The 50,472-nt window shown below is 36.5% G+C and overlaps 4 protein-coding genes across 5 annotated transcripts; 3 read left to right on the top strand and 1 right to left on the bottom strand.

The window, feature by feature from the left end:
• Positions 1–4,642: 4,642 nt before the first annotated feature.
• RDM4 (RNA-directed DNA methylation 4) lies at positions 4,643–21,488 on the top strand. Of its 2 annotated transcripts, XM_082905851.1 has the most exons (12): positions 4,643–4,843; positions 5,643–5,708; positions 17,524–17,640; positions 17,762–17,842; positions 18,152–18,249; positions 18,403–18,474; positions 18,795–18,836; positions 19,917–20,074; positions 20,161–20,279; positions 20,632–20,719; positions 20,819–20,892; positions 20,988–21,488. In XM_082905851.1, the coding sequence occupies exons 3-12, from the start codon at positions 17,538–17,540 to the stop codon at positions 21,263–21,265; spliced, it is 1,113 nt and encodes a 370-aa protein (XP_082761977.1). In that variant the 5' UTR covers positions 4,643–4,843; positions 5,643–5,708; positions 17,524–17,537; the 3' UTR covers positions 21,266–21,488. The 2 variants fall into 2 exon arrangements, with proteins under 2 accessions (XP_082761977.1, XP_028099880.2); XM_028244079.2 differs by lacking the exon at positions 5,643–5,708 and having other exon boundaries at positions 4,646–4,843.
• Positions 5,964–7,152, bottom strand: LOC145807507 (RNA-directed DNA methylation 4-like). The gene is made up of 4 exons (XM_082905852.1): positions 7,025–7,152; positions 6,823–6,903; positions 6,409–6,506; positions 5,964–6,255 (listed from the first exon to the last, which is right to left on the bottom strand). Exons 1-4 carry the CDS (start codon positions 7,125–7,127, stop codon positions 6,154–6,156), a joined length of 384 nt encoding a protein of 127 aa, XP_082761978.1. The 5' UTR covers positions 7,128–7,152; the 3' UTR covers positions 5,964–6,153.
• LOC145807506 (uncharacterized) lies at positions 9,847–17,421 on the top strand. The gene is made up of 2 exons (XM_082905850.1): positions 9,847–10,599; positions 10,710–17,421. Exons 1-2 carry the CDS (start codon positions 9,873–9,875, stop codon positions 11,447–11,449), a joined length of 1,467 nt encoding a protein of 488 aa, XP_082761976.1. The 5' UTR covers positions 9,847–9,872; the 3' UTR covers positions 11,450–17,421.
• A 3,035-nt stretch (positions 21,489–24,523) lies between the features above and the next one.
• On the top strand, positions 24,524–29,213 carry LOC114299363 (alanine--glyoxylate aminotransferase 2 homolog 2, mitochondrial). The gene is made up of 9 exons (XM_028244083.2): positions 24,524–25,073; positions 25,306–25,536; positions 25,618–25,788; positions 26,596–26,739; positions 26,885–27,064; positions 27,748–27,973; positions 28,496–28,609; positions 28,706–28,792; positions 28,881–29,213. The coding sequence occupies exons 1-9, from the start codon at positions 24,789–24,791 to the stop codon at positions 28,922–28,924; spliced, it is 1,482 nt and encodes a 493-aa protein (XP_028099884.2). The 5' UTR covers positions 24,524–24,788; the 3' UTR covers positions 28,925–29,213.
• The last annotated feature ends 21,259 nt before the right edge of the window (positions 29,214–50,472 follow it).

The following is a 50,472-nucleotide window of genomic DNA, read 5'->3' on the forward strand; positions in this document are numbered from 1 at the left end:
AAAAATATAATTTAAAATAAATTAAAAATTAAAAAAAAAACTTTTAACTCACTCCCCAAATAAACTTTAATGGCCGCCACCACTACCGCCTTTAATTTAACCATTAAGGTTTTCATGTGTACGAGTTATCGTGAAGGATAAACTATCCATAGGTCCTAATAGTTAAACTTAATTCCCGTCAACTCTTATTGAAAATAAGTTTTGACAAAATTATCGTTAAAAATATTTTTTTTGTGACCATTTTTTACATATATCGTTAAAAATTGACAATTAGTGACTTTTTTGTCATGATTTTATAAATTATCGTTAAAACTTACAATTAGTAACTTTTTTTTATAATAATTTTTTCATAATATCTATTAAATAATAAGTTCATTTACTAAGATCTACACCTAAGTACTCCTTATGTGAACATGTGTATTACGATTGTGAGCGGCCAGGGATCTCTGTACACAATTTATTTATTTATTTAATTTTTCTGTTTTAAAGGCATAATAATTTGGAATCACATTATATCGGGTCAAGGATTTTAATTCCCTTTCTTCTTTTTCTTTTTTGTCTTTTAATATAGGAAAACAATTTTGAAAATTTGGTCAAAATTTTCTTATAATAAAAATTTAATACATTAAAGATAAGTACAAAAAAATATTCTTAAAAAATCTAACACAGATCGCTATTACGAAAATATACTTAGCAAATAAATTAAAATTTTAAACTTTAAAATAATATAACTTTTAATCTAAATGTCGATTTTTTAATAAAAATAATATTTTTAAAATTCTCTCATTAAAATCTATCAAATAAGATTCATGTTGATTATGAAATTCTTAAAAAATAAAAAATATCATTAAAATTAACGTACAGTAACATATTACTCTGATTCACAATAGTATTTTACTGTTACAAAAAACAAAATACATACTAAATGAACCAATCAAAAATACATATACACAACATTTTAAAATTTATATAAAATAAAATAAAAGTATTCTTCGTCAAAAGAGTTTTGTGATATATATATATATATATATGCATGGGCAATATTATCCAAGAATAAATAAATAAATAAATTTTACCGTCCTTACTCAATTATACGCCTCCTCCTTAGAAAGTTTATGAAGCAAAATAAATTGGGTTGTTCTTCTTACCAAACAATGGTCCAATAGGGATGTTTTGGCTAGGATTGGTTTGGAAAGAACTTTTTTAGCCTAATTTTTTAGCTTTTTGATTAATTTACTAAATCAAATCCGTTTGGAAAAAAACTTTTGTGATTTTTTTGTGAAAGAAAAAATGAAATGATTATGATTTGGATATGATATTTTGTTTATTTTAATAATTTTTTGACTTTTTACGAAAAGATGTGAAAAAAAAAAATAGTGACGTGACAACTTATAATGACTTTTTAACTAAAATAGTTACTCCCCAAATGAGACCTTAGTCTATTGTTTTGTACTTTTTCAGTTCCAACTAAAAGCCAATCTACTTGCCAAACGACAATTTATTGACCCTAAAGTAAATATATATGCAGTGTTTTAATTTCATTTTACATTTAAGAGATAACACAATAAATATCATAAGGTGAATGGTTTGAAATATTATTTCAAGACCGCCAAACAATCTCTTGTCGCAAAGGTACAATAATGTGGGCATATAATTCAATAATTACGAATGTTTTAGATGAAAAAAATAACAATTTGGGGATAAAGAATCCCAAACCATTGTGAAATTTATGTAAATAATTAGTTGTGTTTGAATTTTGAAAAATGTTGTATTAAAAAATAAGATTATATATAATATTTGTTTTGAATTATAAATATTAATCGTGATCAAAGAAAATGAGGAGTCGCTTGAGCCGAGATGAGTAAGCTGGGAAGTGTTGAGTTTGTGCTGTTTATGGATTAAAGCCAAATAGCACCTCCAAGCTCAGCCATTGAAGAGCCATTCGATGTGTGAGTAGTAATATTCAATATTTTTTAAATATAGACACGTATACATAAAATTTTGTGAGTCCACGATTTATATTAGGGATGGAGAATAATATGGGGTTAAATAATTAGTGATTGATTTAAAATATGATCATATGATATTCTATAATTATTGAATAATTTTTCCAAAAAATGGGGTGTTTTAATGGCCACCACCACCTCCTTTACCTTTAATGGTCTTCATGTATGAGTTTACTAGTGGTAACCCGTTCGATGCACAAGATTTTATAAATTAAAAAATATTATTATAATTATTTTGAAATAATTAAATATTTTGTTATGTGGTATACATAAAATTTATAGGTTAACTTTTATGTCTATAACTTTTAAAATTATTAGTTTAACAAAATTAAAGTATATATATAAGTCTAATTAGTGCAATTTTGATAATTTATATTAAAAAAAAGTTAAATTTGATTAAATGAGATTAAATGAGTTATGACATGCATCTTCTTCATCTTCTTATTATGAAAATATACAACTTTAAAAGTTATAATTAAGACAAATATATAATTTTATTATTAAATGTGAAGTGAAGTGATATTTAACAATAATTAATATGATGTTTCTATTATTAATCCAATAATTTAAGTTACATTTCTTTTCATTTCAATTTCATAATTAAAAATACAATATGAATATAGTACACACACAAATTTCTAGCTTTTAAGAATAAGAAGCTTTCAAAATATTTTCAAACTTTCATCATTTTCCTTTTTTTTCATTTATCTAATTTGATTTTAAATTTGAATAAATTTTTTGTTTTTATATTAATTACTTTAACTTTTTCATTAATTTTTAAATGAATTTCATTCTTATCCCAATTTTTTTTTTCTTTTCACCAGTTTTGATGGTAAAAACAATAATTTTCAACATTTCATCTTTTTTAATTTTTATCAAATTATAATTTGACCAAAAAAAATATTCAGTGTTGAAGAATCTCTTAATTATAATTATAATGAAATAACATCTTGAAATAGTAAAAAATTGAGCATGTGATTGGTTGAAATGTATAATTTAATTAATTCTCTTCTCATGTTTATATAAAAATTGACACGTATGACTATATCATTATAAGTCAAATTATGGGAAAAATAAATTTGAGGTGTCAAAACATTTTCCAATTGTAAATATCTTACATTTTTAAAAAAATTATAAAAAAAGTGTAACTTTTGGATATGTGTTTATCAATTTTTTTTATGAACATAAACAATTGATGTTTCAATTTAAAAATTAAAAGTAAAAAAAAAATATTGGATTTTTTAGAGATAAAAGAAGCCAGACACTCTTCTATATACTATTTAATAGACTATTTAATCACACAACAAAATAGAAATTTTATTTAAAGATTATCCCTATATATTATGCTATTATATATAACTATAGCTGTAATATCCTCAATATATATATATATATATATAGTTGTAGCAAATTAACTATAATATATATGAAAAGTTATATTAAGTTTTCATTTTCAATTAATTAACAAACTAATAAATAGTTGTAATTGTATAATGGGATAGAAAGAGGATAAAAATAAATAATACAATGATTTATCTAATGTTATAGTAAAATCTTGAATTCTTAATAAATTTTCACAATTTTTATAAAATAAAATGACAATAAAAAAAAAAAATTGATACCCATTTTTTTTTCACTTCAACTTTATGGTCTTCACTGAAGAAAATAAAATCCAATTAAAATTCTTAGCACAAAACGGACATAGATATTTCGATTACAACCATAATCACCAATAATTCTTCTCCACCATACAAACCTATAAACAAACACATAAACCTCACTAAAACCGAAACCAAAACCAAACTAAAACCAAAACCAAAACCAAAACCAAAACCAAACAAACAACTAGGGATGGCAATCTGAAACCGGCCTGACGATGACCCAACCCCCCGACCCCGAATTCAGCGATTATTCATCGAAAATATCCCCTACGGGCCGGGAACGGTATTAAAAAATTCATTCCCGATGATATCCGAGCCGGGGACGGGGATATGTGTTTCAGAACCGGACCCCGCCCGGCCCCGGCCCCGGCCCCGCTCCGCATGGTCCCTGAAGTAAAATGACCCTTTTGTCCCCGGATATATATATATATATATATATATATATATATATATATATATATATATATATATGCATATGCTTGTCTTTATTAGAGTTTCACAGACACACACACTCAGGCCCCATTTGTTTTGAGTTATAGGGAGGGGATTGGGATTACCAATCCCTTGGTATTATTAAGGAGGGTGTTTATTTTGAGAGATGGGGAGGGGACTATTAGTTCTTTGGTATTAGTAATCCCCTTGGAAGGGGAATTGATAAGAAGAAGGTAGAGATGGTATTAAAAAAATAGTGAGGGATTAGAAATTTTTTTATTTTTTATATATTAAGAATTTTTTTTAACAACAGTGATTTAGATCCCCTCAAACTTCAACCTCCACCACCCCACACACACGTGCCGGGTGGTGATTGAAGGAGAAAAAAAAAAAAAAAAAATGACTAACCAAAAAAACAAGGGGTTACAAGGGGATAGAAATAGGAATCCCAATCTTTATTTTTTTTTAAATATAATATTTAATTTTTTATATTTTTTAATTTATTTTATTATTTTATATAAAAATAATTTACCAATTCGTCTGCATCAATTCCGTCACTGACAATCCTCCATTCTACTCTCAAAGCAAACAAACGGAGAAAGCCTCTCACACTCACGCCGCTCCTCTCTCTCTCTCTCTCTCGCCACTGGTCTGTCCCCCTCTCTTCCCTCCGTCACCGCCGCGCCTCCCTCCGTCACCGGCGATCCTCCCTCCGTCACCACCGCGCCTCCCATCTCTGTTTAGGTATCTCTCTCTCTCTCTCAGCTGGATTGGTGTTTTTTTTTAATCTATTTTGTAGATCTGTTTTTTTTTGAATCTATTTTATATTGAACCTTCTTCAGCTGGATTAGGAGTCTTTGAATCTGTTTTTTTTGTCTTTAAATCTATTTTATATTTTTTACAATATAGATCTGGTTTCCCAGATTTCGATCTATTTTATATTGACAATCAGTTGGATTAGGAGTCTCTCTAATCTTCTGGATGCTTTGAATTTTGATCTTGATCATGATATGGAACAAAGATTGGTTAGCTAATCTGTAGATTTACATTTATGGTTCTTTTTCTTCCTTGGTCCAACAAAGGCACCGTGTCATGGAGATCTACGTGAGGTCTGCTTCTATACAATATGACTAGGGGGTTTCATCATGATTTGTTTCTCCAGTGGGTTCATCATGATTTGTTTCTCCAGTGGGTTCAGTGGGTTCTGTTAGGTGTGTGAAATTTCAACAGACAGAATAGAGAGAGAGAGAGAGAGAGAGAGAGAGAGAGAGAGAGAGAGAGACTAGTGTGAGCTTGTTTGTGATTATTCCTTCTTCCTCCTTTGTTTCTGGTAATTCTTCTATTTGTAATTCTAGTATATACACAAGTCTGATGCTCTGTTTGATTTTTTGATTTTTTTTTTTATTTTAAGGAGTATTTTGGGTTTGTCTCCCTCTCTCTCATAGAATTCATTTTGGTTTTTGTTGCAATTCTCTTCTCCTTCTCCTTTTTCTTTTTCATTTTGGTCTACTTTTTCATCATTCCTTGTTTGCTTTATCTGTAGCCCAACATTCTCCTAAATTTGGGCAATAGTAACCATTGTCTCTCAAGCAGCATCAGAGAGAACTCTGTATGTCTTCTCTCTCTCTCTCTATATATATATATATACACACACACACATAGAAACAAATTCAATTATTGATGGGCAGAAATGACCTGCTATATATATATATGAATCATTGGTTTCTTATTGTTTTTGAGGATTGTCAATAGGTATTAGTTTTAACCCTAATTACATTGTAGTTTCTATGATGTTACACAGCATGGCAATGTGTGTTTGTTTATACTCAGTAGGAGTGAGTATAAGCAGCTAACTATGCGTGAGTGTGTCACCAAAAAGGTAAAATTATAAACATAGCAACTATCCAACTATCACATTTCTATTAACTTTCTTTTCAAAACTAGATGCAGTTCTATCAAACAATTTTAATGCAATACATTAATATTTATAATAATAATAATAAGGATCACTTAAAAATTATACTAGATAAAGTCTTACCATAGCAAATAATGTGTTAAGGCAGACAGAGAGAAAGAGATCTTACATTCTGTGTCTTAAAAGTACGTCTTAGTTCCTTGTTTTTCGCCTTACTTTCATTTCCATCCACAGATTTAGGCTGCTTAAGAAACACCAAATCATCATTACCTTAAAATCAGCTTCTTTGAAGGATTACCCAAGAGAATGACTACCCACTCACAGAAAGCAAATCAATTCCAGAAGCATGCCTAAAACATCAAAACAAGCAACACATATGGACCAGCAATCTTACCTCAAATAACTTCAAAAAATTAAAATTGATGGTATCCTCAGAGCTGCTTAATGTCTCTACATGTTGCACAAAAACCTTTTTGGGTTTCAATGCCTTTACTGCAAAATGTGGGCATTGTTTAGATAGAGCTATTTTTTTTTTATGTTTTTTTTATAAATGAACAAGGCAATGACCATAAGTGGAAAGGTAAATAACTTCATAATCTATATTTTGCAATAGATAATGGGCAGGTTCAATCTTTTCATTTATTGGTCTGGCTACTAGATTGACAATGAAGCTAACTACACATATACTACCTAAACACAAATTCCCGGTAAACACACACACTCAAACACACAGAGCAGAACCCAATACACCTTTTGGTCTAAAACTAAAATACAAGGCCAAAAGTGCATATATAGAATGAGATGGTACCTTTTCCAGAAGAATCAGAGATTGAAAGCTTCTCAAAGTCAAGCAATGGCCGCTTCAATGGTCTCTCGTTGATTTCAAGCCCTAAGAAGCACGAGGTCCGCCAGAATCAAAACCAAATTTCGAATTCATAATGAAACAATGAGTAAAAAAATTAGGAAAATAGAAATAAAAACCAGTAGAAACCCCCATTAAAATAATTCACATAAAGCTTCGAGGGGCGAATGGGAAGCTTTGCGTTTAACCCTAGCAATCACTGGCTTGTCGTCCTTGGGCGGAACAGAAGAGCTTAAGGCAATATCAGCCATTGATGCTACGAACCCTAAAATAATAGATTAGGGTTAGAATTAGGTTTCTATTTCACTCGAAATGCACTCTATCCAATATCAGCCATCCTTCAACAAAAGGATGATAGGATCTATCCAAGAGGGACCAAGCTCGGTGCAGAATACTTTCGTCTGCTCCGAGTCCTCAATGCTAGGTCTTGGGAGAAACTCAATCAAGAGAGGGCTGGGAGTTGATCTGTCGAACATGGAAGCTAGGCCGGCCAACTCATCTGCTCGGCTGTTTTCTTTACGGCCAATCTATTAGACCCTTATTACTTGGAATTTCTTGATGTGTTCTCTCAGTAGAGTTTGGTATTTGGCCATTCTATCATATTTGGCTTCGTATTCTCCAGATACTTGGTTTACAACAAGTTGGGAGTCGTTGTAGACTATCAACTTGGATGCGTGCAATTGGAGCGCGCTTTTAAGTCCAGCCAGCAGTGCTTTGTACTCGGCCTCATTTATTTGATGCTAGAAATCCAAGCGTGATAGAGTGTTCGATGGTTAGACCGTCCAGCGAGATCAAAACTATGCCTAGCCCGGTGCCGTGCCGATTTGAGGCACCATCTACAAAAAGTTTTCACATTTCACCAATGAAAAGTTTCCAACATTCTGAGGGATCCTCGAAGGTCTGAAGGTTGAGGTGATCACGGTTGCTTGACTACTCGGCCAGTGTTGTCAAAGTCGCGCCTAGGCGCAAGGCGAGTCGATGCGCACCATATGCGCCTGTACAGGTATCAGGCGAGGCGGCTTGAGCCAGGCGAGCGCCTTAGCCGCGCCTTTAGCAAGGCGAGAGAGGCGCAAGGCCCTCGCCTAGGCGCGACTGATTGTTTAATCTGTAGATCAGATTGAACGACTCAGATTCGACTCAGATGAAGCTTTCGAATGGCATAAAATCACAGAGGATCAGAACTCGTGTACCATATCAGCCGAATAGGACTCAGATTAACCCTAATCGAAGTCGTCTCGCAATCGACTTCGAGCTGCTGGAGCGACGACTGCGACACGAGCTGCGACACGAGCTGGACTTCGACTGCGACAGTGGATCGACTTCGGCTGAGCAGGTTCGACTCCTTCTTCTTCGTCTTCGACACTGATCCCCTTCTCCTTCTTCTTCGTCTTCGACAGGTCGTCGTTCGACTTCCAGATTCTCTTTTTTTTTTTTTTTTTTTTTTTTTTCCTTTTCTTTTTTCTCCTTCGTCTTCGCAGGTTCAGTTCAGTCCTCTCTTCTTTTTTTCTTTTTTTTCCTTTTCTTTTTTGTTTTTCAATTATTTGAGTTTATGTTTTTTCAACACTGGTTCAACCCATTATGATTATTACATAAATAAATAAATTAATTCATACATACATAAATAAAAAAATAGATACATTACATTACATCCATTATGATTATATTAAAATTGATTCATCATTATACTGAAATTAATTAATTGATCATGAATTAAAAAAATAAAAAATTGATTCATGAGTTAATTAATTCATACATTCATTATTACAGTACATACATTGAATTGAATCATAACATTAATTAATTCATAAGTTAATTAAAAAAATAGAAAATGGATTAATTAATTAGAAAAGATTAATGTGTTGTATGTGTTGTGATTAATGTGATTAATAAGAATTTCATAAGAATTTAATTGATTAATAAAGATTAATCAATTTATCAATTAATCAATTTATTGTGTTGTGATTAATGTGTTGTGATTAAAAAAATAGAAAATTGATTGATTAATTAATTGATAAATTGATTCATAAGTTAATCAATTTATTAATGTGAAGAATTAATAAATTGGTCAAAGTTTTTCTTGAAAAAATAATGTAACATAGGAATGAATGTAATGGAATGTAATGTATATTAATTAATTAATTGATCATTAATTAAAAAAATAGAAAATTGATTCATGAGTTAATTAATTCATACATTCATTACAGTACATACATTGAATCATAACATTAATTAATTCATAAATTGATTCATAAGTTAATTAAAAAAATAAAAAATTGATTAATTAATTAGAAAAGATTAATGTGTTGTGATTAATAAGAATTTAATGTGTTGTATGTGTTGTGATTAATGTGATTAATAAGAATTTAATAAGAATTTAATTGATTAATAAAGATTAATCAATTAATCAATTTATTGTGTTGTGATTAATGTGTTATGATTAAAAAAATAGAAAATTGGTTGATTAATTAATTGATAAATTGATTCATAAGTTAATCAATTTATTAATGTGATGAATTAATAAATTGGTCAAAGTTTTTCTTGAAAAAATAATGTAACATAGGAATGAATGTAATGGAATGTAATGTACATTAATTAATAAATTCATCATTAATTAAAAAAATAGAAAATTGATTCATACATTACATACATTAATTAATTCATCACATAACATACGTTGGTTACATTCATTATACTGAAATTGTTTTTCTGTTATTTATTTTTTGTGTTGTGTAGTAAGTACTATTACTAAGTAGAAAATGACATCGGAAAGTAATAGAAAAGATCCGGCGTGGCAATATGCCCATTTGGTGGAGGAGAATAATTTAAACAAGTTTGAGTGTAATTTTTGTGGTAAAGTATCAAATGGAGGTGTTTATCGGGTGAAACAACACCTTGCGGGAGGTTATAAGAATGTTACTGCTTGCCCGAAGTGTCCTTCTCATGTAAGAGAAGAGATTAGAGAGTTCATGTCCAAAAAAAAGACACAAAAAGAAGAAATGAACATGTTGCCTGATTTTGATAACATGGACATGGAAGATGAAGATGAAGATGATGATGTTGTTGAGATCAATGTCAATCAACACCGCAAGTTGACAAGTAGTAGCCAAGGTTCATCCAAATCCAAATCCAAATCAAAAATGCCAAAGAGAAAAGGGCCTATGGATGTTTACTTCACACCCAATCCTGAATCAGTGGTGAAAAATCGAAGAGACCAAGCAAAAGGGAAACAAACAAAAATTGATGCAAATGACCCTTACAAAAAAGAAATGAGAGCTCGGGCACTGCAAAGATTTGCAAGGTGGATGTATGATGCTGGTATCCCTTTCAATGCAGTAAATTATGAGAGTTTTGGACCAATGATTGAAGCCATTGGCCAATATGGTCCTGGTATGAAGCCACCGACTTACCATGAAGTACGGGTTACTCAACTCAAAAAAGAAGTGAAACATACTGAAGATTTGATGAAGTATCATAAAGAGGATTGTGCAAAATACGGGTGTTCTATAATGGCTGATGGTTGGACTGATAAGAGAGGAAGGACATTGATTAATTTTTTAGTTAATTGTCCAAGAGGAACCATGTTTGTTGAGTCGGTTGATGCTTCTAGCTATTCCAAGGATGGGCAAAAGCTATTTGAATTACTAGACAAGTTTGTGGAGAAAGTTGGAAAAGAGAATGTCGTGCAAGTTATCACTGATAGCGCTGCAGCTAATGTGTTGGCGGGTAAGAATATTTCCTCATTCCTTACATCAAAATTGTTTACTCATAATTTGTTTTGTATTTAAAATTTAAAAACTTGAAAATAATAATTCTTCATTATTGTTACATTATAGGGAGGTTTTTGGAAGCTAAGTATAAACAGTTGTATTGGACACCATGTGCTGCTCATTGTTTGGACTTGATGTTAGAAGACATTTTCAAGATACCTAGACTGAAAAAGACATTTGAAAGGGGTATTGCAGTACATGGCTACATTTGCAATCGGCCTACGTTGCTAAACATGATGAGGCGCTATACAAATTTGAAGAATTTGATCAAGCCTGCAAAAACTAGATTTGCAACCGCTTTTTTGACTTTGTCTAGGATGCATCAACAAAAAAACAATTTGAGAAAGATGGTCACCTCCGAAGACTGGACCTCAAGCAAATGGGCAAAGGAGCCACAAGGTAAAAGAATGGCACAAACTTTGTTGATGCCTTCATTTTGGAATACTGTTGTGTTTGCCCTTAAGGTCTCGGGTCCTCTTGTCAAAGTGCTTAGATTGGTTGATACTGAGAAGAAACCTCCCATGGGATACATTTATGAGGCAATGGATATGGCAAAAGAATGCATTGCAAGTTCATTTGATCATAAAGAAGAGAAGTATAATGAAATCTTCGAAATCATTGACAAAAGATGGGATGTCCAATTGCATCGACCTTTACATGCAGCTGCGCATTTTCTTAACCCAGAATTCTTTTACCCAAAAGCGTTAGAGGTGCAAAGAGATCATGAAGTGATGAATGGGTTTTATGAATGCATGCAAAGGTTGGTCCCGGTCTATTTCTGTTACAACTTACAAGCTTGCTGCTAATGATTTCAACAGACGTGTCATCATCCCCTCTCGGCGATGCGGCACTGGATCCAACAAGTTGACCTATTATTCCCAAATCCAACGTCGTATTGTCGGGCTGAAGTGCACCTCCAACTAAAGGATTTGTGGACAGGCGCGCAAGTTCCGCGTCGCCAACACCACTCTGTTGTGCAATTTTCATTGCGCTTACTTCATTTACCCCGGCTGCCGCGGTAAGATCCATCGGGCATACCAGGTGAATTCCAAGCAAGAATTCAGCAACAAAGTCAGCCAATGCTTGGGCTTTAATGGCGGTTTGGGGTTGAAACTTGATGTCAAATTTCCCTAATTCGACTGCCCACTTCAGAATTCGGTCGGAGAAATCCGCCGGCTCAAATAAGGTTTTCAGAGGGAATTCGGTCAACACCACGATTGTGTGAGCATGAAAATAGTGCGCCAATTTCCTGGAGGCTATCATTAACGCCAAAGCAAGTTTTTCCAGCGGCAAGAACCTCGACTCTGCCGGTAGCAAGGTTTTGCTCACGTAAAAGATCGGGAGATATTGGATGCCTTCTGCCCAGACAAGCACCGTACTAACTGCATGTTGAGAAACAGCCAGATAAAGGTAGAGTTCTTCGCCGAGCTTGGATGCCACCAAGAGTGGGGCGGGAGACAAATACGTCTTGAGCTCGGCCAAGGCCCTATCACATTCTTCGTCCCATGAAAACTTGGACTTCAAGGCTCGAAAGAAAGGGCGGCAATGATCTGATGACTGACTTATGAATTGGTTATGCGCGGCTGCCATACCGGCAAGATGTTGCATGTCCTTTGCCGAGTTGGGCTGCTTTAATTCTTGTATGGCTTTGATTTGTGAGGGGTCCGCTTCGATGCCTCAGTTGGTGACTAGGAAGACTAGGAATTTCCCTGATCCCACGCCGAAGGCACACTTTGACGTATTTAGACGAAGCTTGTGTTGTTTAAGAATGACGAACATCTCGACTAGGTTAGACAAGTGGTCGGCCTGCTGCTTGCTTTTGACTACCATGTCGCCGATGTAAGCCTCCATCATGAGGCCTAGCAGAGGGGCGAACATCTTGGTTACCATCCTCTGGAAAGTTCCCCTGGCGTTTTTCAAACCAAAAGGCATGACTCTATAGCAGAACAATCCCCTCGGGGTCGTGAAAGGGGTTATCTCGCGGTCGGGTGCATGCATGGCGATCTGGTGATAATTGCGATAGGCATCTAAGAAACTGAACCGGTTGTGTCCGGCTGTTAGATCCACTAGCTGGTCTATTCTGGGCAGTGGAAAGCTGTCTTTAGGGCAAGCTCGGTTGACCGTCTTGTAATCAACGCAAACTCGCAACTTTTCATTTTTCTTAGGTACTACGACCGTGTTCGAAACCCACCGAGGGGTAGTGCACTTCCTGGATTGCACTAGCTTCAAGCAGGTTCTTGACTTCCTCCGCGATTACCTCGACGTGATGAAGGGCTGATCTCCTCGTTCTTTGAATGACTGGATGAGCGTCCGGGAAGACATTGAGTTGGTGGCAAATAAAGCTTGAATCAATGTCTGGCATGTCGTATGGCGTCCATGCAAGTACTTCGATGTTCGCTACCAAGAACTCCATCATCTCGGTCCTTTCTTGGGCGGTCAGGCTAGATCCCAGCAAAAAGAACTTGTTAGGATTCTCTGTGTTGATCCGCACCTCCACCAACTCTTCAACAGCCTTTTTCTCGGCTTTAGTGCCCACATCATCTAGGACATTTTGGTCTTCCGGACCTTCTATCATTTGCACAAAGCCTTTGGCTGCTCGGCTCCCATTCATTGCCACAAAACACTGCTTTGCCATGACTTGATCGCCTCAAATCTCCTCAACTTTCCCCGTAGTTAAGGGGAACCTCATAACCTGGTGATAGGTCGACGCCATCGCCTGCATGGCGTGAAGCCATCCTCTACCAAGGATCAAATTGTATGTGGACGACACCTTCAACACCTAGAATTCCACCTGCTTGACTACGGATCCGGTTTTGACTGGCAGGATTATCTTTCCCATTGGCCACTGCGGTTGTGAGTTAAAACCAACCAGTGGCGAAGTTGTCGGAGCCAAGTCTGCATCTCGGAGTTTGAGCTGCTTGAAAGCGTCGTAGTACATGATCTCGACCGAGCTGTCTTGGTCGATCAAGATGCGCTTAACATCGAAGTCCCTAACGCGAAGGGTGACCACCAGGGCGTCATTGTGCGGCGTTTGAATGCGCTCAAGATCCCTGCTTGAGAAGCTAAGCACATTTTTCTCTTCGGTCTTGCCTCCTTTGATCGCGGGTTGGACTGACAAAATTTCCCTCATATGTTTTGCTTTTTTGATCATCTCTCGGAGCTCGCATACCCGTGCCGGCTCTACTATACTGTGGATCACGTTGACCACTCCTTGGGGGGGTGTCTCTAGGTCATCCAAACCACTTGGCTCAGCCAGTGCGTTGCGCGACCTTGACGCCTCCATCGATGTAACGGTCCAAGTGACCGGCGACGACTAACTCTTCCAAGTGTTGCTTCAAGGGCAAGCAGTCCTCCGTCCAGTGCCCTCGCTTCCTATGAAATGTGCAGTGGTATCGCGGATTGAAGCCCTTTTGCGCGTCGCCTAACTTAGTAGGAAATCGGACGTAAACCTCGTCACGGATTTCATTAAGTATGCGGTAGATTGGAATCTTAAAAACTGTGGTGATACCCGTCCGAGCGTTCAACTTTCTGTTTGCATCTGCGGCCTCACCGTGGGAAAAATCTGCTCGGTCGTTGCGGTGACCTTTACCCTGGTTCCTACGATCCGGACCGCGGTCTGATTCCCTTGCGCGATCATGTGGATGGTTTGTCTCCTGTCTGACTGCGTGGACTTTTCCAGCCACCCTTTCGTCCGTTGCCACCTGATTTGTCTTCACGGTGGACGCCGTTGCATCGTCCTCTACATGGATGTGCTCATTGATGCGCTGCATCAACAGCTCCATGGAAGTCGGTTGGTTCATCTTGAGCGAGTACCTCAGTCTATGTCCGACTGGGAGACCGTGATTATACTGGGTGATTGCCAGGTTGGTCAGGAATCTAGGATCTCGTTGAATGTTTCCCAATACCTAGCGTTGTATGCTTTGAGGGAGTCGCCTAACTTCATCTTGACGCTCAGGAGGTGGTCAACTTCCTTTGGCGTTTTAGTGTTGGTTTTGAATCAAGTCACGAATGCTTTCGCCAACTATTGCCACCTTTCGATGCTGTCCTCCGAAAGCCTCTCAAACCATTTTAAGCCCAACTCGCCCAAATTCGATGGGAAAATAAGGCACATGAGAGCGTCATTACGCTTGTATCCAGCCATAACTTGTCGGAAGTGACTTACGTCATAAAGCATAAATTTGGGCTGGTGAAAGCTCGCTGGGAGCAGTGTGGTCTCTATTTCAAGGGAGAAGGGGGTGGCGCTCAGCCTTGCTAAATCTTTGTCCAAAGGGACAGGCACGACTGAGCGGGGCGGCGGCATTATGACCTCTTCACTGGCGCGACCTCCGTAGGATAACCGCTGGAGCGCCGTCACCCTTTGAACCTCCCGTCGGCGCGCTCGTTCTTTCAAGACGTCCCTCCAGTCCTCCGAACTTGCGGAATAGGAATATCTTGATGACGTCGGCGGACGTGAGGGATAGTAACTACTATCTTGCACACAAGACTTCTCTACAGGCGGGTCTGAGTCTCCAACCCCATAGCTTCTGGTGATGGAAAGGGAGGGCGTGTGCCGCCGGTTCTGGCTGCCTGAGAGGCGGGGTTGGGTGCGCTCACTGTGGTCACCCACTCTAGCAACACCATTCCCTTTGACTTGCTGTGTGAGAGCTTTCATCTCTACCGCCATTCTCTGGATGACGGCGCCTTTGTCCCTCAACTTGTGCTCCAGGTGTTGAGCGTACAACTTTCTTTGCTGCCGGTGTCTGTTTTAACTTTGTGAGTGACCGATGCTCCTGGCGCGCTTATCTCGCGCATCTCTGGGAAGTCCTTCTGGTGAGGTCTCCAGGCCTATCATGTTTGGAACGGTGGGAAGTCTGTCTCTTCGTCGGACTAACTCTGGGGTAATATCGTCGATGACAAACAATGGTACTTCGTTGTTGTTTGCCATGGAAGGTGATCCGATGAGTTTGGAGGGCAAGGTTGTGTTTGTTCAAGTTTTCCACAGACGGTGCCAATTGTACGAGAGCCAAATATCCGGTACCACCCGTACTCCTCGCGTCCAATCTGTGCCTTCCTCCGATCGACCTGCGAACACAACGAAGGTGAGCTACCTGGCGGTGCGTTGTCGGAAAACCCCTCCACCGGTCAAATCAGCACACACTCAGAGAGAGAGAAGAGAACACAATGTGTTAGTGTTTCTCTCACCAGAAGACGTTCCATCCCAGCATGGGGGGCGCAGTCACGCTTATATACCTTCTGCGCGTGCCTTTGTGCCCATTCGCCTTTTGACGCGTGGATCTGCTCTCATATCCCACTTTCCCACGTGTCAGTGCAAATACAGCTAAACACCACCTAACCAAACTGCCAAACGGCTTTGGTGCGAACGGACAGCCCGGCGGCGTTACCCCATCTTCCTACGACTGTATTTCTTCCGAGACATGCAATGTTCTTAGCCGAGCGTCGTTATGACCGAGCTTAGCAGCCCTCCGTTATGACCGAGCTCTTGCTCGGTTGGGCCGGTCTGCGGGGGATCTTGCACATAGATCTCAACAAGCAAACAACGTGAACCGGGCTGCCAGAGAAGTTATCCTGGCCAAATCGGACTTGGGGTTTAACCGAGCGAACTGCCCCTGGATTGGCCCGGCCCAGCCCAGCTCGGCCCAAACATGCTCGGACCAATTTTAGCCTGGTCATTATCGTGGCCCAAAGCCAGATTATGAAATCTCCCTCTCAATATCATTATTGTATTATATTGTATGTAGTCCTCTCAATTAATGACTCAGGCCTCGTTTGGGAACCCTCCTTTTTAGCCAAAAAGTCAAAAAGTTACTTAATTAAGTATAAAAAGAGAGAGGTAGAATTAGGAAAATATTATGAATCTTAAATAATTTACTAAATTTTTTATAAAACCTTTCATATATGTGTGGATCTCATACAAATTTACATATGTGCGAGTCTCACATCTATGTGAGAGATTTGATAAAAAATTCAATAAATTATTTTAAATCCTTAATATAACTCATGGAATTAATCTTATCCCTCACCCAGTTTAATCATTTCACTTATCTATTACTAGTGTTCATATTGATTCAAAAGAACCATAATAGCACGCTGAGTTTGATATATTTCAATAATGTTGAATATATGTAACAATGTTTTTTATTTTTTAATTTTTCTAACATTATTTAACTCTTAACAAATACCTAATGAATCATAAACAGTAAGACTGTAAATGAATTGGATTCAGGTTGAATTTGTCAAAATTCAAAGCCAAACAGATTAAGACAAACCCAAATTCATGTGGAATCAGTTTATCCCATATCCGATTATAGATCATGTGAACTTGAATCCAATTATTTCAGATATCAGATCCGATAATCCAATTCGATCAATTTATTTTTTATTTTTTGAGCTACAATTAATATAATTTGATTTTTTTTTTCTAATTTTGGTTTTCTTCATTAAAATGAGAATAATCAGACTAGATCGGATCTGATTTTTGCATATCCAATCTATTTAATAAACGAAATAAATGGATTCGAATTTTTCTATAACGCTATATTTGGTTGAGAGATTTAGGGAGGGATTTAGAAAGCAAAAATGATATGTGAACCTAGGTGAAATATAATTATGTTTCATTCACATTTATCTACCTTTTTCATTAATCTTTCCAAATCCCTCAATAGCACAGTATAAATGGATTTGGATTTTCAGGTTGGATTCGAATTAAATTCAACCCATTATAGTATAGTATCATTTTGCAATCATATCATGCTATACTGGGCCAGATTTGGCCAACACAGTCCGACCCAAAAACCAGGTGATGTAGTCTTCGTCCACGAGACGAGAGAGTGCATTTCGAGTGAAATAGAAACCTAATTCTAACCCTAATCTATTATTTTAGGGTTCGTAGCATCAATGGCTGATATTGCCTCAGGCTCTTCTGTTCCGCCCAAGGACGACAAGCCAGTGATTGTTAGGGTTAAACGCAAAGCTTCCCATTCGCCCCTCGAAGCTTTATGTGAGTTATTTTAATGGGGGTTTCTACTGGTTTTTATTTCTATTTTCCTAATTTTTTTACTCATTGTTTCATTATGAATTCGAAATTTGGTTTTGATTCTGGCGGACCTCGTGCTTCTTAGGGCTTGAAATCAACGAGAGACCATTGAAGCGGCCATTGCTTGACTTTGAGAAGCTTTCAATCTCTGATTCTTCTGGAAAAGGTACCATCTCATTCTATATATGCACTTTTGGCCTTGTATTTTAGTTTTAGACCAAAAGGTGTATTGGGTTCTGCTTGTTTGAGCGTGTGTGTTTACTGGGAATTTGTGTTTAGGTAGTATATGTGTAGTTAGCTTCATTGTCAATCTAGTAGCCAGACCAATAAATGAAAAGATTGACCCTGCCCATTATCTATTGCAAAATATAGATTATGAAGTTATTTAACTTTCCACTTATGGTCAATTGCCCTGTTCATTTATAAAAAAAACATAAAAAAATAGCTCTATCTAAACAATGCCCACATTTTGCAGTAGAGGCATTGAAACCCAAAAAGGTTTTTGTGCAACATGTAGAGACATTAAGCAGCTCTGAGGATACCATCAATTTTAATTTTTTGAAGTTATTTGAGGTAAGATTGCTGGTCCATATGTGTTGCTTGTTTTGATGTTTTAGGCATGCTTCTGGAATTGATTTGCTTTCTGTGAGTGGGTAGTCATTCTCTTGTGTAATCCTTCAAAGAACCTGATTTTAAGGTAATGATGATTTGGTGTTTCTTAAGCAGCCTAAATCTGTGGATGGAAATGAAAGTAAGGCGAAAAACAAGAAACTAAGACGTACTTTTAAGACACAGAATGTAAGATCTCTTTCTCTCTGTCTGCCTTAACACATTATTTGCTATGGTAAGACTTTATCTAGTATAATTTTTAAGTGATCCTTATTATTATTATTATAAATATTAATGTATTGCATTAAAATTGTTTGATAGAACTGCATCTAGTTTTGAAAAGAAAGTTAATAGAAATGTGATAGTTAGATAGTTGCTATGTTTGTAATTTTACCTTTTCGGTGACACACTCACGCATAGTTAGCTGCTTTAAATATGATTGAAATTTCCACATACTTCTTGCAACTGACATTTCAGCATTTTTAATGCAATTTTTTTTCTGGTTGCAGAAACAAGATCAGTTGCTGGTTAAAGCCAAACAAAAGCACGAGGTATATAGATGATAGCTTTTACCACTACTGATTTACTTTGGCCGAATTTGGTATTAACTGCCATGTTTACATCAATGTTCTTTTTGTCTTATTTTTACATGTTACTTTTTTTTGGTTATTCTGAGTAATGCCTGGGATTTTTTTTTCTATTTGGTTATTCTTAGTTTACATCAATGTTTTTTGGCCCTCTTCCCCATTTATCTCCCTCTTCTAATTTTACTCATTGTTTCACAAAGAAGTTGATGCCTTCTTTGCTTCTGATGATTATATTGATTTTTAGTTTGATTTGCATGTGGTTCAATTACCTTGTTTGTCAAGACTAAAAAAGAAAAAAGTTTGACAATGGTTACATTTCTAACTTTTCCGTTGTTATTTGAAGTTGTATTTTCTTTCTACATTAAGATTATGCATTATTTATTTGTCAGATATGTTGTGTTTTGTTTCGTCCTCCAATGATGTGAATTTCCTTCCCGTTCAAGTTCTATTAAACTACAGTATTGCTTGCTTTTCAGAAAAAATGAAAGAGGAAAGTATCCATAAAATGTGAAAAAACATAAATCCTTTTTAAAAAAGTGGAGGAAGAATGTATCCGTGGAATGTGAAGATGAACAAACCAGATACGATCTTGTGTTTGACTCCCATATGGTGTTGTGATTTTTGTAATTACATATAAGAAAAAAATTTGCCAAGCTTTTATTTAGTTTATTTATGGAAATTGTGGTTTCTCAGTTTGTGTTATTTTATATGCATCCAGACACTAGAGTGGGGTCACTCTTTGAAGTCATCATGAAGTGCAACATTGTTTTGTTGGTTCCTCCTCGTTATGCTGTTGCTCGAACACAATCATTTATGAATTTACTACTGTATGGACCTTAATATCATATTCTTCTATGCAATTGATTAAATCTTCCCAAGAGCAATGTGCATGAAGTAACCTTGGTTGATTAATAGTTAAAAATGCAAATGCTTTGTTGGTCATGCTTTGCAGTTGTATGTTTAATTGTCATGTTCTTTTTGGTTGTAGATGACTACACCATATATGCTGCATAAAAATTATTCTGTATTCTTTGTTCTGATCAGGTTTTGTCAAACAATGCACGTTTTGAACAAATATGGAGGACGAGAAAGGGGGGAAAAGATGCAATGCGTGATGATGGTGCACTGCATGAAACGTGTCTTGTTTACGATGTTGTTCGTGTTGATGTTGTGGACACAACCATTGAAGCGAATGAGCAGGAGTAAGTTTCATTATAATGTAGTTTGGAACATTATCTTTTAATGCAGAACTCTGAATCTGATTCAGTTCCTTTAAATTCTGATACAGAGATACGGATTTTGAGGATCATAGGATTATGTCTAGTTATCTGCCTCTGTTACGAGAGTTCATCCCAAGTGCTGCTGCGGAAATTGAGTCTGATATTCATGATTATGTGTCCAAACAAGGTCTTACTCCATATTATGCATTTTTTGTTTTTGTTGTTTGTTTTTGTTTAGATTTTAGTTTTTTGGTTGATGCATTTAGCTCCACCTGCCTCTAATATTTGTGATTACATGTCCCAATGAGGTCTTGCTCCATATTATGCTGTTTTTGTTTTATATTTTTTTGGTTGAAGGCATGATATTTTTTCCCCGTCTTCCTGTCTTCAGGGCTGTTGTTATAAAACTGCTCTAAATTTTCATGAATAAATAATAGAGGGATTGTGATTACCATTCTTGACGATGAAATTCTGCTTTCACCATTTATTGTCATTTCATGGTGTTCCACAATGTTTTGATGGGTTCTATTGTCATGTAGCATCCAAGGATGACTATGTGTATGATTTGTATACTGTAACGGATGACGTCAACTCAAGTGAGGAAGATGCTTCAAACCCATTTCCTTTGTAAGGATTTCTGTTGTATGTTGATGACTTTATTGCACTCCTATGTTTTTCTTTTTTTGGTGGGGGTAAATATACAACTTGTAATTGTCTTTGGTGTAGGGTACAGGTTGATGACGACGATGAATTCTATGATGGCCCAATTACATCTGATAATGAAAGTGATGATTCTAATGGTATCATCCATTTTAATTGTGTTTCATTATTTTACTGCAATTCTGGATGCTCTTGTTAGACCTTTGTTTATTTATTTATGGATTTGGGTTCTCAGCTGAAGATAATCCTCTGAATGATTATCCGGACAAGGAGACATCTGAAGATGGTGATGAGCATGGTGGGAGCAGAACCTCCAAATCCAATGATGAATCAGAAGAACTTGATAGTGCAAGTGCCAGTTCTAAATCTGAAGATTTAGAACACCAAAACTGGTCAGAAGATGCAGATCCCTTCTACGAAGGTTACATTTGCGGGCATGATGGTGGTGATGGTGATTATTATGATGATGATGGTGGCGGTGACAATGATGAGTGGAAATGGTCCTATCGTTAGCTCTTGCTTTACTGGATTGTGATTGTCATCTCCTAGAGACTTTGTTGTCACCTTCACCTATGTAAAAATTGTTCTGGAACTTGTTTGTTGCTAGGTTTTCAAATTGTTTTTTTTTTTTTGAACTGTTGCTAGGTTTTCATTGAACAGCTTCTTGTGAATATGAATACTTCTTGTACATGTTACAAGGCAATATGTGAAGATGAATTTCCTACTGTTTCTGCTACTTTGATGGTTTGGTATTGCTTCTTGTGAATTGAAGTTGAGAATTGGAGCAGACACCGATCACTGTGTAAGCTTCCTATAGTTGTGTCCATGAATTGCTTTATTCCTCAATTTGGTCGTCTTGCTGTGCGTTGTGTGCTTGAAAATAACTGCATCGTCTACATTGTTTCAAGTTATGTTATCTCTTATTAGGACATGTTTTGGTTGACTGGTATTATGAATATGGTGAGATTGATTGATGGTATTGCTAGTGTCATGATATTAGGTTGGAAATATAAAGTTAATTGTGTTTGTTTGTGTTTTGATGCGATATTATTAGTTGATTAAGATTAGAAATATGAGATTTGTAAAAGTTCTCGTCACTCATTTTATAAAGAGTCATTAATGTGTAGTTTTAGAGTACTTGTTAAGAGAGTTTAAAATAATTGTACATTTTTTACTACATTAATTTTTAATATATTTTTTGTTTTCTTGTTTTTATAGAAGTTAGTGATTAGTTATTGGATTAAAATCTAAATTGGTTATTTAACATATATCTTAAGAATATATTTTAATAAAATAAGAATAATATAATATATTCACCTTTAATAAAACATATACCATTATCTTTTATAATTAAACATAATTTAGGGAGGCCTAGATATTATTATTCAATTTCCCTCTCCCGGGCTCTGTAACTCATGCTTTTATTTGCAAATTTTGTTGATTTGGCTTCTTGTGCTTGTTTGGTGCAGCTTAAAAGTTGTTTAATTTAGCTTTCAGTTTAATTTAAGCTATTTTGATGTGTTTGGTTTAGCTTATAGCTTATAGCTTATAGCTTTTTAGAAGTCAGAAATCAGCTTATTTTTTGAGTGGGGCAGGAGATACTTAATTTATAAGTCAGAAATCAACTATGTTCATAGTTATAAACTATAAACTGTTTAGGCATAAGCTATAAGCACTTTCCCACAGCTCTACCAAATAGGGCCCTTGTTTGGTATCGTGAGCTGTCTGTTCTTGATTGATGTTGGGTACCGGGATATTTTGGAATTAGTTATAAATTAATTTTTTTGACTTTTTTTTTTTTAATTATTTTGTGTTTTTTTAGATAAAAATGTAAGAAGTAATATAACCTGTGGGAGCCGGATAATAATGGGTCAATAGGGACGAATGGACAAGAGTTCAGTCCAGGACATAACTTTTATTCGGCATTGATCCTAGTCAATTGAAAAGCCGAATAAAATAATCGGCATTCCAACCAGTAGAATAAAGGTCGAGTAGAAGTACATGTAATGGATCGAGGGTAGGCCTGGCCCTAAGGCCCAAAGAGAATAATATAAATAGAGGATCATCAGTCAGAGAAAGGTATGTGAGAATTAGTATTCTTAACTTAAGATACAAGCAATCAAGAGAGTATATACTGACTTATCCGTCGAAGTGCTAATTCCGACACCCCGACCGTAGTGTTCATCCTTTTTCAGGTTATCAGCTAAGGATCTCTAGTGCCCCAGTGAATCAAAAGAGTATTTTCAAACCACATCTCCACATAATCCAAAATAGATTAAAAACTAAAAATTGACTTTTAATTGGGTTGCCAAAACAACCCACCGTTAGGCTTTATTTGAGATATACTTAAAGTAAAAAAAATATATATTTATTTAAATCATTTTAAATAATCCTCGGCCATTACGGGTGTATTTGGTAACATTTATGTTTTTAGTTTATATTTACAAAAATTTTATAAATTGATTTTTGTTTATTTAAAAAAAAAAACATAAACTACAAACACGTTTGGTAATTAACAAAATGTTTTAAAAAATTTAAAAATATAAAAAATAGTGAGAAATGGCAAGTGGTGGCAAGTGGCGGCGAAAGACGATGGTGAAAAGTAGTGACGGTGGGTGGTGGGTAGCTGATGGTAGTGGGTGGTGGCGGGTAAGTGGTGGTGGTGGTGGTGGTGGGTGGCTGGGTGGGTGACGGTGGCAGGTGGTAACGAGTGGGTGGTGGATGGTGGCAGGTGGGTGGCGGATGGCGAGTGGTGGCGGGTGGGTGGTGGTGGTGGGTGACGGTGGCGGGTGGTGGGTGGTAGCGAGTGGGTGGTGGTAGGTGGTGGTGGCAAGTGGGTGGCGAGTGGCGGATGGCGGGTGGTGGCGGGTGGGTGGTGATGGTGGGTGGGTGGGTGACGGTGGCGGGTGGTGGGTGGTAGCGAGTGGATGGTGGCGGGTGGTGGTGGTGGTGGCGAGTGGTGGCAAGTAGGTGGCGGATGGCGGGTGATTGTGGATGGTGGCGAGTATGTGGCGGGTGGTGGTGGTGGTGGGTGGGTGGGTGACGGTGGCGGGTGGTAGGTGGTAGCGAGTGGGTGGTGGTGGTGGTGGTGGTGGCTGGTGGGCGGCGGGTGTATGGTGGGTGATGATGGTGGTGGTGGTGGTGGTAGTGGTGGCGGGTAGGTGGCAGGTGGTGGATGGTGGTGGCAGGTGGATGGCTAGTAGGTGGCGGGTGGTGGTGGTGGCGGGCGGTGGATGGTAGTGGCGGGTGGTGGTGGTGGTGGCGGGAGATGGATGGTAGTGGCGGGTGGTGGGTGGTGGGCGGTGGTAGTGGTGGTGGTGGTGACGGCGATGGGTGGGTGGTGGTGGCGAGTGGGTGGCAAGTGGGTGGTGGTGGCGGGTGGTGGCAGGTGGGTGGTGAGTGGTGGTAGCAGGTAGTGGTGGGGGGTGAGTGGTGGTGGCAGAAGACGGTGATGGAAAATGGTGGCGGGTGGTGGCTACTGTTGGGTGGTAAAAAAAAATAAATTAAAAACTCAAAACGAAAACACATTTTTTGTGTTTTTATTTTTTGGCTAAATTTATAAACTGAGATCACTGATTTATAAATCAAAAGTTTTACCAAACAAGTTTTTATTTGAATTTTTAAAATTTTTATAAATATAAAAAAAAATTAAAAATATAAGTGTTACCAAACAGTACCTACGTATCTTTTATAGAAAGGATAGAATCTATAATTTTATTTTAAATTATTAAAGAATATAAAAGGTCATAAGAATTTGTGATTGGTACAACCAAGTGGTGCCGTAACTACCTAATTTTTTTTTGTAAATTAAATGCTCCCAAGAAAATAATTTCTGTCGTAGAAAGGAACAAAACGTAGCCAACTCAGAGAAATAAAACACGTGAGCAATGAACAGATGTCGTCTTCATCTTCTCTATTTGAATATTCATCATAAACTCATCTCTCTCTCTCTCTCTCTCTCTCTCCTCGTCACCGTGATACAGTTTTAGTTTCTCTTCTTCTCTGCGGCTGGGCAAACCCAAGGAAAACCGTGAAGATGCAGAAGATTTTGGGAACAGCGAGTGCGAGGGCAGTATCGGGAAGAGAAGCAATGTTGAAGAGGCATGATCGTCTTCTTCAAAGCCTCTCACATTCCAATCCAAGGCTAGCGCATTCATCAAGCACGGCTCTTCCACTTGAGGAAAACAACGACGCCCTAATTCCCAAAATGCCCCAATTCGACTACACTCCCCCTCCTTACACCGGACCCCCTGCCTCCGAGATCCTGAAGAAACGCCTCCGCTACCTCAGCCCCTCCTTCTTCCACTTATACACTCATCCCGTAAGTCGCCTCCCTGACCTTGCCACGTCATCACCATCTCTCCTGAATCTGGTGACGTGTCAAAGATCAGATCGCACCTTTTGCACTACGTTCAAAACCTGTATTTGCTATCATTGTGTTTTTGTTTTGTTTTGTTGATTAATGAGTGGATTGGATTGGATTGGATTGGAAAATGCTGCTGAAGTTGTTGAATTATATAATAATAATTGTGTATGTATGTTGGATTGGACAGTTGAATTTGGTTGATGGAAAGATGCAGTACTTGTTTGACGAGAACGGGCGGCGATACCTGGACGCCTTCGGAGGAATTGCTACTGTATGTTGCGGCCACTGTCACCCTGATGTGGTGGAAGCCATTGTTAACCAAACAAACCGATTGCAGCACTCCACCATCCTCTATTTAAATGCTGCCGTTGCCGAATTTGCCGAGGCATTAGCATCCAAGATGCCTGGTGATCTCAAGGTTTACTCTTGTTTGTTTGTTTCTTTGTCTTTTCATGTTGGTATTAATTTGAATTCTGAATTATTTTCCATTTTGTTTTAGGTTGTTTTCTTTACGAATTCTGGGACTGAAGCCAATGAGCTGGCTTTGATGATGGCTCGGTTGTATTCGGGCAGCCATGATATTGTTTCGATTAGGAATGGTTATCATGGGAATGCAGCCGCCACAATGGGTGCTACTGCTCAATGTAACTATAAATTTAATGTTGTACAGGTATTCTCAAAAATCGGACAAAGATCTGTATACTTTCTTTGATTTGAAATTTTTTTGTTGCTTAATTGGAATTGTCAGCCATATAATTCATGGACTACTTCTGTATATCATAATTTCATAAACATGAATGAAGTAGTGGTGAAGTGGGCAAATGGTTATCTGTGTGTTTAGTTTTATTATTATGCCTTGTATGGTATTATTTTCAAAATTTTCATTTGAAACGTTTAAAAGCACCCGTAGTTTTCATATCATTTTCATTTTTACACGAAAATAGTTTTTGAAAATTTAGAAAACAATTATAAGTGTACTCTCTCCAGCTTTTTACCAATTACTCAGCCTCATGATTTTGATTCATGTATACCCAACAACTTGATTTTTGTGTAGAAAAGGTTGGCAGTAGGATGAATGCCCTTTTTTCTGTTACTTTATTTGTTTGTTTGTTGTTTTGTTTTTTATTTCCACCCAACTTGTAGTATTCTTAAGAATATCATTGTTGCATAATGGTTCTGAGACTATCTTGGTGTGGCTTGAATCCCCACTTCCAGCTTAAAGATTAGCTCGACACTGGTTTGGTTAAGTGAATGGACAATTACTAGGCCCTGATGTTTTACAATTGCAATGATGTATCCCTTATATGCAAATTAGTTTTCTATCACTGTACCAAATTGCTCCATAATATTTCACAAACCAAGTGCCATAGCCCTTAAACTTATAGAAAACAAGAATTTCTATTAACAGACCCATTGAGCAAAAATGCTATTTTTCTTTTGTCTTCTCATTCTTTTATGTTATGTCAATGCTCCACAGACTGGAATTCACCATGCCCTGAACCCAGATCAATACAGAGGTGTCTTTGGGTCGGATGGATCAAAATATGCGAAAGATGTTGAAGATCTCATTGCTTATGGAACTTGTGGTCGTGTTGGAGGCTTTATTGCAGAAGCTATACAGGTGCCTTGTCAATTACATACAAACAATACATAACACAAATGGACATGTGTTTATGTATGGATTTGTTATATTGCTTGTAGTTTGGATTCTAATGAAGTGAACCATTCTTTTGTTCATGTCTAAGTGGAAGTTAAATGGTTGACAGGGAGTGGGTGGAATTTTAGAGTTGGCCGCTGGTTACTTGCCATCTGTGTATAGCAGCATTAGAAAGGCTGGAGGACTTTGTATTGCTGATGAGGTCCAGTCAGGTTTTGGTCGCACAGGTAGCCACTTTTGGGGATTTGAGGCCCACGGTGTTGTGCCTGATATTGTGACTATGGCTAAGGTAGATTCTCTTATGCTCTGCTTGGTTCGTTGGAATGAGGTGGAATGGAATGATCATGATGTTCATTCTCACATTTGATTCACTAAAAAGATGACGAAAAATGTATTACAAATGGATATAGTCATATCCATAGGGAGGCTAAGGAATGGCCATTCCATTCCAGTGAATCAAAACTACATTAGTCTCTTATCTTTCTAGCCCAATTATTATCTTGAACTTTTGGAAAAGCTTTCTTGCGTGGTTGTTTGGTTTGCATATCATTTATGAATATTTGTGAATTCTTTATGAAGCACATCTTGTGATTGACAAATAATTTGAAAGAAGAAAAAGAATAGCCTATCTTTGGTGAAGCTTGCTGGGATTTGGCTTTAGAATATCATTTAAATTTGGCATTCAATGGACATTTAAAAAAAAATATATCCTCATTGTTCTACTTCCAGGCTGGCTACATTCAAAATGGGCTCAAACATTCAATGAAGGAAATATAGACTGAATCCACTCTTAGGCAAGAGTAAAATAAACTTGCATTTTACTTTTTAAATTTTCAAATTATTATATCTAATATTATGAGAAGACATCTGAAGGGCACCATGTGACTGCCACAAACAATTCTATTTTTTCGTATGCTTGGCCTGCCTTTTTAGCTTTTCAAGTTTTGAGTTCCCCCCCCCATGGTTTCTCAGGGCATTGGAAATGGCCTTCCCCTTGGTGCGGTGGTAACTACTCCTGAGATTGCAAAGGTGTTGACTTATCGTTGCTATTTTAATACCTTCGGAGGGAATCCTGTGAGTACTGCTGGTGGGCTAGCTGTTCTGAGAGTACTTGAGAAAGAAAAGCTTCAAGAGAATGCATTCGCTGTGGGATCATATCTGAAAGAGCGTCTGACATCCCTTAAAGAAAAGCATGAAAGTATGTTCCCTCGCATTCTGATGTTACGGAATCTGAACTATTCATCTCAAATCTATATATGGTGATACTGATCATGAAGTTCATGGTCGATATGGGTTTGAACCTTTTTTATGCCATATACAAATATAGACACTATGGCCCTGTTTGGTTTGTTTTTCAGAAAAATTTTTGAGAAAAATTCTCTACAAGCAAATTTTCAAGAGTAATCAAGCCAAACAAATTTTTTCAAAAAAAATTTCAAAATTTTGTTTGGTTACCTACTTTCTAAAATTACTCTCTCTCTCATACATATCAAATCAATCACTTTTTTTTAAAACTCTCTCCCCAAAACAATTTTCCAAAACTATTTCTGAAAAAAGACAAACCAAACAAGTTTTCGTACTTTTTATCTCAAAAACTACTCTACAAACACAAACCAAACACTGTCTCAAAAAAAGAATAAATAAAAAATCAAACAAATACTATCAAAATATCTAAAGGTAGCTTTTGACTGGTATGACTCATCTTTACATGTTTCTGCAGTTATTGGGGATGTCAGGGGACGAGGTTTGATGCTAGGGATTGAACTTGTAACTGATCGTGAGTTGAAAACTCCAGCCAAGGCTGAAACTGTGCATATAATGGAACAGATGAAAGGTCGGTGTGTGTGTGTGTGAAAATTCTAATTTCTAATTAATAGACAGTCTTTTTGTCTCTGTATATTGTGACTGACATTTTTAATTGTTGTTTAAGAAATGGGAGTGCTGATTGGGAAAGGCGGGTTTCATGGGAATGTGTTTAGGATTACTCCCCCCCTCTGCTTCACCAAAGAAGATGCTGGTATGTCTCCTCCTCCTCCTCCTCCTCCTCTTCCCGCTCTTCCTGATTTAATGATCCTTCTGATTTGCCCATTTTGTACTACTTGTAGATTTTCTTGTGGGTGTGATGGACTATGCAATGCTGAAGCTGTGAGGTGTATGTGGTAAATTGAATGACGATGTCTGTTTGATCATCAGCAACTTGATACAATAAATATGTGCTGGAGACTGGAAGGGGGTAATTCATAATATATATATGCAGTTTAGTTATATCAGAAATAAAATGCTGTTGTCTAGCAAGGAGAAGATGAGACACCACCTCGTTGTCTCTGTCTCTCTTCGTTGTCTTGGATTAAGACCTTCCTTATATAAAAAAAATGATATTTTCAGATCAGCAATCTGCTCAACTATTTGGCAATATATAAATTTTGCTTGTGATCAAATTCATAACGCAGCAGAGCTGTTAATTTGTTGGGTTTTGGTGTGTACACTGAATATGTTAGTTGCTTTGCCATACTTTGTAAGCATAAAATACACTAGGTGTGCTATGAAAATCAATCAATTGGTTGATCAAAAATTATTTAGATGAGGAGAAAAGGAAAGCTGAATGAGTTATTAAAGATTGAAATATAAAATTTAAAAAAAGTGTGGAAGTTGCAGGGCAATTTAGGAATAAAACAGTTGTGAAAGAAAAGTTTATAGATGGAAAAGGTTTATGGCACTATGTTCGGCACAACTCGGTTCTTACGAGCCTTTGCCGAGCTAGCCAGTGGACTGACTCTGCTGGTGGTGAAACCCGTGTGGGAGAGGGAAAGACTTGTAGGGACTCCCAGCCTGAACCCCACCCAACCTCTTCTTTAGCAACTTCACCATCTTTGCTGACCACCGACCTTTTGCAAAGTAGTTTGACATCAAAGTGAGTGGATAAGAAAAAATGGATTCAGGGCATCAAAGCATCCAAGAAATGCAACCTTCATTGTAATGAATATTGAAATTAATTGTGAGCCAAAAATGCAAGCCATGAAATTTTTTTTTTGAAAATACCTCACTTAACGCTGTGTTTGGTTGGGGGATTTAGGAAGGGAAATGGAAAGGGAAATGGAAATGAAAGGAAAAGGAGAAAGAATTAATAGAATTTCAAATCCCAACTATGTTTGGTTGTGTTGGTTATAAAATAGAATTGATGTCCTAAAAGGTATCCTATTTCTTTATTTATTTCTCACCCCCTTTCTTTTCCCATATATTTTTTATTATAACCAAACATAAATAGGATTACATTTCTCATTCCTTTTCCAAATCCCACCTCAAAAACTCCAACCAAACACAGCATTAGTAAATTATTTTTATAATTGCTATCTTTTTCAATATGGGTAAAATTAAAATGTTTATTTGTATATGTTTAAAACTTCTTTTTGCTTTTTATATGTCAGTGTAAAATTGATATTACAATTTATACTTTTTATTTAAAAATTTTATTAGTATATATATTTTCGCCCCTTCTATGTGAGACTGACCCTGACAGCAAAGTAACTTGAGCAGTAGAAAACGACTAAAAATGCATTTTTTTTTTTCTACACATTATATATCAAAGGTTGAGCTTCTCTCATGTTAGCCATCTCAACTTAAGAGAGCGATTGAGCTTGGTAAGTCCATTTTGGTGATCCAAACCGTTCACTTTTTAACATTTGTTAAGTAGAATATTCATATGAGAAATCAAAATGATCAGATATCAGTAACTATATATTTGAATTAAATTTGTATTACAAAAAATGGATGGTTATTTTTAAAATTATATTTGTCGTCTATTTTTTAAAAACAAATATGATTCAAGTATACAACCACAGATATTCAATCATCTTATTTTTCATATAAATATTTCACTCAATAAGTCCTAAAAAGTAAATGGTTCAGCACCGAAATCGGTCAAACAATGAACCTACCAAGCCTAAACACTTTTTAAAATTGAAATGACAGCTTAATAAAAGCCAAACCCATATCATAAGGAGCTAGTTCTTAAATATTAGTAGGGGAATGAGGCAACACAATGAGTATCAAATTCTTGTTCATAAGATTTGAATCAGCAAATTTACACTATAAAGTGGTCTTACACAACTATTAAGTCAAAAGACCTCACTTCCAATGCAAGTGTCATTGAAACTACTAAAATTAGACATTGTTATATCTGGTTAGGCATTCTGCCATATATATATATATTGTTTAGTAAGCCATTTAAAATTGAAATGAGAGCTTAATAAAAGCCAAACCCATATCATAAGGAGCTAGTTCTTAAATATTAGTAGGGGAATGAGGCAACACAATGAGTATCAAATTCTTGTTCATAAGATTTGAATCAGCAAATTTACACTATAAAGTGGTCTTACACAACTATTAAGTCAAAAGACCTCACTTCCAATGCAAGTGTCATTGAAACTACTAAAATTAGACATTGTTATATCTGGTTAGGCATTCTGCCATATATATATATATTGTTTAGTAAGCCATTTGAGGATAGAGTTGTAACTTTGGTGGGTTTAAAGATTGTCATCTCTAAGCTGTTAGTACATTCTACGACATTTTTTGTTACACAGAAAAGCAACTCAAGAGGGGAGTGAATTGGGTTATTAAAATTTTGATCAGAAAATAGATTCAAATGACTAAGGATTAAATGCAGATGACAGTCAATGAATACACAAAAAATAAAAGAGAAAGAAGGAAGATCACAACACAATGATTTATAGTGGTTCGGCTTACCAGCCTACGTTCACTCCTCGAGAAACTTTCTTGAGAATTTCTTTACTATGAATTTGATAAGTGCACCATCAAGCTTCACCTAGCTAGCTTGTGGATTTTTACAAGGACTGACTTCAATCTATTGAGGACCTCCTAACTAAATGCCTCCCTTTACAAGTGTTTCACTCAGAAAATAAGGAACAGTAATAAGAGGCATAACTATTCTCTTTTACAAATATTCTCTCTCAAAAGATGGATATGAAAGTGTAAGCTCACAAGTAATTTAAGACTCATTCAAATGTGAAAATGGAAGTACAATGGAGTATATCAAAAGCTCTTGATTGCTCTTGAATGCTCTAGGTTTGTTGTATTGAAGAAGTGTGTAATACGAACAAGGAGAGCTTCTTCTTTATAGCAATAATGCCTTCTAGCTGTTGGAGAGAGGTAGAGACACATATTCTAGCCGTTGGAGCAAATCATGAAAAATATCTTCTAGCCGTGTTTGGTCAGAGTATGGAGAAGACAGATTATAGACAGGTCTTGAGAAGAGAAAGATCATTAAATGCATAAGCTTTTCATTTAATGCTCTCCTTCATAGGACAACTTCTTGGAGAGGATATGGTGCCAGATCTACTCAAGGATTAAAAAAGATGACATATTCTGCACATGGATCAGAAAAAGTGGTTGAGAAATGATCTGTGTTAGTTTAGATCTGATTTGGCAGGTGGGACTTTTTAAACCCGGATTTACAGGTGTCGACCCCTGTAGATTGGGTGTCGACCCTTTGCTTTCTTCTTTTCTCTGAGTTGAGTTTCAGGTGTTCCTGGTGTCTACCCTTATCATTCTTGGTGTCGACCCTTGTTGCTGGATTGCATTTTGAAATTTAGTGTCGACCCTTGTTATTCTTAGTGTTGACCCTTGTTATTAGATTGCACACTGAAATTTAATGTCAACCTTTTTTGTCTTGGCGTCGACCCTTATTGTTGGATTGCATACTAAAATTTAGTGTCGACCTTTGCTGTCTTGGTGTCGACCCTTGCTTCTGAAACACTTAAACATTTTGAGCTTCACTTTGGTGTTGACCCTTGTTGTTTTAGTGTCGACCCTTAGACATGTTTCCAGGATAAATAGAATTTTGCAAACAAGAGCTAATATCATGTTTTGAGGGGTTAAAAACCATTGAAAAACAACACTCTAGAATCATAAATCTTCTAGAAACACTAAAGCACAATTTGTATACTACTATTTTGAAAACATGAATAATAAAATGAATTCTAACTATTTGTCAATAATCAAAATCAATAAGAATTTTAAAGTTGAATAACCTTGGGGCTAACAATCTCCCCTTTTTTTATGATGACAAATATTTAAAGTTTTCAAAGTATAAGTTTCAAAAGGAATGCATTAAAAAGTGTTTTTCAAGGAGTTTTGTAAATAAAGGATTTGAAAAATGAGATGGAAAACTCCCCCTATAAAAAGGGCTTCAAGGCCAAAACAAAAATAATGAGAAATATATATATCAAGACAATAAAACGACTTGATATAGAACAAGCTCCCCCTATCAATATCCACTGAAGCAATCATTAGTAAAATCAATTTCTTCAATTTATTTTCATTGAATGAAATCAGAAGTACTTTAAAGCAAAAAAATAATTTCCATAACTGTGAGTGTTGTTGATAGATATTCATAACCAATCACAACCAACACTAAAGAACCAATATCAACATGTTTCATATCATGCAAGAAGAATTTATCAAGATTCTTATATATAAAGAAGTTTTCATAATGTATATCAACATATTTCATATCATTCAAGGAGAATTCATCAAGATTCATATATATAAAGAAGTTTTCATAATGTATCTAAATTGCCAAGACATATACTTCATTTACTTCCCAATTTGTGTTTCCCAAAAGTTTGTACCCAAAAAGTATTTTTACCAAGACATCGACATCCATATACATTTATCATCCAACTAACCAACTACAATTAGAGCCAACTACAACAATTTCTCCCTATTTATCATCAACAAAAATAGGGGGTCAGAGCATCAACGAAATGGAGGAGGAGTTCGAGGCCAATGTGCTGCAGCTTCGCGCCAACCTTGGGCAAACCATAGCATGAACTTTCGAATTTGTTCACCCAGATCATCATCGCAGTGCTGTTGGAAGATTTGACGGAATTCTTTGTTGGAGTCCTTGATCCCATAGACTGCAATCACTATACTTTCTATACTCTCTTTAGTAGCTTCAATGACTCAAGCTTGCTGTAGCTTCATGCGATCAATGTCATTTTGCATTTCAGTCTGTTGAGAGATAAGTTGTAAAACCAAGGAGGCCAACTCATCCACTTTTTGTTCCAAAGCAGAGGATGATGAGGCAGGGACAGAGTAAGAGGATGATGGAATGTCTTAGGTAGGGATGGATTAGGAATCTAGGTTTAAATTGTTAAGCCTTGAATTGATTGAAGCAATCTCATCCAACAAGGGACCTTGAACCATGAAATCAAGATGGTCGATTTTTTATTTTTTAGAGAGATGAGAGGTCAGAATGAGGTGGTGGAGTAAAAGGACCAAGGGTGGAGAAAGGAAGGGTAGGATTGGGAAAGAAAGAGCCAAGGGTAAAGAGACCAGGACTAGAGAGACCAGGGGAAGAACTAGTTTTCTTGGTCTTGGTCCAGATGTTGTTGATCAGAGAATATCCCATATTTCTCAGAGTTTCGGCCCTATAACAAGAGGGTTCTCGAGGGACTTCTTCTTCTCCCTTAAGATCAATTTTGAAGTGTTTGAAAATCATTCCATAGGGAAGGGTTTGATTATTTTGTTTATGAGCATTTTTGATATAGTGAACAACCAAAAAATCGAAATCAGTAAGAAAATCAATGGATAGGGCCCAAATGAGGTAAGTGTGGCCATAGGTGACGGCACCAAAGTGGCCGGAGTGTGGAATAATGTTGTGAGTAATGATGTGATGTAACAACCTCATTTCAAGGGAAAGGTCTTTCCTAGAGATAGTGATATGATCAGTCAAATCAGGGTTATTGGTGAGAAATCGAAGATTAATAAGATGAGAGTATTAGGGTGGTTTGAGAGTGATTGATGGATTGACCCTGTGTCCATCATTGGATTTTCATAATAAAGTTAATGGCAGAGGGTGTTAAGGTGAAAGAAACACCCTTAACAAAGTAGTCGAGGGTATGACGAGAAGTTTCCTCATCATATGAGAGATTTGCAAAAAACTCTCATCAAAGAGTTTTAAAAGTGAAGGTCATTTTTTATTTTCAAACCATCCTTTGACAGGAATGGAATGTTTTTCGAAGAATGCGATGTCTATTGTGCGACCAGAGATTACCTTTCGTAGATTGAAGTCCTTGTTGAAAGCAGATCTGCACTCAGGGTTCTTGAAATGAAGCACAGAAGGTGAAGTAGCGATGGCGGTGGAAAAGGAAGAGGAGTGTGGTCGCTTCCATGTGGGTACAGGAGGAGGGGCTTGAGAATCTATTGAGAGGAAGAATAGAGATCAAGAGAGAGAGAGGAAAGAGGACCGGAATGTGAATCGACAGGGAGAGTCGTCGGAATAGGAAAAGAGGCTAGGGCTAGATTTTGGGAGGTTGCGGGGTGTTTAAATACCCTTGAGAAGGTGTTGACCCTTGTGAAGAAAGGGGTCGACCCTTAGAATTTGAAAAGACTGCGCGGCAAAAACCTTACCTGATAAGCAAGTGTCAACCCTTAAAGAAAGGGAGGTCGACACTAAAAAGTAGTGTCCTCAAACACAACAAGTGTTGACACCTTCGAAGAGAGGTGTCGATCCTAAGAACCAGTGAACCAAAAACCAACTGGTGTCGACACTTGCGAAGAAGGGTGTCGACCCTTAACAATAAAAAGCACAAGGCTGGTTTACAAGGTGTCGACCCTATAGAGCAGGGGATCGACCCTTAAGGGACCTAGAAGGCAAGAACTAATGTTTTACTCAGCAAATTTAGCAATGAAGCATAATAACACATAGTTTAACATCACATAGGAATATTTAACATGCCAAGCTCAATTCTAATAAAGTAGAATTGTTCATCATTGAGAGGCTTGGTAAAGATATTAGCCAATTGTTGGCTTGTAGACACAAATTCGAGTTTGATGTCACCTTTAAGTACATGATCTCGTAGAAAGTGATGCCTTATTACAATGTGTTTAGTGTGTGAGTGTTGTATTGGAGTTTTTGAAAGATTGATGACACTAGTATTATTGCATTTAATAGGAATATGATAAAAGTGAAGTCCAGAATCAAGAAGTTGTTGTTTCATCCAAAGCATTTGAGCACAACAACTGGCTGCAACAATATATTCTGCTTTAGCGGTTGATAAAGCAACAAAATTTTGTTTTTTTGCAAAACCATGAAGTAAATGAATTTCCGAGAAAATGACAAGTACCACTAGTGCTCTTACAGTCAAGTCTACATCCCGCAAAGTCGACATCCGAGTAACCATAAAGGTCAAAAACATTTGTTTTAGGGTACCAAAAACCCAAAAGTGGAGTACCAACAAGATATCTAAAAATGTGTTTTACTACGGTGACATGTGATTCTTTTGAAGCCGATTGAAAACGTGCATACAAACACACACTAAACATGATATCAAGCCTACTAGCAGTTAGATAGAGTAAGGAACCAATCATACGTTGATATTTCTTTTCGTCTACCGGTTTACCTTGCTTATCTTTGTCAATTTTAATTGATGTGCTCATGGGAGTTGCTGTAGGTTTGGATAAGTCTATTTCAATTCTTTTGAGGAGATCCTTGATATATTTGGTTTGAGATAAATGGATTCCATCTTAGGTTTATTTTATTTGTAATCCAAGAAAGTATGTCAACTCTCCCATCATACTCATTTCAAATTCTTCCTGCATATCTTTAACAAATTCCTCGCACAATGATTCATTAGTAGCTCCGAATATGATATCATCAACATAAATTTGAACAATAAGCGTATCATCATTTGGCTTTTATAAAAAGAGTGGTATCAATTTTCCCACGAGAAAAACCTTTTTTAATAAGAAAATTGCTTAAGCGTTCATACCAAGCTCTAGGGGCTTGTTTCAAACCATACAAACCTTTTGAAAGTTTATAAACGTGGTCCGGGTGTTTGTGATTTTCAAAACTGGGAGGTTGTTCAACATACACTTCCTCCAAAATATACCCATTTAAAAAGGCATTTTTCACATCCATTTGGTAAAGTTTAAAATTTCTAAAACAAGCAAATGCAAACAACATGTTAATGGCTTTAAGACGTGCAACAGGTGCAAAAGTTTCATCAAAATCAATGCCTTCTTCTTGGTTATAACCTTGGCTACAAGTCTAGCTTTGTTTCTAATAACAACACTGGATTCATCCATTTTGTTTCGAAACACCCATTTTGTTCTAATAATGAAATGATCCTTAGGACGAGGAGTCAAAAACCAAACTTCATTTCTTTCAAAATGATTTAACTCTTCTTGCATAGTGTAGACACCCCATTTTTGACCGCCCTTAAGACTTGGGCGCTACTGGTGGTTTACTTGGTGGTGAAAGTTGTGTTGTGCAAAGGTTCGATTTCTTCGGCAAGGAGAGAGAGTCAAATCCCAACTTCATACCCTTTTTGGACTAAAATGATCTTGATCAAAAGATTTGACCTTGAATCCCTCTCTTTCAAAATATTTTTGAAACAAAGTTCTTACGTTGTTCCGACGCTCGCATTTTGTTAAATGTTACACTTTTCGGTAAACCGAGCAAGGAAAAAGTGGAAATGAATGAAAGAGAGGTGAACTCTTTGAAAAATATTTCAAAACGCCTTGTTTAGGGGTTTGGATTTGAAGAAAAGAGGAGAGGAGAGAAGAAAACAAGTTGGAGGAGAAGTTTGGCATGAATCCTAGCAGGATCGAAACTGAGCAGTCTTCACTCAAACAGGCATAACTTTTTGCACACTTGGAATTTTGAAGTGAGAATGCTACCGTTGAAAATCTTACTTCCGGGGCTTCAATTTGGACACAAGAATGACTTGAAAAGGAGTCTAGATGAAGGAGTTATGTCCATTTGAAGTTGGACTTGGAGAGTAGATTTTCTCTGCCGGCCACTGGTGAAGGGTGTCGGCCATGGATAATGCAGTGCCGGCCATTAATGGTCCTTGCCGGCCAGAAATGGTGTAGTGCCGGCCATCTATGATCCTCTGTCGGCCAACAGTGGAAAAACTCATATTTTTTTGCAGATATTTACCTCCAACTGTCTCCATATTGCTCCAGCTGTCTTTGGCTTAATATTTTCGACCTGAAGCCATGTTTGGCTATAAATGGAGGCCATCTCTATGGTTTGAGGGGTTAGAACAAGTTAACAAGTTTGGGAGCTTCTCACACTAAAATCCCTATCTCTCTACAAAATTTTCAGAGCTAAATCTCTGCCTCTCTCTCAAGGAGCCTTTCTCTTCTCTTGTTTTGAGCCTTAAGCTTAGAATCCTTTACACTTTTGCAAAGAGACCCTCAACCAAATTGAACCACCTTGGAGCTGAGGCCTCATGGGACTTATTTTGGGCTGTTGAAGGGTCATTTGAGCCAAGAAAGTGGCTGTTTTGCTGCTGAGCATCAAGAGGTATAACTCTCCCCTTTTGTACTTGTTTTGCACACTTGTTTCACCATCCTTTTTCCATTGTTTTGGACTATTTTTGAGGCTGGTTTTCAACTATAAAAACCTCTGTGTTTAAGGTTTAAAAATGTTGGTTTAAGCCTTGTTTGTGTTAGGGGGTTGTCTCTCCCTTTGCTTTTTGGCTTGCAAAGCCTTTTGAGCCACCTTTCAAAGCTTTTGAAATGATCTTTGTTTAACCTTTTAACCACTGAAATTCAGAGGAATTTTAGTGATAGAAAGGTTGTTTTGAGGCCCAAAATAGGAGGGGGCGATCCCCTCTCCTTGTGTTTTGTTTGTATGTGTTGTTGGCCTACCAAATGAGCATGCTTTTCTATCCTTTTGAAGCTTGGTTTAAGCATGTTTTTGCCACTGATTTGCCATGTTATAACTCTGTTTTTGGCTGGTTTGGCCACACATTGCTTGCATCTTACACTTGTAGTATAATCTTGCTTACTAGCTTAACATGCCTAATGAGTTAGCCCATCTTTCTACTCTTTTGTAGCTTAGTTCAAGCATGTTTTTGGTGTTATTTTGACATGCTTTAGCTCTGATTTTGGTTGGTGGGGTCACCTCTTGCTTGGTTTTTGTACTTGTAGTGCAATCTTACTCACTAGCCTAGCATGCTTGGTGTTTTGGCCTATTGTTCTAGCTTGTTTTGGCTACACACCAGCATGTTTTTGCTAATGTTTTGGCATGTTTAAGCTCTGTTTTGAGCTAGTTTGATCACTCGACCTTTGCTTTGTATGCTTGTAGTGCAAGTGTAGTAAATTGCCTAACATGTGCTATTGTTTTAGCCTCTCATTCTAGCTCTTTTTAGCCCACTTCAAGCATGTTTCCAAACTTCATTTAAGCTGTTTTAGGACTGTTCTGGACTATTTGTCCCTTTTGAGCTTTGTATTGCATAGCTATAGTACAAATGCCTTCACTAGCATTGAGTCTTGAGGCCTCTAACATGCTTTACTTGAGATGTATGCATGATATAGCATCATTTTGTATGTGATTTTAGAGCATGTACCTCTGTCATACTCTCACATTTATCACTTTTTCATTGTGTTTGAGAGTTGTGCCTTTATGCCTTGTTTATGAGCGAATGCATGAGCATGCATTTCTTGCCTTTCATGCTATCATTTCAGCTCATTTTGGCCATTGTTTTGGCATGCTTGAGGTCTGTCTAGGGCTGGTTTGTTCCTTTGTGATTGATTTTACATAGTCCTAGTGTAAAGCTCTTCACTAGTTTTAATGCTTAAGCCTTCTAGCATGTTGTATATGAAGTGTTTGCATGTTAGAGTCTTGCATTTCATGCCACTTTAGCACTGAAAAATTTGCCATCTCCCCCATTTCTTCACTTTTGATTTGTTTTGAGGATTGGTTAGTTTTGAGTTTGAGTTAAATGCATGGGATTGAGGCTTGTGCTTAAATGGATTTAACCCTCTTTTGAGGGTTCCTCCTAGTCAAAGGCATGGTTTCTCCTATGCCTTAAACCATTCTCTTGGTTGGCCTCCTCTCCTTAGAGGACTTTCACCTTTGGACAAATTGGTTAATGAATGACTTGGTGCCTTAAAATGTGTAAACAAGAATTGAGCTAAGTAAAACATGCTAAGATAATCATGTTTTGTGTGCATTGCATTGTGTTCGATCGGACGTTATATTGAACACAAGGTGGATTGGTCCATTTCGTACTCAAAGTAATGAAAATGAGCCAATCCCCTTTGTCTCTATTGCCTTTGATCACCCTTGATAAGGTAATGGTCCTAGTGTCTTGTTTGCTGTTGCATTCATTGAATTTGTACAAGTTGGATCCTTGGCTATCATGCATTGAGATGCTTGATTGATGGTTTTGGATCCAATGGTACCCCTCCCTTGATGTTTTGAGATGATAAGGAGTGGTATAATACATACATATCCTAGGGAGACCCTCAATTTCCTCTATCTTGTGCTCTGTTGCAGTTTGGTGTCACAGCACACCAGTGGCTGGTAGTGCCACATTGATGGCCGACACCCTATCATTGTTAGTCGGCAGGAGGCCATCTTTGGCTGGCAGGTGGCCGGTAGTAGCTCTTCATGGCCAGCAGGCCACTGATGCACTCCTCAGCACTGTTTTGGTGAGATCCAGCGGCAAGTTCTTGAAGACACCCTGCAAACAGAGCCTCTAAAGAGCAAACTGGAGAGCTTTTCGGGGCGAGAAACCAAATGCGAGCATGCATGTTCAACATCTTCAAACAGATCTGAAATAGTTTAAATTTAATGCTTTACTTGCTAGTTAAAGTGATGTAATAATTAGTTATAGCTAGTTATTCAATTTGGTTGTGTAATAATTAGTCTAATTAGCTTAATTAGATCAGTCGATTAGCTTAGCTTAGATTAGCTTAGCTCATTCATTTGGACCCTCCGTTGAGAGGGCACATTATTGTAATAAGCGTGCGTGCGTGCGTGCATGTCTTCCAACCCCCATTTCTTTCTCCCTTTTACTTACCGCTTTCGATAGTTAGTTTAGGGCATATTTCAATTAGCATACCTTATGCTTACATGTTTGCATTCATTCATTTGTCTTGCATGTACCGGGCTCGGCGCATCATTCAAACTGCATTGTATTTCAATACATTTACTTGAATATGTGTTTAACAGCATGTTATCAAGTGTTGCATTCATATGCCATCTTAGGTAGCCGAGCCTATCTTAATTGCATTTTGCATGTGTTGCATTAGGCATTTTAACATAGTTTTCACACTTATGCAAGGATCATGCATTGTTTCTAACTAGTTTTCTATTTTGGCTTGGAGTACACTGTAAGTGTTTATGTTTTAGCATCCTTGCATAAGTGTGAGTGTTGCCATGATAGCATGCTTGCCATGAGGTTATGTGCTTAAATGATTAACTGCATGAATGCCCGTGGATGAAGGTTTTATTACTTGAATTGGAACAATTCATTAAAATGTGAGTTTTAAGCCCACTTGAAGTGGCAAATCCGTATTTTAGCCTACTTGAGGGTAGCAACTTCAAACCATTTTCGAAAAACAAACATGAGATGTTTTGTTTCAAATTGAGTGATTTAGTCTATACTTGTTTGCTGTGCGCATCACATAGTAATTCTAGATTAATAATCGGAATAAGAACACACGTGTTTATAAAAACAACATATCATGTTAGTAGAGGCCGATCTTTGATCGGGCGAGCGGGGGTGCTTATTTTAGGACCTTCCCCTCTTGTACCCAAGTTCCCGAGCCAAGACAACTTTGGTGATGACAGACACATGGCCTTAGGCACGAGTCAGGGTTTCCTAAATTTTCAAAAACAAAATATTTAGGTGGCGACTCTGAAATCTGGCAAAGCAGTCCATGTTTGGCGCTTTTTGATTAAAATCAATTTTCTAAAACAATTTGCCAGATTGGACTCTTTGGTGATTTATCAGTCTTACATTGCACTTTGTGAGATTAGATTCAGAACCGTGATAGGAGTTCGAACTGTAGTAACTAGAACCCAATTCACGCCCTCTCCGAAAGGGGGCCGCGCGAAGCGAGTTCGGGCGGTCTACATATAGCAAAAATCCAGTTTTCATCGTGTTCAGCCTCAGAAAAAGTTTTTGGCTCAATTTGAGAAACAAAAGCTAAATTGCCACAAACATTACGAATAGAAGAACGAGTTCTTACACCTTGTGTGGCATCTCCCATAATGAGATCTTTGGGATGTCCATGAGCATACTTCCATTCTTTACGTAGATCATTTTCCTTCACTAGATGAGCATACTCTTTTTGAAGATCTTCCATAGAGACTTCAACATTGGGTTCCGAAGAATGAAGTTCATCATTTTTCGATAAGTAAATGCTTTCAATTCTTTGATTAAAATCTACAATATCATCACTAACAATATTCTTGGAAGCAAAGGAGTTAGATTCATGAAGAGCAACATGTATAGATTCTTCAACGAGTAAAGTTCTTTTATTAAAGACACGATAAGCTTTACTAAAATTTGCATAGCCAAGAAACAGAGATTCATCAGATTTTGCATTAAATTTCCCAAGATTTTCTTTATTGTTATTAAGTACAAAACATTTACAACCAAATGCATGAAAATGACCAATGTTGGGTTTTCTTCCTTTCCACAATTCGTATGGCATTTTCTTAAGTATGGGTCTAATTATGGCACGATTAATAACATAACAAGCAGTGTTGACGGCTTCTGTCCAAAAATATCTTGGCAAACTATTTTCACAAAACATAGTCCGAGCCATTTCCTTAAGAAATCTATTTTTTCTTTCTACCACACCATTTTGTTGAGGAGTTCGAGGAGCAGAAAAATTATGATCAATGCCATGCTCATTACAAAATAGAATAAACTCATCATTATCATATTCTTTACCATGATCACTTCCAATGCTACAAATAGCAAGACTAATCATATTTTGAATACGTTTACAAAGAGCTGAAAATGTAGAGAAAGTATCACTTTTGTGTGCCAAGAAAATCACCCAAGTGAATCTAGTCTAGTCATCTACACAAACAAAACAATTGTCACGACCCAAACCCGCCCCTATGGGTTTAGCACCGTAACCGGCCAGTAATCCGTGATTACTGAAGGCCTGCTTAATAGTAAAGCAGTAATACAGAGTACAGGGGCTGGCGGAAGCCAAAACAGTAATTAAAAGATGTCCAATGAGCTGTGACAGTCTGTATGCAAAAGACTTTTCATAACATATACACATTTAGAACAAAAATAATATGCACATACATCATATACAGATATTCAGGTTAAGGACCGAATCCCTACCATAACAGTACAGTACAGGTATAGTCTATACAGTATTACAAAAACAGATACAAAAAAAAAGGAGAAATCTAAAACACCCCCAAAAGCCCTAGCTTGCAAGACTAGAAACCTCGTAGTGAGGCACGGTGGTTGGCTTGACAAAAAGGGAGTTTAACCCAACGCTCATAGCTCCGATCCGGTGCCTGTATACCTATATATATATATGAGCAGTGAGCTAAAGCCCAGTAAATAACATATGCGTAAAGAGGTTAAGAATGAATGTCCTTTCAGTATTTAAAACAGTCATTTGAACAGTATATCAGTTATTCGATCATAGCAGTCATGAGTGGTACATGCAATAGCAAAATAGTACAATAGGTCTTAACAGACTGAACAGTCAGTTGATAGCCATCATATCAGTAAACAGCAGTGGTTCCAAACATGAGAACCGACAGAGATCTCTGTAACAATAGCAGTAACAGTAAATTGCTAAGGATGCCACGACTACAGTTCGCAAATAGGACAAACATTCATTCAGTAAACAGTGTTATTTCATAAAGCAGTTCAGTCATTCATTCAGAAAGTAATCTCAATTGAACGTATCTTTACAACATTGTTACTCACAGAGTTCTGGGCTACAGATAGGCTAGAGCATCCTCGGATGCCAACCCTACATAGTTACAGAACGAACACACACTAAGCTATACAGTTGGGAAATAATAACTTAATCCCTAATTTGCCTGAGTGTGGTTCTACATCAATATCCCCATTAAGATGCCTTAAACTAGGCTTAGGAATGCCTAGGATGGAATGAGGATGCAAAGATGCACTTAGAAACACTTTTCAAAATTTGCTGAAACAGGGATCCACGCTCGAGCGTGGCTTTCTACGCTCGAGCGGACATGCAGACAAAGGATCCCCGCTCGAGCGCCACTTTCCACGCTCGAGCGGACTGTAAAACATGACAAAAGTGCTGGATACATGAAATTCACGCTCGACGGACGCTCGACCCCCGCTCGAGCGTGAGACACAAGTCCTCGCTCGAGCGTGCATTTCCTCTCTCGAGCGGACTGTAAATACATGCAAAGTACTGGACACACGCATTTCCCGCTCGAGCGTCACTTTCCCCGCTCGAGCGGACTGCATGAACTCAGTGTGTACGCTCGAGCGTGGGGTTCCCCGCTCGAGCGTGAGTCCAAAATCTGGAATTTCCAGATTTGAACCTCAAGCTCAAAACTCAACTTTTAAGCATCAAATTCGATCCTTTTGGGCTAATTTTCTGGAAGACACTTGCAAACTCATAATATGACATGTTTCAAAGATCAATTTGAGAAATCAAAGCCCAAAGGTAGTTCAATTAAACACAATTTCAAAGAAATTTTCATGAACAAGACTCAAATGTAACATGCATGAGCTTAAATGAATTTAAAGTTCAAACACAAGATCAAATGAGCCAAACCTTTCAAAAAGATGAGGAATTCATGAACTAGAGCTATAATATGAACATGCATGAAGCAATTTCATGATAACAACCTCAAAACTCACAAATGTGCATATGCATGCAAGAAACAAGCTTCAATTCAACACTTGTAAACCAATTCTAGACTTAGATCACTAAATTTCCATGAATCATGCAAGACACAACTTCAATTCACAAATGAGACGATGAAATTTCTACCTTATGTCTTGAATTCCAGGTATACAAGCTCAAATATACAATTCTCTTCCAAATTCTTCAAGTCTCCAAGTAAAACTCTTGTTGAATCAAATTATCTCCTATTTCTCTCTCTCTAGTTGGTTTGGTCTCTCAAAATGGCTGAGGAAATGTTGTGGGAAGTGTATAAATCACACTCTAAGAAATGGTTCTAAAGTGGCCCACTAATGGCAAAATGGTAGATAAGTTCAACTAATGTAATTCAACCTTATTAAATCTAATTTAATCATACCAAATCACATTTCAATTAAATATACCATAAAATCACATAAATTCTAACTAGCATAAAACATTAATCAATTTCGGATTCCGCCGTCGATAAGGCCTTCAATTTGCAGTTTAAATATAATACATGAACAGATAATTTAGTAGTCAAACAGATAGACATGCATTTAACTAACACATTCAATCAATCAGTTCAGAACATTCAGTCAATTAGTCATTTAACATGCTTGATCACAGTTTAGGAGTAATCAGTGGTGAGTGTTGTCACAACAATAAGATTTACCACTAAAACTTAAAGTTCTAGAAGGTCTAAACAAGTCAATATGCAACAATTAAAGAGGCCTAGAAGTGGAAATAATATTTTTGAATTTGAAAGAAACTCTTATTTGTTTTCCTTGTTAACAAGCATCGCAAAGTCTATCTTTTTCAAAATCAATTTTTGGTAAGCCAACAACCAAGTCAAGTTTTGAAAGTTTTGAAAACAAGTCCATATGAGGATGTCCTAGCCTTTTATGCCATAATCATCCAAATTCATTTGTAGCAGATAAATACTTAACATCGAGATTAGGAGATAAACTATGCAAATCAAATACATATACATTTTCATGCCTATGACCAACAAAAAACACTTTGTTATTTGCAAAATTTTTAATGGTGCAGTGGGATTTTTCAGAAGTGACATGATTGCCTTTGTCGTACATTTGACTAATACTAAGCAAGTTGTGTTTTAATCTTTCAACAAGCAATATATTTTTGATGATGGGTGAAGAAGTTTTACCAATACTACATTCGCCGATGATCTGTCCCTTACCATTGTCTCTGAAGGTTATGTGACCTCTTTCTTTGGATTTAAGGGTTGAGAACATTGCTCTATCGCCGGTCATGTGCCTTGAGGATGCAGTATCAAGGTACCACCGGTTGTTGCTGGATTTTGACCTAAAGCACCCCTGCAAAAATCAGATTTTTGTTGGCCTTTTGGTACCCATTATTTCTTGGATTCATGAGAGTTAGAAGTTGAAGTGTTTTTGGTAACTCACTTCTTTTTCATTCTAACAAAGAAGTTTCTTTTAGTAGGACATGAAAGAGAGATGTGACATTTTCTTCCACAATAATGACATGTGAGATGAGAATGGTTAGATGATACATGAACAAAGGTCTTTTGGGGATTTTTTGCTTTTAAAAAAGGTTTATATCCAATCCCCATTCTTCCAAATGTTTGATTTTGACTTTTGAGAATTTTATCTAAGGTATCTCTACCTTGAGTAAATTTTGAAAGAACATTTTTTAAATCTTCTATTCTTCATTTAAAACAATTTTCTCCTTTTTCGAAATTTCATTTTCTTTTTCCAAATCACCTACTTTCTTTTCAAAAATGGAAGATTCTTTTTTATTTGAAAATTCTTTTGCCTTTTCCATTGTCAAGACTTCATTTTCTAAAGTATTAATATTAGAAGTCAAGGATTCCTTTTGTTGTGATAAATTCAAAATCATTTTCTTTTGATAACTACTTTTAGAATTCAGTTTTTTAAATTCAGCAAGCAATTCATCAAAAGGAGTTTGTAATTCATCATTTACCTCATTCTCATCTTCAAGTGGCATCAAGCATAGATTTGCGACTTCATTTTTGCCAATATCAGCCTCTGAGTCGCTATCATCGCTGCCTTCTCCAAACTGCATTCCGATTTGTGGTGTTCCAGTTTGTTGCATTCGTAGCAAGTAATTTCAGATTTTTTATGATTTTCTCCTTTTTGAAAATCTTTGTTGAAATCTTTTCTAAAGAACTTCCTTACGTCTTGTTTCTTTTTTACAAATCTTTTGAACCTTTTGGTAATGAAAGCCATTTCTTCATCTTCCTTCGAAGCATCTTCTTCTTCTTCTTGAGATTTTGAGGTAGACTTGAAAGCTATCCCTTTCTTCTTATTATTGTCTTCTTCTTCTTTTCCTTCTTGCATGATGATCTCATGGGTTAGGAGAGATCACATTAACTTATAAAGACTTAATATTGACAAGTCTCTTGCTTCTTTCACTGTTATAACTTTATTCTCCCAGCTTTTTTACAATGATCGGAGGACTTCTCTAACAATTTTTGCATTAGTATAAGCCTTCCCAAGAGATTTAAGATTGTTTATAATATTTGTAAAGCGAGTGAACATTTGGAATATATTCTTATCAGGTTTCATTTTGAAAAACTCATAGTCATGAACAAGCAAACTCACTCTAGACTCTTTGACTTGAGTGGTTCCCTCATGAATTACAATAAGTTTATCCCAAATTTCTTTCCCCGTTGTACAAGTGCATATTCTGTTAAACTTAGTAGCATCAAGTGCACAATACAACATATTAATAGCTTTGGCATTGGATTGAATATCTTTATAATCAGCACTAGTCCACTCACTCTCAAGTTCGGGAACTAACAAACCATCTATGGTTTTAGTGGGGACTTGAGGACCATCACAGATAATTTTCCAAAACCTTATAGTCGATAGATTGGATATGCATAATCATACGGGTTTTCCAATAGTTGAAATTTGTGCCATTGACCACCAAGTTTCACTTAGCTTGTGGATTTTTACAAGGACTTATTTCAATCTATTGAGGACCTCCCAACTAAATGCCTCCCTTTACAAGTGTTTCACTCAGAAAATAAGGAACAGTAATAAGAGGTACAACTGTCCTCTTTTACAAATATTCTCTCTCAAAAGATGGATATGAAAGTGTAAGCTCACAGGTAATTTAAGACTCACTTAGATGGGAAAATAGAAGTACAATGGAGTATATGAAAAGCTCTTGATTGCTCTTGAATGCTTTAGGTTTGTTGTATTGAAGAAGTGTGTAATACGAACAAGGAGAGCTTTTTCTTTATAGCATTAATGGCTTCTAACTATTGGAGAGAGGTAGAGACACATATTCTAGTCGTTGGAGCAAATCATGGAAGATATCTTCCAGTTGTGTTTGATCAGAGTATGGAAAAGGCAGATTGTAGACAGGTCTTAGAAAGAGAAGGATCATTAAATGCTCAAGCTTTTCATTTAATGCTCTCCTTCATAGGTCAACTTCTTGGAGAGGATATGGTGCCAAAAGATCTGCTCAGGGGTTAAAAAAGATGACATATTCTGCACATGGATCAGAAAAAGTGGCTGAGAAATGATTTGTGTCAGTTTAGATCTGATTTGGCAGGTGAGATTTTTTAAACCCAGATTTACAAGCGTCGACCCTTGTAGATTGGGTGTCGACCCTTTGCTTTCTTCTCTTCTCTGAGTTGAGTTCCAAGTGTTCCTAGTGTCAAACCTTATCATTCTTGGTGTCGACCTTTACTGCTGGATTACATTTTGAAATTTAGTGTTGACCCTTGTTGTTCTTGGTGCCGACCCTTGCTATTGGATTGCACACTGAAATTTAGTGTTGACCCTTGCTGTCTTGGCGCCAACCCTTACTGCTGGATTGCATACTGAAATTTAGTGTCGACACTTGCTTCTGGAACACTTAGACATTTTGAGCTTCACTCTGGTGTTGACCCTTGTTATTTTGGCATCAACCCTTAAACCTGTTTCAAGCATAAATAGAATTTTGCAAACAAGTGCTAATCTCATGTTTTGAGGGGTTAAAACCATGGAAAAACAACACTCTATAATCATAATTCTTCTAGAAACATTAAAGCATAATTTGTATACTATTATTTTGAAAACATGAATAATAAAATAAATTCTAAATATTTGTCAATAATCAAAATCAATAAGAATTTTAAAGTAGAATAACCTTGGGGCTAACATTTTTTTTAAGTCGTTAATACTTTTTCAATAACTGCATACATGCCAGGTAAGTCGTTAATTCATATATTTATGGCATGCAAAAATAGGCCATAAAAAATGTATATTTTCACAACTTACAATAATATGTTGTAAAATATTTACACTTAAGACGACATACATTTCACATCGTAAAATATTATAACTTTACACGGCATGCATTAGCATGTCGTGATAACTTCTATTGAAAAAAATTTTAATTCGATTTTTTTATGACATGCAAAAGTATGTGTAAGCAAAAATTTGGTTTAAATCCAATCGATAGTGATTGATCAACAAACTCAAATAAATTTTAAATGAACACAAATAAAAATCAGTGGTTGAATTCTATGCCTTAAACAGATTAAGGACTTCCTTGAAGGTAAATAAATAAAGAAGAAACAAAGCAGAACAGAATATGTATTTATTCAATTGGATTGTTACTTGCCACCAGTTATAAGAATTTAAACAAGAATAATGAAAAAAAAAATACAGTAATCGATAGAAGGAAAGAAATGGGGATTGAAAAACTATCACTTTATCTATTCCTAACAACTGCTAAATTAAACTACTCCTAGATGAATATCACATTTTGTGAATGGTTGTTGATGATTGATCCCTTGTTCATTCCTCAAGTTTTCCTTTTATACTTACTTGGCCATCTCATGTTGTAGCCATCAATCTATGATCTTCCTTGATCTTTGCTCTACTCAACCACATCCCATCTTCATAATGACTACTTGGAGATGTTGCGCTTTGACTTGATATTGATCCTCCAATTTTAGCATACGATTTCTAATTAATTTTAACAAATATATTTACTATCTTTTATTTAATATTTTCAAGCTACATCATCATCTCTTCCATGCTATGTTATTAGCACACTTGTCATGCTATGTCATCATATTTGTTGATAATAATAATAATAAATACGGCCAATGTTATTCTTAAAAATTGTCTATGGTCTTAATCAACATATCATAATCGAACTTGGCTATAATCAACAGGTCATTATCGACAGAAAAATAAAATGTGGTGTCAACAATATGCTATAAAAAATATATATTTTCACAACATACAAAAATATGTCATAAAATATTTACACTTAAAGACGACATATATTTCATATCATAAAATATTATAACTTTACACGGCATGTATTAGCATATTGTGAAAACTTTTACTAAAAAAAAATTCAATATGATTATTTATTTATTTATTTATTTTAAATCATAAGGAAAATCATCAACATCCAAAATTTACCATTTTGTGAAACACTTTGTGCTTAGTGACCAACATCTTGTTGCAAAACAGTTTCTAAAAACCATCAAGTTAATTAATTATTAATTTGCTATCCTTTCAGGACATTCAGTGGTATAGACAAATATTATTATTATTATGGTATAGGTTGTTAGCTGATTATATCTAAAAGGTCAGATCTTTCTTGATTTGATTTTTGTGTTTTGGTAATGTTTTTTAATATCAAATTTGTATAAATGTGTCTTGTTAGTTTTATTTTGTATTTTCACATAAGGATTGGATCATTTCATATTTTTTTTCATGACTGACTTTTTATACCAGCACAATTTATATTTGTTGAATGATCAGTTTTTGGCTTCAAATTGGTTAGTAGTTGCATTAGGATTGCTCTCATGGTTGTGAAGGATTTTAGCTCTATTAGTAGCAGCCATGAACAAAGCAAAAACAGAGTACAATATATATTTATGTATATATGTGTGTGTATAGCAAAAAAATTAGTCAGAGTGAGCGAGTGTGAGACTCTAATTGTTTAATTAATTTAATAAATGAATAAATAAAAGAAATAAAATTAATTAAAATAAAATATTTGATTTTATAATTA

Source organism: Camellia sinensis, chromosome 14 (genome assembly GCF_055761805.1).
Source record: "Camellia sinensis isolate YWXY chromosome 14, ASM5576180v1, whole genome shotgun sequence".
Lineage (NCBI taxonomy): Eukaryota > Viridiplantae > Streptophyta > Magnoliopsida > Ericales > Theaceae > Camellia > Camellia sinensis.

What these genes read in the sequence shown, in the direction of transcription:
- LOC145807507 (XM_082905852.1), bottom strand. Translation starts at nt 7,127, where the DNA reads ATGGCTGATATTGCCTTAAGCTCTTCTGTTCCGCCCAAGGACGACAAG. An exon ending in TTCGCCCCTCGAAGCTTTAT is followed by an intron (nt 6,904 to 7,024) that starts GTGAATTATTTT and finishes CGTGCTTCTTAG; the next exon opens with GGCTTGAAATCAACGAGAGA. An exon ending in CTCTGATTCTTCTGGAAAAG is followed by an intron (nt 6,507 to 6,822) that starts GTACCATCTCAT and finishes CACATTTTGCAG; the next exon opens with TAAAGGCATTGAAACCCAAA.
- LOC145807506 (XM_082905850.1), top strand. Translation starts at nt 9,873, where the DNA reads ATGAACATGTTGCCTGATTTTGATAACATGGACATGGAAGATGAAGAT. An exon ending in TGCAGCTAATGTGTTGGCGG is followed by an intron (nt 10,600 to 10,709) that starts GTAAGAATATTT and finishes GTTACATTATAG; the next exon opens with GGAGGTTTTTGGAAGCTAAG.
- RDM4 (XM_082905851.1), top strand. Translation starts at nt 17,538, where the DNA reads ATGGCTGATATTGCCTCAGGCTCTTCTGTTCCGCCCAAGGACGACAAG. An exon ending in TTCGCCCCTCGAAGCTTTAT is followed by an intron (nt 17,641 to 17,761) that starts GTGAGTTATTTT and finishes CGTGCTTCTTAG; the next exon opens with GGCTTGAAATCAACGAGAGA. An exon ending in TGAAAGTGATGATTCTAATG is followed by an intron (nt 20,893 to 20,987) that starts GTATCATCCATT and finishes TTGGGTTCTCAG; the next exon opens with CTGAAGATAATCCTCTGAAT.
- LOC114299363 (XM_028244083.2), top strand. Translation starts at nt 24,789, where the DNA reads ATGCAGAAGATTTTGGGAACAGCGAGTGCGAGGGCAGTATCGGGAAGA. An exon ending in ATAAATTTAATGTTGTACAG is followed by an intron (nt 25,789 to 26,595) that starts GTATTCTCAAAA and finishes AATGCTCCACAG; the next exon opens with ACTGGAATTCACCATGCCCT. An exon ending in CCTTAAAGAAAAGCATGAAA is followed by an intron (nt 27,974 to 28,495) that starts GTATGTTCCCTC and finishes ATGTTTCTGCAG; the next exon opens with TTATTGGGGATGTCAGGGGA.